The sequence below is a fragment of the Vigna angularis genome, chromosome 10 (assembly GCF_016808095.1).
Source record: "Vigna angularis cultivar LongXiaoDou No.4 chromosome 10, ASM1680809v1, whole genome shotgun sequence".
In the NCBI taxonomy this organism is placed as follows: domain Eukaryota; kingdom Viridiplantae; phylum Streptophyta; class Magnoliopsida; order Fabales; family Fabaceae; genus Vigna; species Vigna angularis.
Window position 1 is genome coordinate 7,101,748 of NC_068979.1, and position 72,089 is coordinate 7,173,836.

Consider the following 72,089-nt stretch of genomic DNA (forward strand, 5'->3'; position numbering starts at 1 on the left):
TAAAATGAAAAAGTATAAAAAATAATGTCTAAAACTATAAGTCGTATTAAATTAAAAACTAAAGACATGTTTTAATTTTCAAAATTTTGAAACTTTAAATAACTAAAAACTACCCAAGACATGCAGAAAATATAAGGAAATTGCATGGAACCTTATACGTTCAATGAAAAAAAGTTGTTTTTAATTATAAAAATATCACAATATATTTTTCTCTATGAGATATTTTATGGTCAGACACTAAATCACTATAACGTAAATTACTTTTTTTTCACAAGTGATATTATCTTTTGTTTCCTAATTTCAAAGAGTGTTTTTGTCCAATTGCTTCCTACCTTAATAATTCAACTCAATTTTCTATTCTAACTCTCAATCTCAATTATCATAATCTCTATCACCAAATAGTGCTGTCAAACTATTTTTATCACTCATTATTGATAACGTCAAAAGAGGAAGAATAATATATTATTTAAAGTTGTGTAAATACTATGATATAGCATAAACATATTATTCTTTGATCTTGATATATATAAGATAAACATTTTGTTTTGAAATCATTCTTTCCTCTCATATCTTAAGTCTATTTAAATTGTTTTTATCTTTATCATTTCGATTGTTGGTTTCGCCTAATTATTTTTCATCATAATTAAAAAAATTGGTGTTCTTTTCTTTAATATCAGTTTACTTATGTTGTTCAGTTTTGGATATATATTTTTGGTAAATAATTACTCATTGACTTAAAATAATTATGAGTATAACATTTTTGTTAATCATAATTAATAGTGATAGTATAGATGAGAAAAAAAAAATAGTTCCAGTCAGAAAGTGTCATTGATGATACTTTGTGTCTTATGAAAAACATTATGTAAATATTTATAATTTGATGATAATTTTCTTCTTGTAATTCAAATTTATTTTATTTATTGTAAAAGTTAGCATGAACTTATTTTATATAACTTTTTTTTGTTTAGTTTAATTAAATACGATCTATTTTATTTCTAACACGTCATTAAATTTTTTTAATCAAATCATGTGATTAAGTTATGATTTTATGAAGGTATTATTCTTCAATGATTTGGGAATTGATGTGATGGTTTACACAACCTTAACCGATCAAATAAAAACAAAAGTATTCGGGGACAACTAGAGGAAAACACGAAAAATGATTGTGAAAGTGTGAAACACAAAATGATGAATAAACTTAAATAAAACCCCAAGTTGTACTATGGTGACTGTGATGCACTTTTAAAAAACTAAAAACGAAGAACAACACATGGTCCACAGAAACAACAGATATGAATCTTCAACCTCAAACAAACTTAGTTTTTTTTATGCCATTTTCAAGTGAGGAGAGAGAGAGAGAGAGAACGTCATTGTATTACGTCAAAACCTTGGATTCTGCATGGTCATCGCGACCATATTATAAACGCGTCTTTGATGTGAACACAAATTTTGTTGATCTTCATACAAAATTAAGCAACGCCATTATAGTCATGATAGTGAATTTCGGACTCTAGATTGCAAGTCGGTGGGATACGATCCCAAAAAGAGGTTCAAGCATTAGTATACGACGTAAATTATGCATTTATATTTACTTTTAAGAAAAAAGTATTTAAACACAAATGTTTTTATAACATTATGACGAAGTATATTAGTTATTTTTTTACTGATCCATTATGTATTTGTTGTTATATTGACGTATTCTAAATTTAATAAAAGAATATACATATAATATATTAACATATTATAAACAAATTTGTATTAATATATTACTCTTATTTTCGTGGTAATGGATCCATTATCTATAGATATAAACAATTCTTTAGTTTTTTATTCGATTAGTTCAATAAGAAGAACTATAAGAAGAGAAAAAGATAATTCTTTTTTAAAGAATATAAAGAAAAAAGAGAATTAGAATGACAAAACCACAAACAATATTAAATAAGTGTTTTGGTCAATAAATCTACTTTCTTATTAGCTAGAATAATTTTCATCAATTAACTTCAAATAATTTAGATTATTGTAAAAGTCTCAGTGACTTTATACTCAAAGATTATATGGAGTTGGAAGTAGTCATAACTTTCTCAATTCTGTAATAAGATCTATTGTTTTTAAAGTTTTTTATAAAATAAAATTAAGGATCAATATCATTAATAAAATTCACTTCTTTTACTTTGTGACAGGTAAAAGAATAAATTTGAATAGTTTTATGTAAAAATTAAACGTTAAGATTTTATTTAATTTTCCTAGTATCATTATATTATTTACTCGTATTAATGTGGCAAATAAATTTATATATCAAACAAATAGGATTTTCTACTTCTTTAATGATTCAATTATTTTTGAAATTATTGTTACTCTAAAATTATTATAAAGAACGGTGCATCATATTGTCTACCAACTAATAACTCCTAAGCCCAAAAAAAAAAAGTTTTTTCTTGTTTGGTTTAGCTGTTCAATTGAGAAAACTCCCTAAAAACCAATAAGCGTGACTAAAACTAACACTAAAAATGTACTTACTATTACTAATACGCATTATTAAGTTTTATAAATATCAACATATACAGAAACATAAATTCACTCACTATTCAAACTGTTAACTACAATGACTCGCTAGTCTTACGAATCATAAGGAGGGAGGGAAGTAAGTAGTTACGAAAATAAAATCAGTAAATAATAAAACATTTATATTTTAGTTCCCACATGCATCTACTTTTATAATTCCCGTCTATCCAATTATTAATTTGTAAAATTTTCCCTATTTTTAAGTTAAATAAATCATTGATTTGAGTTCTGCCTTTTTCCCCCCACATTCAATTAATTAATTGGAATCAAGTTGATGATCGTGTTTTATTTTCTTTTATACAGCGTAACGATAATGGTAATCAGACCTGTTGTCATGCATTTATATTAATACCCTCACAATTACATTGACCATAGTATATTATCAAGTTATGACGGTCTCTATTTAATTTAATTTATTTTATTATCAGATCTTTCATATTCACAAGTTATTTGTTTTTTTTACTTCAAGCGGATTATTAATTATTATCGATGGTTTAGAATCTGCCAATAAATTTGATTGTCTGACGAAATTATTTATGAATTACACTGATTCGTTTATTTATCGATATATTCATAAGTAATGTAACGATGATATAATTTATCGACAGATATATATTACCACATCATATAATTTATGAATTTTTTTTTATGTATATTAAATATTGATCTACCTTTTTTTTTTTAATTTGCATATGTTATCGTTCAATATTAAATTCACTCGCTGAGCTGACCCATGCCGAGAGCAATATTATATATTTTTTCAGAAATGAAATTAACTTACAAATACCCGTGTTTCAGAAAAAATCAACTACCTCAGAAGAGGAGTGAAAGGGAGAAAGGAGAAAGGAGAATGGAAGTAACACAAGTACTGCACATGAATGGAGGCACCGGAGAAACAAGTTACGCAAGCAACTCCTTGGTTCAGGTATAAACTTATAATAGCAAGTAAAATAATCTCTCTCTTTTTTTTTCTCCATGCATTGGTGATTGTATTTCACATATACCAAGACAACTTAGCAAAGATCAGAAATTCTTACATGATCTGAATGAATTCATAACGAGTGCAGCAGAAGGCAATTTGTTTGACAAGAGTTATGAGAGAGGAAGCGATGAGCAGGCTCTACCGCAGCATGCGGCCGAAACGCTTAGCAATTGCGGACTTGGGTTGTTCTTCTGGACCGAACACTTTGCTTGTGATGTCTGAAGCCATAAAAGTGGTGGAGAAGCTTTGTAGAGAACTGAAGCATGAGTCTCCTGAATACCAGATCTACCTGAACGATCTCCCTGGGAACGATTTCAACAACATTTTCAAGTCCCTTGAGAGCTTCAAAGAGAGATTGAGGAATGAAATAGAAGATGAGCATGGGATGGGTTCATGCTTTTTCAATGGGGTTCCCGGCTCTTTTTACGGCAGAATCTTTCCCAACAAAACTCTCCATTTTGTCCATTCCTCCTACAGCCTTATGTGGCTATCCAAGGTATTTCAATAATAAAATTATATCAGCTTTCAAAATCGATTTATAATAAAGAAAATATATTTAAGAAGTTAAAAAAAATAGAAAAATAATTCTTTCATACCTAATACACCCATTTAACAATACTTTTAATAGTATAATAATATATTTTTTAAGATATAAAATAAAATAAATATAATTAAAATATTATTATTTTGAGTTGTTGAATAATTTTTTTTATTTCATACATGTCAAATTATAAACATTAAAAAATATTATTTAGATAAATACTATAAATAATATAATAATATGCCATGTGAAAAACTGATTGGAAACCTAAAATAAATTCCTTAAAATATATATATATATATATATATATATATATATATATATATATATATATATATATATATATATATATATATATATATATATATATATATATATATATATATATATATAAAAGAAGTAATCTCCGAAGTTCTTTTTTTTTCTTTTTTTGAAGACTTGATGAGTCAATATTTATATTTTCATATAGCCATATTTGGTGTCAGACTATTTCTTAAATAAAATTATAATATCTTTTAAAAGAAGGAGTGAAAATAAAAAAAACTTTAAAAAAATCACGAGTCACATAAACTCAATAATAAAATTAATTAAATAGTTTAATGAATCAGTTTATCATCTTGCAAAAAGAGTAGTGTTAAACTTAATCTGATCTCGTCAGAAGTATAAGAATAGATTGCATTGTTCAATAATCTCAATAACTATGTTTTTGTGAAGTCGACACAGAAAAGTGTATTGCAAAAACCAAATTTTCTTATATTTTTTTTAATAGTATCACTTAAACACAAACTTTTACATTATAAATACTGAAATATATTTTCCATTATTGATAAATATATCTTAACATTCTTTTTGTAATTTTTTCTTTAATATTTATCTAAATTCTCCATTTCACTATTTAAAACGTTATTTGAAGTTCTTTCAAGATAATTTTTTTTTCTTTTTATTAGGAACACAAAAATAAAAAATTTTGGGACAACCATAATTCAAATTTAATTTGATTTAATAATAACTAGTCTAACTTTTTTGGTTGACAATTTCAACACTATGTTTATCTTTAATTGTATATTTAATTTTTTATCGGTTATCTGTTTCAATATTTTTTACAAGAATGTATTACTATTTAAAAAAATTATATCACAGTTCAAATTAATCATAGAAAATGTCAAAATATAATCTATTATTTTAAATATTTATTTGGTAAAAAAAGTAAAATTAAATTAAATATATCAAAATATTTATTTATTATGAATGCTATTTATACAAAAATAAATATTTATCTAGTGCGTTACAAAATCTAAAATATACTGTACTATAGAAATTTATGAACATATTTTCAACAAAATTATACACATATATTTAATATAAAAAAACACTATATTTCATCGATAATTTTTTTGTTTAATAATTTAAATTACACATAATATACACATATTTTTCAGCAAATAATATCTTTCACCATTACATGTTGTTTTGATAATTTAAGTTACAAAAAATTACGTAAAAATAAATTAAAATCTATTCGAAACCTTAAATGATTGGGGTTTAGGCCACACGTAGCCTTAAAATGTCTTAATTAAACTACATCACCAGTCGTAAACATTATAAATTTTTATCTTTTTTTTCTTGGGTTGTAGTACTATATTTAGTTGTTGGAAGATTAAATTTAATAATATTCATTAACACCCCATCTTGTGAGAGAATGATTAGAAATTGAAGATGAGAATAAATGATTGTTTAATATTGATGATGATTAATTAATTAGGTTCCTGAAGGTGTAGAGAACAATAAGGGCAACATTTATATGTCGAGCACCAGTCCCTCAAACGTCCTTAAGGCTTATTACGAACAGTATCAGAAGGATCTGTGGTTGTTTCTCAAATGTCGTGGGGAAGAAATGGTGGAAGGGGGTCGTATGGTTCTCACAATTTTGGGAAGAAGAAGCCATGACCCTTCTAGCAAAGAGTGTTGCTATATATGGGAGCTTTTGGCTAGGGCTCTTAATCACATGGTCTCCAAGGTACATATAAAATAATGCTTTTTTTTTCTTAAATATTCATTAATAATCATCTTAGTTTAATTTTTACAATCTATCTCAATCTACAGGGAATCATAAAAGAGGAGCAAATGGAGGGTTTCAACATCCCTCAATACACACCTTCTCCAACTGAAGTAGAACTTGAGGTTGAAAAGGAAGGTTCATTCAGCATTACTGCTATGGAAGTATCTGTAGTACCTTGGAATGCCTACGATGATTCCGAATATGGTAATTTGTCTGAATCACTCAGAAATGGAGGATACAACGTCGCAAAGTGCATGAGGGCCGTCGCAGAGCCTTTGCTCGTAAGTCACTTTGGAGAAGCTATAGTCGAAGAGGTTTTTTACCGCTATCAACAAATCTTAACTGAAACAATGTCTGAGGAGAAAAATCATTTTGTTAATGTCACCATATCTTTGATCAGAAAAGCAAGATCAGCATGATGCTGTTTGTATATTTGTATAGTTTCTTATTAAAACCAACCCCAAAAAACTTGCTCCATCGTGGTCGCCGTGTGTCTAATTTCACTAGTAATATTTATTGTGTTGTGCCACTGGTTTCTCATACAACTAGGAAGAGTATTCTGTACTATAAACTAGTATTTATTTTGCTATACTGTTGGCTTGTGATTAAGTTCTGATTTATGCATATAAGTAGTTCTCTTTACATGAAAATGAATGGATTTGTGCAAAATCAACTTTTCATCATGTTAATTTTATACTAAATTCTAAACTGTCCAGCTTTTGTAAAAGAAATTATACGAGATTATTTTTGTAGTTATTGTTTTAGAAAAATTGTATGATAATATTTACAATTTTTGTTAAAAAAGTTTATGAAAGTTTGCAGTTTTTATTAAAAAAATTTATGTGGAATAAGTATTCGTATATATAAACAGGCGTCGAAACATTAAATTTGTGTACTTTTATTTAATTTTATTTTTTTTCTATTGTGATTTCATTTAGGAGGAAGTAGGATAGTTTGTGAAGCTGACCAAAATCAACTTTGTGTGTTACATTTTTGAAGAGAGATTAGTCTTCATGATTCCTTTTATAATAACTTCGTTGATACATGTGTGATTGAGTAACTTGATCGTTAGTGATGAATTCTATCTTGAGTATGAGTGAGTTAATAGTGTAAAAATTATCGACAACATGTCTGATGTGCAGGACAATGAGAACAGATGACAAAAAAAGATTGTTGTCATCAATAAGTTTGTTCATATAGACAAGAGTGATTTGAACATATATTTATAAGATTTTAAATGTTCATTCTAAAGTATGTGAGATGGAAGTATATTAGTCTTTTAGTGAGTGTTCACCAAAATCCACATCAAATAATACAATTAAGAGATTAGAAAAAAGTTAGTACAAAAATGAATACCTGATTTGAGAAAAATTATCACAACTTAAAAAGTCTCTTAGGTTTATGTAGTTGTGTCAAAGAGTCTGCAATTTTTTTCATTGTTTTGCACAAGATGGTTTGTAATTTTTGCTAGAAAAAGTTGCATCTCCAGTTTTCGATAAAAAAAATTGTATAAGATGATTTTTAATTTTTGTTATAAAAAATTATATGAAAGTTTGTAATTTTTACTAGAAAAATTGCATGTGAAGTAATAATACTTGTACTGTGTTATTATTTGTGAGTGTGCTTCCTCTAGAAAGATTATTTTATGATTTCGAATGCAATTAAATTACAAGTTCCATAATTTACCTTCATTAATTTTTTTTTGAGTAATGATTCATAAAAATGTGATTAGCATATACATCCTTATTATTAGTGAATAACAGTTTTAACTGATACATAATTTTTAAACTGGTAGCAATCATTATTCATTGAGCTTGTTGGTCAAATAAATAGAACCTTCAAACTATTTTTGGGCCAATAATGTGCGCTTAAGAGTGAGTAGAAAGAAGGCTATTTCTTACTGTACCCCATCAAATTTTTCAGCACTATATTATTCTGGATTTTATTTTCCGAAACATTCTAAATCAATTCTGAAAGTATTTTTTTTGGAACATACTCACCTACTTATCTAGAAAAAAACCCACCCACTCTTATTTCGAAAATAAATAAATTCGAAAACTATAATGAAATGAAAAAAGAAAATTGATAAGGTGCGGGAAACAACAGTCTGGAAAGAAACTAACTACAAATAGACCGCAACCCATAGAAAAAATTAGAAAGAAACTAATTACAAAAAGACCGCAGCCCATAGAAAAAAATATCTCTTATACTTAAGAGAGATGTCTTAATTATCTGTGACTTAAAAACGTATTTATCTTTTGTGATTTTAAGAATAGTGTTTTCTTTTACTCCTATTTGTAATCTCAATTTATTTTATTATTTAGTTAATCTCTTTTAAATTATTAAGAATTTTAGAGATATGATCTTTTGATTTGAACGAATATAAAATAACTTTTATAATATTTTCTTTTATTATTTTCTTTATTTATATCATGATATTATAAAAGAAATGATTTTTACTATAACTCTAATATTAAAAAAAGAAAAAAAATTAAAAACATAAACTTTTATTAAGAAATCAATTCGTCCATCCTTTTAATTTTTGTTGAACGTAAATATTTCGCTTTGCAACTATCCTAACACCATACGTTAAGAAAAACAAATCAAGTCGCTAATTTATTAACTAATTACGGTCAATAATTAGGTATCCATTTTACAGAAATGAAGGGATGTGTATAATGAGTACACTGTGAACAAAAAGAGGACTTTGGTTCAACCGTTCATTGGCATTGGCCAAGTTGACAGTGTCAAATAAGTATTATAGTTCACCAAATATCAAAATAAAACCAAATAATAAGCTCAGTTATCCAATCAGTTGTGAGAACTTCATCAAATTAAGTTGAAAAAAAAAGGGTAGCATATTAAAAGTAGAATTCCAATTAATCATGTGAGAATTGGCGTTTTCTCTATTTGACTACTCCTATTATATCTATGCACAATTCCAACCCTTTCGCTTTCAAACAATGTCACTTCACAAGGACAATGCAAGTTGTAACAAATCACAGACGGCAAAATCAACATAAAGAAAGAAACCTCAGGTAGAATTACACACACGCCAACAGAAAAAAAGACAATGTTCTTCAAGTTTAGCCAAGGACGGTAAACAACCATACAAGAAAAAGCTGTTAGTTTCATCATTCTTTTGTTTGGTTCACCTGAAATAATATATCTCTCAATATTCCAACACCAGCATTGTTGTTAAGTTGGCAAAGCCGGTAGCATTATTTACAAGCGCGATCAAAAGAAGCAGGTGAGTGATTATTTCTCCATGGTTAAGAAGACGGTCTTGAAGGTTGATATCACTTGTGCCAAATGCAAAAGGAAACTCCTCAGGACTGTGTCTTCACTTCAAGGTAACCAACCCCAACACTACTCCTTAATCTTTGTTTCATAGCTTCGATAAAATAAAATTCATGCGCTGTTTTAATAAAATTATTATCTTTTGGAATTTTAATTTTTGATTCAATTTTAGGGGTGGATAAAATTGAAGCTGATGAAGGGAAGGGTACGTTGACCGTGACAGGGGATGCAGACCCATACGACATAATAGTTCGCATTAGGAAAGCTGGGAAGCATGCCGAAGTTGTGAGTGTTGGGCCTCCTCCGGCCCCTCCAAAACAAGACCAGAAAAAGCCTGAAGAGAAAAAGCCCGAAGAAAAGAAGAAGCCCGACCCAGGTAAACAAGAACAAAAACCGAATGAGCCCTACACGCAGATGCCGTATTACTACCCACCACACCAACCGGTGGTGGTGTACATGAACAGATACGAGGAGCCCAATCCATATTGCATTATATTGTAACCACGAACACAAGTGCAGAATGCTCAGTTTTCAGCAAAACTCAGACCAAAGGAGAGAGAAATATGAAGGGCACAACCAGTGGGAAAAAAAATGGAGAATTTGTTTGGTCTGAAGAAGTTATTATTGTTTTCAGGTTGACGAGAGATTGGAAATAATATCTGTTAGTGGTTAAGAAAGTACTTTTGCATCCTAAATTTCTAAAGTCATTTCTTTCGTATCAATTAAAAAGTAACTGTGTACTTTCAACAAAAAAGAATGATGAATCATCTCCAAGAGTCATGAACACAGTTTTAAGTTTGATTCTTATTTTTCATTTTTAGAACATGGCAAAATTGATTAAGTCAATTCGATTATTTTCCTGCATTTAATACATCTAATACACCTAATGAATGTGAGAATAAAATCATCTATTTCGTGTTTAGCTTGTTTTTGTCAAATGAAACATACAAAACAAAATAATTTGTCTAAGACGAATGAACCGTAACAGTGGTTTTTACTTTCTACAATAACATTTAATTTAAGAGTGATTTAGTTTAATACTTTTTGCAACATTTTATATTATTGGTTTATTATGGGTTGAATTAAAAATGAATCAGTTTAATTTTTATAAATTTTGTAATATGTAGTATACTATATTTATGTCGAAACTTTTCTTTCTATAGAATTTTCTTCCACGTAAGTCAAAATTGTACACGTATTAACGTTGATGTTCAAGTTGAATGGCTTAAAATGATACTAAGTCTAAATATAGAAATTTAGACGAAGAATCTAAATACCATGAAAAAGTAGAGTCAAATATGGAAGCTCAAATAGAGGCAAAAAAATTTTGTTTCTACATTTCAAAATTTCTTTTTTTGCTATCAAAAAAGAAAAAAAAAAGTACAAAATCTCCTAGTTCTTTTTGAATCCGAATCCTTGAATAAGAAACAATTAAATAACCAACTTTCTTTTCTTTAATCTATTTTAAAACAAAAACAAAAAAGTATGCACACTAAAATGAAATAGATTCTTTATAAATCAGATAAAATTGGAAATATCCTATTTTTCATACAACTCTTTTTATATATAATTAAATGATTAAAAAATTGCATATCAATCTAGAGAAAGTTTCCGTGGTTATGAGAGCATGATTTGTTATAGACTTAAATGTATAGACGGGTTGTTTTTATGTGTTCGGTTTTTTTATGGTGGAGACGAGTTGTTTGTATGTGTGTTCAGTTTTTTTCTGGTGGAGACGGGTTTTTATGATGTCATTCCAATTTATGATTTGGTTGCAATTTACATCATAACTATATTAGATGCAATGTAGATAAGAGAGAACAATAAAAGTCTTACGCTGCTTCTTTTTTCATCACAAGCAATTTTCTGGCACGGGTGCTATAGCGGTTTCACTTGGAAATTTTGAGACTACCTTTAACCTTGTGTGTCATGATAATTCTCTCTTCAAGAAATCACTCAATTTAATCACTCTAATCTTTACCTACCAATAACTCACATGTTCATGATCTTTACATTGGATGGAGAATTTTTAGAAGATAATTATTTTTATAAAGAAAACTTTGGTTTATGATAATTGTGTTGTTTGAGTAAAACGTTTTTAAAAAAACCATGAAAACAATTAAAATATTTAAAATTAGATAATTTGAAACTTCACATAAAAAGAAATTTTTGAAATTCTTATGTAATTTACTCTTCTTTTTTTCAATTTTGGTTTGAATATTATTATTGAGACCACTATATTTTGGTTAAGTTTAACTTTTTTTTTCTTAATGTTTATAAATATTATTTTATTCGATTTAACTTATTAAGCTTATAAGTGTAGTGTCTGTTACAAATATTATTACTTATTAAAATTTTGTTAATATTTTATTTTCTAATATTAACTAAAAGAAATCAACTAACATATTATTTAATCTAGACTTCACTTTTTGAGCTAGCATTTAATCTGGAAGTAAAGAAAGTCAACAATATGATAAAAATAACTTAAATAATTATAGTTGATTTTAATTAATTTCAATCAACATCAATTAAATTGTCTATTTGACAAAATATAACATTAACCAATAAAAAATTGATATTAATATTTTTAAATTATTAAATAGTTATTTTCCTTGAATATTTTTTTAGCTTGAATAATAATTAAAATACTTTATCTAAATAAATAAAATAAAATTTAATAAATTTAAATCTTTTTATTCAAATGAAATAATTTAAAATTTAATCAATTGAATACATTTGAATGTTTTCCGGACATTCTTACTCAAAGTTACTCTGTTTTTTTTTATTCATTAAGGACCGATTGACTATTTGATTTTTTATTTATTTTTTCTTTTATAATTCAAGAATAACTAGTTCACGATCAAGCTCCCGAGTTTAGTAACAAATTTGAGAGAGATTCATCTATAATCATTTTGACTACAGTTTTTTAATTGTTATTTAATAATTTAAATATAATAAAGAGTTAAATCTATTTGACAAAGATTAATCCACACAAATGAAGGATTTTTTTTTCAATGATTTTATAGAGTTGCATGATGATGTTCTAAATCTGTATACGAAATTGTTGAAGAATAATTCTTCTTATTTAAAGTGATTATTATTCATTTAAAGTGATCCAATAATATACTAAAGATCATGTTGGAAATTCAAGTTTAAGTTTAAATCTTATTATATTGGTAGATATGAGAAAGTAGAACACCCTATAAGGTTGAAAATTCATTAACCCATTTTCTTAAGATTTTGGATAAAAAGTGATGTCAATATCTTATGTGGTTAGGCTCAGATCTCATTGGTGTTTGTATCTCTCCAGTAAACCTCCTCCTTAATAGAGCCAACAAGTGGTATCAGAGTCAGGTTAAGCTTAGATACCAATGTGAAAGGGACTCATCCTTTAGAAAAAGATTGTTTGGAATCTAAGTGAGTCTAAGTTTCATATTAGGTAAAAATGAAAAAGTAAAATACCATAAAAGATTGAAGATTCATTAACTCATTGCCTTAAAATTTTTAATAAAAAATGATGTCAATCTCATATATTATAAATAGTTCAAAATACATATACTAAAAAAATATTCACGTATTAACAACAATCATAACTAATATCATTAATCCTATACATACTCTTTAGGGAATACTAACTAGTTATTAATTTATTCTTTTTTAAAATTTTCTTACTTGAAGGTGTTTTACAGGTGAAGTCACTTTGATAACATGCATCTGTCCACATGATTAGGACAAAAATTAAAATATTAACTTATTCTACTAAACATTATTATACTATAAAGATAATTTAAATCAAAGTAACCTATGTGACTTAAAAAAAATTAAACTTCTAAACTTTTAAAAAATTTATTCAACAATATTATAGTATTTAAATATAAAAATATCCATTTATATAATTAAAAATAATAACTAATTATAATAAAAAACTTGTAAAAAAATAATAAAAAATAAAAAATAATTATTATTGGTCTCGAGTCAATTCACATTCAATCTGATTTGAATTTTGTTAACCCACAAATTAAGTGGATTGAATTTTGTTAACCCACAAATTAAGTGGATTGAATTTTGTTTAACTCTATTTTGCAAAACTTTTTTTTTTAATTTAATCCAACCGCTCATTTTGACGTAAGTAGCTTTTTTATAGTAATCTACGTATGTCTGCATTGTACATACTTTAAATTGACCGCTTTTTACTTCAATTTATGGTTAACATTTTTGTATGAATCTTATAAAAAGGACAAAGTGCGAATATAGTTCCTCCCGAAATCTTTTCCACCTCATTTAGATTTCTTTTCTTCCATTGGGTCTGTCTTTCGTTTTACATAAACATTGTTCTAATGAATAAAATCATCACTATTCATATCACACATACAACTACTTATTTAATTATTTATAAAAATATCATTTGTTAATTCAAATGTTATCATTGTTATATTATTATAAATAGTTGTCAATTGGTTACATTAAATAATTGTCAAATCATAATTTTCCAAAAGAAGATATTTTGATATTGCCGAATAACTTAATCTTCAACCCATTTCCAATCTCACCGAATAAAGGAGAAGTTATGCAAAACTATTTCTATAAATATGAGAAATAAAAAAGGTAATTCTTCTAATTTTGATTACGCAACATTTCCATCTATTTTTAACGTCCAAAAAAATATAGCAACGAATTATATAGAAGAGGAGTTATCACATATCTAATATGATACAACAGTTAGAGATTTTAACAGTTAGAGATTTTAATATAAGTGTAAACTTTCCAGTTATCCATAATAATCATAGAATTTATACTTTATATACTACACATATAGTACAAAACTATATACATTACGGATCTAACTAATCTATAAAGTCGCATCGCCTCTATCCAACGTTTGCTCATCTCCCTCTCTTCACACCCACAGGATGATCATTGCAAAAGAAAGAATACATCACATACAAAACACAAGCGCAAACAAGGTAAGCTAGTTTAAATAAAATAATAATCATTATATTCATCAATTACATATCATACAATCATACATGGTCATTCCCATGACAAAACACTTTATGCATGACACTATACTGACTTTGACCGTCCAGACTTAGGATGATTGCCGAGCTATGGCGGATTGTGCACTTGTGGTGGCTTTTACTGCTTTGCAAAGCCATTTCTAATGGGTTTCACCCTACCACACTCACAAGGTTAGTTTGTTTCGAGCCTTGGAGCATACTAGAAGCCTCCAAGAGTAAAACCTCCTGATACTCCTCACGACATGGATCAATCCTCTCTACATGAGAATGAAAGACCATTGGAGTTTCAGGATAACTCCCAAGACCGAGCTCCTGTATTCATTCTAAACATACTTGAATCTCACCAAGAGATTTCACAATGATACATACTTTCACCACTTTGAAACCATACTTTGGAACCACTAATCTTTCACTTTGAATTTCAACACTTGACTTTGATACATAGATAAACTCATACATAATCATACATCATCCCCAAATAAATCCAAAATATCACACACATCCATCAAGAACAAAGAAGAAAAGAGTAGCCAAAAACTTGAACCAGTCGCTCAACGAACCCTCTCGCTGATCGAATAAACTCATAGTAATACCAAACCCTAACCTCTCGCTCAGTGACACAACTCGCTAGGCGAGTCCTCCAGACAGTGGTCCAGACCCTCCAAGAACTCGCTCAACGACCCTGCTCATTGCGCGAATCCTACAGACAATGGTCTAGACTCTCCAAGCACTCGCTCAACGACCCAACTCGCCAAGCGAATAAAACTCACAATGCTCCCAGACCTTAACCTCTCGCTCAACGACCCTGCTCGTTGTACGAATGTTCAGACAGTGTGCCACACCTCTCAACCACTCGCTGAGCGACTCCACTCGCTCAACGAGTCTGCATAACTCTACAACACTAAAATGACCAATTGTAAATATTTTTCCTAACTTCTAACCCTCCTAGATTGTGTTATACAACTAATTATACTCAACCAAGAGTGTCTAACTCATTCTAAACTCATTATAAACAAGTCATCACAAAATCTCAACCAAAAACTTACAAAAACTCAACTTAGAGACCCAAATTGAATTCTACCATTTGTGGTACAATTTCAAGCAATTTAGGAACTCTAACAAGTCCCAACTGACTTACCAACACTCTTCAAACTGACCATTTGCACACAGAACCCCAAACTCAAGTTTCACTAGGTCACTTCCTCAAAGTTGAGTTCTAAACCAAGTAGAACTCTATCTCATTACCACCACACCCTTCTAACTCAATTTTCTAACATTTCCAAATGTTAAACTTGACTCAAACTAGTTCATAACCAATTCCAGATTCACCAAAACAGTTCATCAACCATTTCTAACCATTTCACTACCTTAAACCTCAATTTTTTACCAAATAATCAATAACTAAGATTACTTTCTCCTTTAACAGTCCAATTTGTACAATTCAATTCATCAACATCAAATCCAAAATCACAAACATACATACAACAAATTCCACATATTTACAACATCTATCAACATACAAAACACGAATTCACCCAATTACTCCAATTATTATGAACACAAAACCACATTTTCCAACTAAACAATTAAATCATCATAAATCATAAACTCACGCCACATACTTCGATTAGAAGAAATTATCTAGCTTCCCTTACCTCTATTAAACTTGCACAGCTCAAGAAAATACCCCAACTGTGACTTGTACCGCAAGGAAAACCTAGAAAACATTCAAATCACCGATTGATGAGCAAAAACCAACCTTAGAACCTAAATTGAGAATTAAGAAAGAAGGACTCATATCACATGCAAGGATAAATTCTTTGCATGATCACCGATTTAGGAAAAAAGAACTAAGAAAAAGGGAACGAAACTTATTTGCTCTAATTGAAAATCTGATCGGACAAATAAGTAGTCTTCGACTCAAGGATCGCCTAGGCAATTCCTGATCGTTGAACAAATTATCCAAACGTAAGAAAAGTTAGAGAGATGTGAGAGAAAGAGAAGATAATAATTTTTTAGAGAGATAAAAGTATTTTAAATAATGAACAGAACTTTAAAAAATTATATTTATATTATAAGATTATTTTATAATAAAATACTCGGTCTCATTATTTTAATACATTTATCTACTCTAATATTCTATTTTCTAGGTTCTTACACCTATATTCAGCTGACATAATTTTTAAAATAAAAATATAAAAAATATTGTGTTAAATGAATGTAAAGGTAGGTCAAAATATATTTTCTTTTATTAAAATAAAGTTTTAAGTAAAATATTTGTCATCCCTTTTGTAATATTAATTCTATGCTAATAAATGGTTGATGTTGTTGATTCTATTAGGCTTAAATGCTTACTTCGTCCTCATGTTAAGAAGTGGATTTCTGTTTAGTACCCGATTTTAAAAATGAAGATATTGGGTCCCTATGTTATGAAAAGTGTATAAATAAGGTCTTGTCCGTTAAGTTGACATCAACGACATTAAGTCCATGCTGATGTGGTCGTACTGTTTCTCTTCTCTCTTCTTATTCATATATTTTTTATAACATAAAGACTTAATGTCTTCATTTTTAAAACCAGATACTAAACAGAAATTCAACTCTTAATATGGGGACGAAGCAAACATTTAAGCCATTTTATTACCATTGAAGAACTCTCCCTTATTCCACGAAGAGTGATCTTAAGAAAGAATTTATAAATCCACAACTTACAATATACCATATCATAATATTAAGATTTATGTCTTATTAGACTCCCATTATAATATGTCGATATGATATAAAAAATTAGATTTACGATGTTAAATAAAATCTTGTGTTATAATAATAAAAAAGCAACTTTCTATTTTAGAAAACAATTAAATAAAATATTAATATTGTTATGTGTGGACTAAGCTACATGTCAAGGAAGAGACAACCTTCTTTATGGTACTCAGATTAATATTTGTTGTCGCTAATTACTTTTTAGAAGAAGAATTTAGTATGATGGATCAAATTAAAGACTATATATTTTTTTTCTCTTAAAAATTCTGGAATGACATGGATTAAGTCAAGAACAAAATATTTTTGCAGAATAAAAAAAGTAATTTTTTTTTTCTAAAACACTACCATTTCTCTCTCAAATTAAGGTACGAAAACTGGTGTGTCTTTATCGGTGCTAACATTTCAACTTTAAAGTTTGCATTTCTTGAAGTGTAACTACCTTGATTAATAGTTGAAAAAATCATTTGCACTTTGGTAAGAAAATTGAATAAGACTTTACATTTTTCTAAACATAATATATATTATTCCATACTTTTGGCAGCGAAAGAAAAAAGAAAACTACGTGACATTTTGTTTTATTCCAATTTTGAGATGAAGATTCCTATCTTTATTTTGCATGGTTTAATTTTAAGAAATAAATTTCCCCCTATTCAGTAGGATCTTATTACACATAGGAAAACTCGTGATTACAGCTGTATTTCCAATATTATTGTAGTGTTAGAATTCAAGTTCGATCCTAACACTTAATTGCTTTCCATCCAATCAGATACTATTCATGTGATACTAATATATTTTTAATCAACAAATATTACATTTAAATTATTTTTAATAAGATATTAAAAAAGTATTTTATTAATAAATATAATGAATTTAAAAAATATATTCATATAAAAATAATCCTTTAAATAAGGATGAAAATGAAAAAAAAACACTGAATGTTCTGTTTGAGAGACTGCCATATTTTTTTTTTATTAAAACTCTTGAAAATTTTAAAATTGATTTAAAAAGTTTAAAAGAAAAAATAAGAGAAATTATAGATTTATATTTTCACTATCATGATTACTAGCATTTATTTATAAAAGAAAGTACGTCAATATTAAATGTTAAAAAGTAACACAATACATATATGCTTAATACTATTAAACCCATATTTTTGTCAACAAGAAATGGATTAATACCAATAACTTTTATTCCGAACAGTATATTAATGAAAAACAAAATTATTAATATCTTATACTAACATCATGTGTTATACAAAGATACAGTTAAAAGCATAATTAAAATATCCTTTATATAATTGGAATAATCTTCATGCGACTGATTTTTAAATTTGGTTTTAATTGTTAAGTTGATGTTTATGTTATAAACTGTTTAAGAAGCTGCAAATTTTTATTTCTCACTTTTAGACAGAGACCATCATTCAAAAATCCTTGACAAAATTAGTTTTCTTAATTATTTATTTATGCAGTATCTTGTTTCACAACTTTTTATTTTGCATTTAATGCAATAAGTTATCACATTAAATTGTTATTGAAATAAAATGTATTTTCGTTTTTAAAAATGGAAAACATGTTGACTAAAGTGAAGTGCGTGCGAAAGTAGTGTTGTTTGGTGGTGACATCGGACGAAACTGAAAGACATAGTAGTCGGCGAGTTCTTGGGATTACGAGTGGTTAGGAAAAATGCATAAATTATATATTTTAATAAATTTTTTTATCGATCTTTTAGAATATGTGTCATTGTTTTATTGATCTACATGTTTAAACGGATCAATCACAAAATACTGTATTGTTGTTAAAAAGTTGTTAAAAGAAATATTGAAGAATTTTTCATAAATTATACTGATTTTACTTCCTCGTTATCCGTCACAACCTTTGTCTTTACGTAGATCATTTGGATAAGCTTTTCTTATAAGAAAAAATCTTTGTGACTCACATTTTTTTCATATTTATAAAAGGAAAATGTTTGTTCGACAACGCCATTTTGACAATAATTTGACAACGACACATGTCGTTCTGTCATTTGTTGTTTTAAATGAATTTTTTAAAAAGTTGATATTTGTTTTTGAGGGCACTTTTGGAAGAAGAAGATTGCTGAAACCTGTTCGTGCTTTCATCTCTTACGAAAGTCTCTGTCTCTCTCAATCTCTTACGAAACTCTCTCTCTCTCTCTCAAGGATATCCATTCGAAACTCTGGCGCCACTGAAGTCCCCTTTCTTCGCCGTTGTTCGTTGGTGCTTGGATTCTCCATTCGAAAGTCACAGTCCACCATTCGAAACTCTCGCTCCGCCACCGAAGTCATCTTTGTTCACTGTTGTTCGTTGGTGCTTGGGTCCACCTATTCTTTGCAGGAAGTCCTTTGTCTCTGTGCGTCATTGAAGTCGTTGGAGGAAGTCTCGCTTGGAGCCACCGTTGGCATCTTTTCTCGAAAGGAGAGGTTTTTTCGTTGTCGCCGTTGTGCTTTTGGGTGTTGGGTGCGCTGATGACTTTCTCTGCTGCGTGTTTTTCTTTTTTAATACAAAGGTGTTTTGTATTCACACACTTTGTATTCGCACACTTTCATATAAGCTAGATGAGATCCATCACATTTTTGCCATATATTCAATGACCTAATGTATTCATTGGTGTAGGGAACACATCCATTCACATGGAACTCAGTCACTCATTCACAAGAAAGCAAAAAGTCAAAAACATTTTGCAATAACCACTATGGGAAGTAGTGTTTATCTAACCGGGGAGTACAGTTGAAATTTCTGTACAAATGAACCTTTTTCCTCTGGTAATCAATTACAAGACCTCTGTAATCGATTACCAGAGGAAAAATGGTCATTTGTACAAACACTTCAACTGTACTCCTCAACTAGATGAACACTACTCCCTAGGGTTATTTTTATGTCCTTGTGGGTGATTTCTTCCAGTTTTTGCATGGATGTCTCATGTTGCTAATCATTGATGGGAAGCTTAGAAAAACGTTGTTTTTGGGAAATTAACTACATCTACTAAAGTGGTCTAAAAATTATGAGTTAGTAATCATTTGAAAGATCTTTGAGTCTACATTCCAACAAAACAAGAATCAACTCATTTGGAGTTCGGTGGAGAAAGTTATAAGCAAAACAACCAGCAAAGATCAGAGGTGGTAGAAATATATAAAACGTTAACTTTAAAGAATTAACTGCACCTACTCAGGTGTCCAAAAATTATAAATTAGTAGTCATTGGAAAGATGTTTGAGTCTAATTTCTAATAAAAAAAGAATAACATCATTTGGAGGTCTGTGGAAAAAGTTATGATTAAAATAGTCAGTAAAGGTCAAAGTTGACAGCATGGGTTATGCACCTCACCTCAATTGGAGAAAACCACCTAAATGGACATTTTTATTTTGAAGAAATCAATTACCTAACCTCATTATTGGTGCATGGAGCTCACCGAATAACATTGAACTCACTCACCCATCTCAAAAAAGGAAAAATTCAACAAAAATAGAGAATGGGGAGCAATATTCATCTAGCTGGGTAGTACAGTTGAAGTTTCTGTACAAATTACCCTTTTTCCTCTGTAATCGATTACAGGGGTCTTGTAATCGATTACCAGAGGAAAAAGGGTAATTTGTACAAAAACTGCAACTGTACTCCCCATCTAGATGAACACTACTCCCCAACTCTGTTTTTCTGAACTTTGCTACTTGTTTTGTTCTTAACTTTCTCCACCGAACTCCAAATGACTTGATTCTTGTTTTGTTGGAATTTAGACTCAAAGAGCTTTCCAACAAAACAAGAATCAACGCATTTGGAGTTCGGTGGAGAAAGTTATGAGCAAAACAACCAACAAAGGTTAGAGGTGGTAGAAATATATAAGACGTTAACTTTAAGGAATTAACTGCACCTACTCAGGTGTCCAAAAATTATAAATTAGTAGTCATTGGAAAGATATTTGAGTCTACTTTCTAATAAAAAAAGAATCACATCATTTGGAGGTCTGTGGAAAAAATTATGATTAAAATAGTCAGCAAAGGTCAAAGTTGACAGCATGGGTTATGCACCTCACCTCAGTTGGAGAAAACCACCTAAATGAACATTTTTATTTTGAAGAAATCAATGACCTAACCTCATTATTGGTGTAGGGAGCTCACCGAATAACATTAAACTCACTCACCCATCTCAAAAAAGGAAAAATTCAACAAAAATAGAGAATGGGGAGCAGTGTTCATCTAGCTGGGGAGTACGGTTGAAATTTTTGTACAAATTACCCTTTTTCCTCTGGTAATCAATTACAAGGGTCTTGTAATCGATTACCAGAGGAAAAAGGGTAATTTGTACACAAACTTTAACTGTACTCCCCAGCTAGATGAACACTGCTCCCCAACTCTGTTTTTCTGAACTTTGCTACTTGTTTTGTTCTTAACTTTCTCCACCGAACTCCAAATGACTTGATTCTTGTTTTGTTGGAATCTAGACTCAAAGACAAAGGTCAAAGTTGACAGCATGGGTTATGCACATCACCTCAATTGGAGAAAACCACCTAAATGGACATTTTTATTTTGAAGAAATCAATGACCTAACCTCATTATTGGTGCAGAGAGCTCACCGAATAACATTGAACTCACTCACCCATCTCAAAAAAAGAAAAATTCAACAAAAATAGAGAATGGGGAGCAGTGTTCATCTAGTTGGGGAGTACAGTTGAAGTTTCTGTACAAAATACCCTTTTTCCTCGAGTAATCGATTACAGGGGTCTTGTAATCGATTACCAGAGGAAAAAGGGTAATTTGTACAAAAACTTCAATTGTACTCCCCATCTAGATGAACACTACTCCCCAACTCTGTTTTTCTGAACTTTGCTACTTGTTTTGTTCTTAACTTTCTCCACCGAACTCCAAATGATTTGATTCTTGTTTTGTTGGAATCTAGACTCAAAGAGCTTTCCAACAAAACAAGAATCAACGCATTTGGAGTTCGGTGGAGAAAGTTATGAGTAAAACAACCAACAAAGGTTAGAGGTGGTAGAAATATATAAGACGTTAACTTTAAGGAATTAACTGCACCTACTCAGGTGTCCAAAAATTATAAATTAGTAGTCATTGGAAAGATATTTGAGTCTACTTTCTAATAAAAAAAGAATCACATCATTTGGAGGTCTGTGGAAAAAGTTATGATTAAAATAGTCAACAAAGGTCAAAGTTGACAGCATGGGTTATGCACCTCACCTCAATTGGAGAAAACCACCTATAGGTGTTTGAACCAAGGTAGTTCAAGTTCATGACAATTTTTGCACAACTCGTAGAGGAAGAAGTTATTAACTTCTGCAATCAATTTGATCGACAACCATCTTCTTAGATTACATTTCATTGTATACTGTTGTGTATCTTTTCATTTCAAAACTTGTTGTTTCGTGAAATGTCATTACGTTTTTTTATTAATGTATGTGCTTTTTAATATTGTTATAATTTTTCATTACTCAATACCCTTCATTATTTCGTTTATATTTGTTTAATATTGAAGTATTCCAACTTGAAGTGTTCCATTAATGATCCATCCATAAAACCTTCAAAAGACAGTCATAACGAATCCAAAATATTCCTGGGGAGTGATTAAGCCACGTCTGGGTAGCACTCTTCAACTTTCGGTACAAAAGAAGATTTTTCTACTGGTAAGCGATTACCAGCTCCCTGTAATCGATTACAACAACATCAGTTCTTTGTCAATGGTGTAGGAACTCACCTCTCAACCCAGAAACACCTTAACTTGGTCTTTCAATGATGACGAACAAACAACTGCAAAAATGGAGGAGGGAGAACACTGCTATGAAGAGAGAAGTTGAAATGAAATTCAAATCCCTAAAATGGAGAGAGAAGACAGTGATAAGGAGAGAAGATAGAGTTCGAAAACGAAGAGGGCAGTTTCGGAATCCAAACTTCAACCCATTCCAAATCAGATTTTAAATTAAAAAAAACATTCAAATTTGACCAATTAAAACTTGACACGTGGCGTTGTCAAATCTTTGTCAAATTCGCGTTGTTGGAATATCGCGATCCTTTATAAAAATACTGATTCATGGCATAGAAACAGAGAGGATCACAATGACAACGAGTTGCAAAGCTAAATCTGCTTTTGATTCAACTTTTAGTGGTTTCTTTTCCATGAGATTTACTTGATCTTAGCCAAAAGGCAGAGAAAGCTGTTTCTCTATGGCATTTACTGGTCCACTGTATTACCAATTTGCAGATTCCTTTCGGAACAAAATCACTCTCTCCATCTTTGATCTTTAATTATTCCATTCCTTAACCATATTTCATGTAGAAAAAGTGCCACTTTTTCCATTAATCCACTCGGAACCTACTTAGCTACTCTAACTTTCACATGTGTAGTCTTTATAAACAAATTTACAACTCCAAAGGGTCTTATAAATTAGTTTAGGTTTAGGAATCAAACTATATAATAACAGTAAATGTGTATATACGTGGCATGTACCAAGACACGTATAGCACGTAGATACATGATGATGAAACAACTTTTTCTTTCTCTATTCACCAAAATCGAGAGGAGGGAATGCCGACTATGGTATAATAGAAGTGGGCTTGCTCCTGGTCATGCATGTTGTTTATTTAAGGCGAGTCATTACATAAAGCATCTCGTACATAAGCAAGCACCATAGCTTTTCGTAGGAACAAGACAAAGGATGTCCATTAAGAAATCTGGGAGCCCATTCGCTGTCACTTTCGTGAGGCATTTGTGTGTTGAGTACTCGACACGTCGTGGAATTATTTCTTGAAAATGGAAGCTAACCAATCGAGAATTGGACAATACACAGTAGTCAGTCGCAGTTTACAAGGACAGGGACCCATGCTTCTCCTCCCTTTCCCCATTCACTTTGTTTTAATTCATCATTTTATCATTTAACAACTTAATGCAGACAAATCACGGATAAAGAAAAAACAGTCAGGTTTGGTCATGCATGTTTCAGTATTATAAAAATCAGAGCGAGCTAATTTTCAATTCAACACGCCGACATTAGTTCATATGCGAGCAACCAAAAAAGTAAATTATATATATATATATATACAAGGTAACACCAGTGATGCCTCTCATGAGTGCAAATAAAGTTAACGGAATAAAATAAGCAATAATATTAAATTTTGAATTATCAACGTGTCACACACAAGATTCCTTGTAAACAAGCCATAAAATTTGCTGAAATTTCATTGGGTACGTGACATGATTATTAGGTTTGAAATTGGAATTCGTTTGATGTGTTCACGAGGCCTAGTTCGTTACAGGATACAAAGTTTTAGGACGTGTATGTTTCATTCTTCATGGGATTGAAATGCATGGCGAATTGTGGACATGCACATGTTGTCTGGTGTGAATTAATCATCAAAAAGTTTGGAGGTATGGAAATGCTTCGTAGAAAAAATCTGCATGGAATCACAGAAGAGAATCATAGTTGGGAGTAAGTGTGCTGCACGCAACAACTAAAATCCAAAGTAGCCTGACACTAACTCTTCATGAGACAGGGCGTGATGGTGGAGAAAGGGGAGTGTCGTTCGCACATTGGTTGAGATTGCTGAGAAAATCTGTTACTGATTTTGGTGACTGTTCCCTGATCACCATACGTGTACAACCTTATTCTTCATCTTCTTGATTTTATTCTTTCAATCAAGCACAGTTAGCAATCAAATATTATACCAGTAAAACAATTTAATATTGTGATTCTCAGTTTTAATTCTGTATTTTAAGAAATATTTCCATTACAACTGTAGAACCAGAAGAAAATATGAACTGGAAGATAGCTAGACAAAATCAATGACGAGCTAGTGTTTATGACTGGTTAAGGTTGATTGTGAAATCAGATAGATTTACTTAGTATATTCTCAGGTTGGGTTTGCTGTCAAAAAAATATCGATTAAATCATTTTCAAGGCTTTTAAAATTAGTTTGATCGTTAGAAACTTCAAGAGTGTCGCGTTACGAAGATAGTGTTTGAGAAAGATTCATTCTATTCTAAATAATAAAATAAGGAAAGATAAAGTTCCAACATGCTTTTGATTATTTTATTTATAACTTTTTTATTTTAAAATGAAGATATTTAGTTATTTAAAGTTCTGAAATTTTAGTCAAATCATTCAAACTAAAACGTTGATTATGAAAGTAGTAATATTGACTTATACATGACCTACTTTCTTGACAATTTTATTTCATCGTTAAAACACACTCAAATTATAAAAAATATACAATTTATTACATATAATATACAAAATATTATTTCAACAATCACTTTAAAAATCATAAAATTACTATTGATAACACACATTTGATGATAAATCACTTGGATCAACAAACATAAATTTATCGGTCAATTAAATTTATCAATCAACTTGATCAATGCAAACATTTACTTATAAGTATTGACCATAAAAAATTCGTTAATAAATGTACTTAAGTAAATATTTATAGATAACATCAAACAATAAAATAAATTATTTCGTCTCTTTCTTCCTCTTTTCTATTATTTTTTTCATTTTTCTTGCTAATTGATTGTTAAGCTACCATCATTATTTTAGGTCATTTTCATCTTTTTTTATATTTTATTTTTCTCTCGTTCGTTTTTCTCTTCTTTCACTTTCTCCTTCATTCACCTCCTCAATGTTACTATTTTCATGCACGTGTTACTAACGATTATTGGTGTGATTGACACTATTACTTTTACAGCTCACAATTTTCTTTAAGGACACAAGATCAGAATTGTAGTTGGCTGATGTTCTCACCAAAGGAGTGTGAAGAAGCTTGTTTAATGAGTCTATATTCAAGTTGGGAATGTGTGATATCTATGCACCAACTTGGGTGAGGATGTTAAAATATATCAAATATTCTATTAGTAAATATTAGGTAATCCAATATTGTATTGACTATAATTTAGACATTATTATATTTTGTGAAGATTTATGCAATTGTCATTCCTTTAATAAATAGAGAATTATAGGATATATATATATATATATATATATATATATATATATATATATATATATATTATTCTATTATTTAAAATAATACATCATAATTATTCTTTAAACAATATGATATTAGAATCAAATTAGAGTATATCATCCTTTAAACGATATCATATTAGAGTCATATTAGAGTAGATCCTAACAAGATTTGTCTTAGAATTTTATTCAATTTTTTCTTAATGAAAAGTGTCAGACGTCGAAAATACGCACCCAAATCCTTCCTGTCAGAGTCTTTAAAACGCACCCAAAACCCTCTGCGCGGACGCCAGGTATCAAGAAACGAGGATCCGAAAATCAGATAGTGGAATGCAGGTGTCAGCAGGAGAGCGGACGTTCGTTTTTAAACAAAACTGATTTTCTGAAATCCACGTCACTCACTGCATGCACTCTTCTTCTCCAAAAATCTGATCTTTCATTTCTCCTTCTTCTCTCTAGAACTTGTCCCTTCTCTCTACCAAAACTCACCTTTTCTCCTTTCCGATCACCGTTCAGGCACCGTAGGAGCACTCCTGGCGTCCCAAGCTTCAATTTGAACCGAACAGCTTCGAGTTCTAAAACTGGTAAGTTCCTTCCCCTTAGCCGTTCGTTCTTTTGTTACATGCAAACCAAGTTCTGGTTGCATTCAGGGGTGTAGTCTAAGTTATTTTTGATTTTGATGTTGTTCGGTTTAGTTGGAAGAGTTAAGTGATCGTTGAGGGTAGATTGTAGTCGGACGAACCAAAAACCTACTCTTAGGACGTTCAATCACGTATCCAGGTAAGGGAAGCTTATTTAATTTAATTGTATGATTATTTGTACGTTCGTTGATAATGAATGCATGTGCTGAGTGGTTGAATGTATATAAAGTATGAATATGATTATTTACTAAGTTATGGATTGTATGAAGTATGCAACTTGATTTTATATGAAAGTATAAAGTTACGAAATTATGTGTTAAGAAATATGTTGGAATATAAATGATCCTGATATGAATTTCCCTAAGAAAGTGTACGTTCGTTACTGAACGGTCCTTGATCGTTCGGTTTTCTAGTTAATTTGGAATTGTAGTGGATTCTTTCATTTGGGAAGAATCCTAGTTGAGGACGAGCGTCTTCACTTCGGAATATTGTGCATGAGCGTTCGACCAAGCATAGTTGAGTATTAACGTTCGGTTATAAATCTAAGTATATATGTAATTGTATATTTTATTGTTCGTCAACACTACTTCAATATTATCGTACTATGTTTATCAAGTCTTTTATGTTAAGTTTACTTGTGCTCGGTCTTACACCAGACACTTGTTCCATCTCCTTAAGTTAATTTTAATACGAGCGTTAGTTTAAGCCTCCTAGCGGTTCGCTCTCTATAGTATTCAGTCTTTGACTGACATTTTGATTTTCTTGATACTAAATTATGTCAAACACAAGTGTTCGGTTTTCTCTATGTGAATCACTCTAAGTACCGGTCCTTGGATGCCTTGAAATATTCTTATTCATTGGTTTCACCCTAGAGTCCACGTTTTTGGTTAGTCTTTTAATGTTCTGAGTGAGTTCTTAAGAGTCAGTTCATCTAATTGACTAAATGTCGAAATTGACGTTCGTCCCATTTGTCCTTGGAATATATTATTGTGCTCGCTATCTTTCTTAAAATCCGATGTCCACCCTTGGTCTTAATCTATTCTCAAATTTGAAGATCTCCCGGTTTCGCTCTATGTGTTCGGCCCAGCTTGTAAGTTCGGGTTTAACGTTCGTCATTTTAAAATTTTTGGAATCTTTGTACGAGATAGTCCACCGAGATATTTATTAATGAAAGATGAAGAAAATGTGATTGGGAAATGTTGTGAATTATGGACGAGTGTTCCGGGGAGGAACGACTCATGTATGAATATTGGATTTTGGTAAAGTATGACTGTGGGCATGTTAAGCTGGTCGTTCATCCTGATGTTCCGCGAGTACTCGTCTTCACGTAGAGGAGGGTAGGTCATGTGTGGGAACGGCAGGAGGTCCTAGTCCTTAGGGGTACTTTGGACAGATAGGGCTAACCTCGGGTGGCAACTGTTGAGTGTATCCCAATTATTACATCACCCTGGTGCACGAACGCCTGTAGCTACACAGATTTCATACAGTCCGGACGGTCGGTCTAGTGATAGGCGTTGTAATAATACTTATGTTGAAATGTTCTTGTGTTGGATTGTTTAATTTATATGTTGAAGCATGAATTAAATTACATAAGCTTACCCTTCCTTTTCTGTCGTGTCTTGTTTTGTACGTCCGTATTGTCGTTGCAATGATCATCCGTGTGGATGTGAGCAGACGCGGACACGCTGTTGGAGGATGTGCTGGAAGAAGAAAATTTGGAAGATGCAAACCTCGTAAAAGTTGAAGTGAAGGCCGAACAGTAGGACGTTCGGTTAGTAGTTAGTAGTTTAGCGTGAGGTGACCGTTCGGTCACTTCCTTTCCTTTCGTGTTATCTGACCGATCGATACTTTGACTTTTGTAAGCCGTTCGGTCATGTTTCCCTTAATCTTGTACTGTTTACTTTTGGAACTCCATGTAAGACCGTTCGGCCAAAATCGTACGCTTGTTTATTATAAGACTGAACTAATTTATTATTAAATGTAATTAATTTTATTATATGGTTTATTACTGTATTTTTGAATGTTAAAAAAGAGATAAGTGTAGGCGGGGTGAGTCACATACATACATCTGTAAGAGTTACGAGAGAAAAAAAAACACAGCACACATATATTTATTGAAATGAAAAAAAAAAAGGAAAAAGGAAAGGAAAAGACATGCACAGTAGGATTTCCACACATACATGCACCTTCTGTTTCCCAATCAAAACCCATAGCTGTGATCACCAAACACATAACATTTCTAAGCCGAACATACTCTATATATGTCCCTCTTCTCTCTCTGCTCTACCAACTCTGTGTAGTGTGTGATTAGTTTCTGTATAGCATTAGCCATAGCCACCGCATACCACCATGTTTTCCCCAAGAGACATGCCTTCTCCCTCCTCAATCTTCTCAGCCTACGCCTCCATGACAGCCTCTATCATGCTGCTGCGTTCCATGGCCAACGAGCTCATTCCCCACCCAATCCGCGGCTACCTTTTCAACACCTTCCGCTACCTCATCAGGCCTCGCTCCCCTACCCTCACCCTCATCATCGAAGAGTCCACCGGCATAGCCCGTAACCAAGTCTACGACGCCGCGGAGGCTTACCTCTCCACCCGCGTCAGCCCCGAAAACGAGAGGCTCAAGATCAGCAAGAGCCCCAAGGAGAAGAAACTAACCATTCGCTTAGAAAAGGGTGAGAAGGTGGTGGACTGCTTCAACGGCGCCTTCTTCAAGTGGAGATTCATCTGTGCCGAGTCCGAGAAGAACAACCCCAACGACCAGACCAACAGCAACATCTCCGTAAGATCCGAAAAGCGGTCGTTCGAGCTCAGCTTCCCGAAGAAGCACAAGGAAATGGTGCTGGACTGCTACCTGCCCTTCATCCTGGAGAAGGCGAAGGAGATGAAAGACGAGGAACGCGTGCTGAAGATGCACACGCTCAACACTTCCTACTGTTTCAGCGGGGTCAAATGGGACTCCATAAACCTGGAGCATCCTTCCACGTTTGAGACGCTGGCGATGGAGCCGGACCTGAAGAATGCGGTGATAGAGGACTTGGACAGGTTCGTCAAAAGGAGGGAGTTTTACAAGAGAGTAGGGAGGGCATGGAAACGTGGCTACTTGCTCTATGGCCCTCCTGGGACTGGCAAATCCAGCTTGATCGCTGCCATGGCCAATTACTTGAAATTTGACATCTTTGACCTCCAACTCGGGAACATTGTAAGGGATTCCGACCTCAGAAAGCTTCTTCTCGCCACCGCTAACAGGTCCATCTTGGTCATTGAAGACATTGATTGCAGTGTGGATCTCCCAGAGCGCCGCCATGGAGATGGACGTAAACAAACTGACGTACAGGTTAGTATTTCTTTCTTACTTTTCTACTCTCTGTTATCATATCCTCCCTTCATTCATTCTACTTTCACCTCTCTCTTATCCCTGCAATTAATACATTTGGATTTTCTCATCATTGTATTCAATGAATTAAAACAGATTAATTTAGGCACTTATCTAAAAATGCCATCCACCGGTTGATTTCTATAATTAATGTCTTGAAAATTATGCTGCTAATTGTGATTTTTAACGGAATAAAAAGTTATGATGTTTGTAGTCAGAAAAAGTATGGATTTCTTGAACCAGTATTCATGTCACAGTGGCTAATACTTATCATATCATATTAGTTGTTGTTTTTTACTTTTTTTTAGTAAGGCTTTGTTCAGGGAGGCTTTGTTCACATATTCGAGGGAATGATTGATTGATTGGATTTAAGAGAATTTAAAAATAATTTTTTTTATTTGAGTAAATTTGAAATGAATTATACTGAATTTAGAAATAAATTATTTTAATTTGTCAAATTAATCAAATTCTATTTAATTCTTACAAAAGTTTTAAATTCACTTTCACTTAATGCCAGATTCATTTTAATAAATAACAAAAAAATCTCTCTCCCTGAATAGATTCAAGTAAACAAAGATAAATAAAAAGGTGAAATTTTTAGTTAAAAAGAATAAAGAGAGAAGTAGTCTGGTCGACCTCGTAAGAAAATGCGAATCGTTGGGTGTTCCTTTTGCTACATTTACCAAAAGCACCAAAGGGGAATTCTTGGCCAAAAATGGTTGTTTTCCTAAAGGCAAGCCGACCACGTGGGTTCTGATCTAAGTGTGTAGAATGCAACAATAGATAGAGTTATAGAATTTGACAGGACAGGTTCACTGCTTTACCATGTGTTATTAGACTCATTTTCTCATTGGTGTGGAAACCTTTTTCTATCATTTCTCTTGCTAGTGGAAACATGCCGTTTATAAAAGCACGCCCTGAATTGGTTAGTGGGGACTACCGTGCAGTTTAGTAATTGGGTGTTGATGGTAATTTAAAGACTATCAGTGAATGAAGAAGTTAAATTAAAACCATCCAAAGCATTTGCCACATCGTCCAAATGCCACTTTCAATTCCAAAGGATCAAAAATGGGCATTTCACTGTCAATCCACGCAATTCGTTCGGCCATTTCATTTTTCTTTTCCTCTTTTTTGTTGTTTTGTGTTTGACAATTAGCGAGAGAAAGAGTACAAGTACCTGTGGTTCGAATGTCGTTGTTAAATGTCATTGGATGGTGGATGCCACACAAGACGATCTTCCGTGTAAAGCTTCTATTATGGACTCATGTTGCTGTCATATTTTATTCTCTGTTAATTTGGTAGGACATGTTACGGAATATTTTACATTGCTTATTTTCATCACAATTAAAACCATCCATGTATAAAAAGCAACACCCTGTTACTGTCGCCTTCAATTTTCTTTAACCCGCCGCGTGCGCTACTTTTTTATCCTACAACATGTTATCCAATTTTTAAGTAAATTTAGCATCTTTCCACCTATGAAAGCAAGATTATGTTACTCACATCTACTTTTCAAACTCCTCTTTTACATTCTAATTTTTCCACATATGTCCTATTTTATTATTATATCACTGCTTGCTTGCTATATATGCTAATTTTTGTCGTCACCTTTCACTCCACACACAGGGTGAAAAATTCTCTGTTCTATTTAGCATGTATATGAGTTCACAGGCTACTGCATCCCTATTTACGGATACTTTCCCGGATACATCCCCTAACTGAAACATGTGTACATAACTAACTCACAATGAACATAACTGAAATAACTTCTATGATCTAACATCATATGTATTTTATGTGACAATAATAACATTTTCCATTTTCTTTGACTCTCCCACTATTGAGACAGCTTTGTTTTCATGGATTTGACAGTCAACATATCTGAACTTATAATTTTTTTTACTCTCATCTGAATGAGTTGGTCAACTGAAATAAAATAGAATTTTGCGTTTAGATTACTAGTTCAAATTGTTATGCACTTAACCTGATAATTTCTGACAGTAAAAAAAGAACGTGCACGTACACTATCGTTTATGAAGTTCAATGTTGTTGTTGTGATTGTTAAAGTTTGTAAAGTCAAATTGATGATAGGCTGACAGAGAATCTGATGGATGGATGCAGTTGACTTTGTCGGGGTTACTAAACTTCATTGATGGGCTATGGTCCAGTTGTGGAGACGAGAGAATAATCATATTCACCACCAACCACAAAGAGAGACTAGACCCAGCACTGTTGCGGCCCGGAAGAATGGACATGCACATTCACATGTCCTATTGCTCCTACCAAGGCTTCAAGCTTTTGGCCTCAAACTACTTGGAAACTCCCTCTGAACATCCCCTCTTTGGAGAGATAGAGGGGCTGATAGAGGACATACAGATAACCCCAGCGCAAGTGGCAGAGGAATTGATGAAGAACGAGGACGCGGAGGCCACACTTGAAGCATTCGTGAAGCTACTGAAGAGAAAGAAGATGGAGGGTGATGTTTGCGAGAACTATGGTCCTGAGAAACCACAACCTTCCAAAAGGCGCAAGGTTGGTTGCAAGCAAAAACCAGGTGTCGGCATTAGCAAGAGCAACATTGGTGTGACTCAAAGAAGGACAAGGAGAATGAGAAGAGAGCGTAGTTTTTAGTCTCCTGGTCCAAGATATATGGTCGAATAAGGTTGTTGCAGCTACTACTACTTGTCTCCGCAAACTAAAATCGCTGATGTAGGCTTCGGGCTTTTCTTACTTTTAATCAGTTGCTAAGAGGCTAGCTAGCTACATTTTCTATCCAAAACTTCAGACTCTCGTTGAAATGAAAGGGTAGCACTGTGTGATTGCTGGTATCAGTAAATGAACAATATATGTACGTACATGTAATTGTGTATAGTTGTCCAAACAACGGACACTGCCCACTGTATTCAAGCAACATAGGTTCTTGAGAGTAATATCTTGTTAATTCATCCTACGAAGTATTTATTACATAAATATATAAAATAAAAGTTATAAAAATGAAGTCGGTAATATACTTGTTCTTTTGTTTTTCTGTCCATGTAATGTGTATCCATCATTAATTGATGAAATGAATTAAAGATGAGCACGGTGTTTTGTAGATTTCACATTAACAAATAAATATGTATGCTTATTTCTTACGCACCATAACACAAAAAATAAGCATATGTGTGTTTTACAGATTTCACCACAAGACCTCTTTATATCCCAAGACACACATATTCTCCATCTCACGAAAATGGAGGTCGACAACAGGCTTGAAGACGAAACACCTGTTGACACGTGATGATGACACACTCCTCCAGCTACAGATTTTCCCTTGTCATGGATCTTTCAGAAAGACAGGTTATGCGAAACGAGAGAATTTGAAAAGGTTTAAGACTGATACATTAAAAAGAAAAAACAGGGTTTTGATATAGCGTCGGAACATACTTTAAAAGCAGTAGTCACGATATACAAACAAACGAAAGGAGACAAAATGATAACAAGAAACTTTGCCTTTTGTAATACCTAAATAAACATCATGATCTGTAAGAGTCAGTTACTCGGTATCACCTCCAAATAAGAAAAAATTAGGGACAACTATTATTGGATCTTTCTTCAACCAGTAACATGGTACCAAAACAGCAATTCAAAATATCATAGTGCTAAACACGTCTTCAAATAACAATATTTTACATCTCATATTCCCCATTAACATATTAAATATCAGTCTAAACATGGCTCATAAGAACCACAATGTAACGAAACATCTTACTTTAAAGGAAGTTGTAAAGCAAATTAGAAGTAGTAAAAGCGCGATTGTACAGTATGAGTAACCCCAGCGTGTGAGAATAATCATAATTCCCTATTTTTAATTAGTCTTGTTGGCTTATAATTTTGTTTTGAACCTACCAAACCAAGATTCTACGGCATGTTCTCTTAACTCTTTGTAAAATATAAACTTCCCAGCAAAACTAGTGTCGTACTTTATGCATAAGTCTAAAAGTTATCATAGATTTAGAATCTCGAAATCGTTTTCGGCATTGAATTTTACCACTGTTCTAGACACACAATTACCCATCTAAAACACTACAGAACAAAAAGATACTGGTTTTTGTTCTGCATCTTATCCGAGTGATGATACAGTTGAGAAGACTCTAAAACATGACTAGTCTAAAATTAGGTTTCCTTGGCCTTTTGTTTGAGAAATTGAACAAGTGCTTCCAAACAAACGTCAGGATCCTCGTGTCTCATTAGTTGCTCCGCTACCACTGCAGGGGTGACATCTATTTTCTCCAACAGATCATCAATTTGTTCAAAAAGTGGATGATCTCCTTCAACGCCTAAGTAATTGGAAGCTAGAATTCGAAATGCCTTGCTTCTGAGGAAGGACAAGTGAATGTGCATGTCCATACGACCAGGGCGTAGCAACGCAGGGTCGATTCTTTCTCTGTGGTTGGTGGTAAAGATCAAAATCCGCTCCTCTCCTCCACTCGACCATAACCCATCCATGTAGTTAAGCAGACCCGACAGAGTAAACCTGCTTGTCTTAATCTACGCAATGATAGTTAGTCAGTTATTTTCTGAACAAAAAAAAGAGCTTGGAGAAACTTTTAAATTTTGTAGAAAATAAAAAGGGAAAGGTGCTGATTTAGAAAACGAACATTGACATGCTTGTGGTCATCGTCTGAATCGGAATCTGAAAAGGCTTTTGGTGTTGATCGAACATGCACCTCTCTGTTGCAGTCAATGTCTTCGATGACGATGATGGAGCGGTTAGCTGTCTCCTTCAGGGTTCGCATGAGGTCTGAGTTAGAAAACACAGAGGTTAGTTCCAGATCATACACATCAAACTTCAAGTGGTCGGCCATGGCAGCAATAAGGCTAGATTTTCCTGTTCCTGGGGGACCATACAAGAGGTAGCCACGTTTCCAAGGCTTCCCCACCTTCTTGTACAGTTCCTTCCTCCGCAAAAACCGGTCCAAATCATCAATGATTCCCTGTTTTTGCTCTGGATCCAATGCAAGCGACTGGAACGACGCCGGATGAGTCAAGTCGCTTTTCTGCCAACATCTTCCACCACCAATGGAATGGATCTTGATGGTTCTCTGCTTTGCTTGCATCTCCTGGTATTCGTTCAGAACGTGCTCGAGATACTTGTTCATGACCACATCTCTATGCTTCTCATCGAAGGTTAGAGTAAAGGACTCCCTCTGGAAACTAGGTAACTTGCGAGGACGAAGAGGATCGCGATTATCAGATTCTTTTTGGGAGTTTTGTTCAACCAGCTTCCATTTGAGCTTGATGCCTTCAAATACATCCACCACGTCCTGATTTCCATCCACTGCCATTACTATGTTCTTGTGCTTTGAAATTTTCCCAACCTTGAGGGATTTGTAAGAGTGGGTGATCCTAGCCGGGAGATACTCTTGGACGGCTTGGAAGAGTTGGTTGGTGTGGCCATCCCAAAGTTCAGTAACCTGAAGTGAGACAACGTTGCTTTTTTGACGGGTTGAGAAGAAAGCTTTCAGTTTGGAGTGTACGAAAGAGCGAACTTGTTGGGGTATGAGATCGTTGATTGCGCTTCTTAGAAGCATGATGAATGTGGAGAAAGCTGCATACAACTCGAACCATGAGGAGGCAGAACGAACATTTGTGAAGGAGGAAGAGAAACTCCCCACAGACGGTCTCATGGTGAAATGAATGGGTTGTGGTTTATGCTACAATTTCAAAGCTAGACAGAGTCACCAAGAGTGCCACAACCAGGTATAAATAATAAAGGGTGAGACTGAGACCCTTTTCTTTCTCATCAAGACATCCACCTAAGTCTAAATCAATGAATCACTAGGAATATTAAATTACATCATTATAGTATTAATCAAATAATAAGATATAATTTAAGAATCTTTGGGACTATACAGTGATACTTTTTGGTTTTCTCAAAACGTAAAAGGATGCTTCCATACAGAAATAACTTCGGATGCATATTATAATCAATTAAGGTGTAAAAAGTCTTGCAGAATTGGGAGTTTAGGAGTGATTTTCATCATGCAAATTCTTAGAAATTTACATTAGAAACTTCTAGGTTAAGTAATGATTCAGCTCTAGGAAGATATGTGGCAAAGGAACAACTTAAAAGATCAAAACTTTAATTCTTAGCCGTCGCTGTGGACTACTAATGTGGCATTATTGTTCGGTATAAGCATTTTTTTCCATCCTGTTTGAACGTTGTCCCAGAGGCAAAGTAGACTTTCCCTTCCAAACCAATCATAAAAATGAATCTGAACCACTTTTAAAGAGTATACCTATTTCATTTTATAAGAATAGTTTGTAAAGTGCAGATTCATGTTATTTATATAGTGTTAATTCGTCTTATTTATTAATGTGAATCAAAATACATTTTCTTAAACATATACTACCAATTAAATATTACTGATGGTTTCATAAGATCTCACAATGGATATTAATATAATATATTTTAACAAATAATAAATTTTAAATAATTATGATAAGATTATAAGATAAGATTTCTACTATCTAAATCATATCAATTTATTTAATATAAAATTTCAACAAACACATTTAAAATCCCTTTCAAAAATGCTAAAAAAATTTAAATATAAAAATTGTTGAGAATAATTTAAGTGTAAATCTAAATCTTAGATTAGATTAAAAGTAACAAAATTATATATCATATAAAAAAAATCATTAATTTATCATCTTAATTTTGATTAATTTGAAAATAATTTCAAATTCCTTATGTAAAGTAAACCTCAATGTCACATTTATAGATAACTTTCTTGACTAAAAATAAAATCCATAAAAATCAAAAGCACATTGAAAACAATTGCAATGAGATGTGGAAAAAAGAGAGTACACATAGCTCAAAAGAGGGATCGATGAAAATGAACAAAAGAGAAGAAAAAAATATGAAATAAGTTAAAAATATATATGACTATAGTAATATCTCATGTTTTCTTTTAGAAGTTTGAATGTACATAAAATAATAATAATAATAGTAATAATATTATTATTGTTATTATTATTATTATTATGTAAATAAACTAATAAATTTTTTGGTGAATAAAATATATAAGGATATGTATTTGTTAGGTAACAAAGAGTCAATTCATCGACATATATGTGTTAATTCCAATGAAAATCATTTCTATTTGTGATAGTTCCTTTCTACTGTGTACGAAAGTAAATTTTGTCCAGTGGCTATCTAATGTGATACTGTTCATTGATTTAGAGTATATACTATATGATGTCAATAGCTACCAAAAGTATATTTGTCTTTTTTAATTTTAAGAGAAGAAATAGATGTTTGAAAATATTATATTCTTAGTTGTTAGGTCGAAATCATAATAATAATAATAATAACGACGTATAGAAGTATTGATACTTTTTTCTATTATGTTATTTAAATGAATTAATAAAAAGTAGTTGGTTCTCTCATGCATATTTAGCGTTGCACTTAAATTTAAATAATAGATTAGTACAATAAAAGTTATTTTCCTTTTAAGGTATTAATGCAAAGAAATTTCAATTAATTATATAAAACATATTATATCAACTTGACTCATGGCTCATGATTCATGGATAACCTTTAACCCATTCTTGAAAAAACATAGACCCATTAATTTGGTCTTCTAACATGATTTGGTCCTAATCCACATGGGTTGAGGTCGGAAAAATTTACAAAATCAAAATGTCTCATATAAAAAATTTACACCGATAAAATATCTACAAAAGTTTTGTAGGCTAAGATTAACTCATGAACCTTTTAAAAAAAATGTTCATTTTAAATAAAAAAAGTGTAATTAATCATAATTTGTTGCAAATCTAAGTGTTATAAATTTTTTAAATGATCAAATTACATTTGATAAACCAAAATTATTATCAAAAACATCTATACAAATTTTCTAAAAATAAAAAAAATGACCAAAGAATTCTTAATTAAATTGACAGATCAAATTGATCAATTCTTAATATTGTAATTAATTTCTTTAACTATACTTTTCATATGTGAAAAAATAAATAAAATATTGCAACTTGAATCTTATTGAACTAACTTATAAAATTAAAAAAAAATTAAGAAAGATAATTTAATTTGTATATACCAATAAATAATAAGATGATGCAATAAAATAATTACTTCTTTAGACGTCTTCTCATACAGTACAAATATTTTTGTATTGAAATCATATTTAAAGATTAAATGTAATTTTTTTAATTAAACTTTTGGTTTCTTGGTAGTAGGTGGTTAATTTTTTCATATAATTATAATTATTCTATGCGTCTAAAAAATAATTTCAGCCTTCATTCTTTTAATTATTTGACTTAGTCTACATATATTAAAAAATTGTTAAGCTAAGATAATGATGCGAAAACAATATAAATATCTACGTGACATTAGTTTTTTTGTTTATTAAATGTAAATGAATTATTAGTACTTTAAAAGTAAAATTATGAAGAAAAAAAACATTATCTAACCTGAAGCAATAAGCAAATTAAATTGACGCATAATTCAAATCTTCACAACTTCGTGATAGGTTAATAGTAAAATTAAAATTGTTCATATGAAATTTACATGATTTCAATACAAAAAATATTTGTATTATATGAGAAGACGTCTAAAGAAGTAAGTATTTTATTACATCATATTATTATTTATTGGTATATATAAATTAAATTATCTTTCTTAATTTTTTGTAATTTTATAAGCTAGTTCATTAAGATTCAAGTTGCAGTATTTTATTTATTTTTTCACATATGAAAAGTGTAGTTAAAGAAATTAATTACAATATTAAGAATTTATCAATTTGATCTGTCAATTTAATTAAGAATTCTTTGATCATTTTTTTTTTATTTTTAGAAAACTTGTATAGATATTTTTGACAATAATTTTGGTCTATCTAATTTGATCATTTTAAAAAATTATAACACTTAGATTTGCAATAAATTATGATTAATTACATTTTTTTTTGTATTTAAAATGAACATTTTTTTTTAAAAAAAGCCTCTTGGGTTGACCCTAGCCCACAGGACCTTGGTAGATATTTTGGTCCTGTGAGCTTTTTTTAATGAGAGATTTTTCGATCCTATGATTTTTTTGGCTTCAACGCATGTGACCAAATCATGTTAGGGAGCCAAATTGATGGATCTCATCTAATATATATTTCTATATATAGTAAAACATGTTTCACTCTCATGTATTTTTTTTCAACTCTCTCTTCTACTTTTTTTGTATTTTGTTATTTTCATACAAGTTGAGATCAAGACGTTGAATCTAATGTTTTAAATTAAAATAAATATAAAATCTATTTAAGACCTCTCTAAGTTTATGTGCATTCACTTGAGAGAGAAAACAAATAGTGAAAGTATCTTAGCTTATTTGTTTAATTTACCATTAAACATATTTATACTTATATAAAGAATTATTGTTGTATTGTATGACTCTCTCTTCAATTCAAGATTGGACGATCTTATCAATCAGGAGCACCTAACGAACCGGTTGATTGAGTAATATGAACTGAGCTATAAATCTTAAACAAGAATTAAGGTTGAAGATAATTAACTTAAGTTAAAGCACGGATATTAAGAGGACATTAATATGAAGTTCATGATAAAATCTATAAATACAAATTTGACGGTATGTTAGTTATATTTAATATACATTTATTGCTTGACTGTCACATCTTGACTGACTTTGGCATCTAAACGGAGTTAAAGACATTGGTGCCCTATGTAAGGAGTTAGATGAACAAAGTTTGGAAGATTCCACAAACTGAAACAATTGTTAAACTTTAAATTTTGCTAATTTAATAATCTAAATTTTAAAATTATACTGTATGTACTGACTAATTGTTTGAGACCAACTGCAATAGTGCAACCGACAGTTCAGACATAGAAAAAAAATCAATCAATCACAATTAAAATAAGCTAAACATATATTTTGCATAAACAAATTAATAATCAAATTTAAAAAAAATTTAATCGTAATTAGACTGATCTTAATTAAAAGTTCACAAACAAAATTATAAAAATGCTAAAAGGTATGATTGTTAACAATTTTTAATTGTACTTTTATTATAACATTAACTACTTTAATAGTTGAACTTGAATTGTTTTAACATCAAGGTATGTATTTTGATTGAATTGGTAAATATATTACCTTAACACGGAAAAGATAGTATTGAAATATAAAGACCAAAAAATTATTTTAAGTAGAAATTCAACCTTATACCCAAAATAAAAATTACACATTTAATTTTCAATTATATATAAAAATTATTAATTATCACATTTACTTTTCAATTATATAGGGAATTACTAATATAACGTAATAAATATACATGGTTTATAATTTAGATTAATAGGTATATTATATTAATAATTTTTTTTTCAAATTTTAATATTGGATTTTTAATGAGTTTTATTGATGAACTTTAATTTTTTTCGAATTTACTACTAAACTTTTAATTTTTTTTTTGTAACGTATAAATTTTAAAATTATACACATTTAACCTTTTTTTTACAATTAGATATAAGTTTATTTATTAATAATATAATGACATAACTATTAAATAAAGCGAAAGTGTGATATTCCACTCTTAAATATTAAATTATTTATTTAATTTGTCTTTACAAAGATTAGATTAGAATCATAACATCTGGACTTTTCTAATTACATTCATGTTTAAAATTCTATTTATCTTATATTTTCATTAATTTATCCGGATTAAAATAACTAACACATCTACAAAAGTAATATAGCATGGTAAAATGGAAAAAATATACAGAGATATTTTAAATTCTTTTAATAACAAAATATATGTAATTTTTAATAATATAATTTTGTTTTAAAAATATTCAAAATATTTAATCTAATTTTATTTTCGTTAATTAGGTGGAGTATACAATATTAAAATAAATATTTTTTTGGTGGTTAGATAATACGAAAATGATTACATAAAGTAATGCAAAAAGTTCACAAAAATATTACTTTAGTGAATTTCATACACAATTTATATTTATATCTATTCACTTCTCTTAATTCCATAAAGAAATAATATTTACCTTAAATCCGCACAACACAAAACAATATTATGGTTGGTCGAGGTTGACCTTGATTTTCAACTAATGTAATAATATTCATCTAAACCCACACTACATAAAACAATATATATGGTTGGTCACGTGATTACAGCATGTTAGATAGGTATGGTAGTGTTTATCTATTGTTTGCCTCGTTAAGAAGAATTTTGATTACTAATTTTATTATCTATCTTACATGTAAAGAAAAAATATTTGTGGTTTTTTTTTAAATACCATTACATGAAATTGTTAAATTATAGAAAAAAAAACAAATTGTTAGTAAAATAAAATTTATTGGTGAATTTTAATTACAAAATGAAAATATTATTTAGTAATAAATCTGTTAATAAATTTGAATTTTTATTATTGATAAAATATTTATTGGTAGTGGTAAATTTTCAACAAATATTTTGGGATGTTAAATTTTTTATATAAATGTATACATTTTTTTGTATACAAAATATATTTAAATTAAAAGAATATTTAAAACATATACCAATTTATACGTATATATATTTTATGGGATCAACAATTTTGAATTTAAGTGGTGTGATTAAGTGAAACATACAGCTAGCTAAGGAAAGTGTAAGATTAATGGTAACAAGAACTCCAATAATTTTCCTTTTTTATTATTTATTTTTTATAAAATTTTATGAACACGAAATGCCATTCTTATCTTTTTAATATCCGGAAATATCGCAAACATCACGATCTATTACATAAAAGGGGAGAAGAAAAAATACTTAACGAAAGAAGCACTGAAGTCACGGAACACATTAATATAATATAATATAAAGAAATATTAAAGTTGGCCCTGCACTATGCAATTAATTGTGCGACCCAGCCATTTGGAATTGCATCCGGGTAGGCTTAAGGCAGAAAAGAAAAGCCACGCAAGCAGAGTTGCGTGATATGAGCACAAGAAGAGAGAGAACGGAGCGTTCTGGAAGCTCCTTCAACCTAGGGCGTCGTCCGTTCAAGCTGGTGGTTCTGGAGGCAGCGGTTAGCGACGGTGAAGAAAGCAAAGATGGAGAGCGCGTCAAAAGAGGTAAGAAAAACCTAACCTTTTCTCATTATGTGAATTTCTGGAAAAATATTCTGATACAGACTGAATGTAATGTTATGCTTCTTAGTATTAACAGAGGAAAAAGGGGAGAGCTTTATTTATAGAGCTCTTGTTAAATCATTTAAAGCATAAAGAAACAGTAAAACCTAACAAACATTAAAGCTAACTAACTGAAACAGAAAGGGATTACTGTCTTTATCACAGTAACCAATTTCATTCCCAATAAGAAAATTGGTATGACATACTTTTACTAATAAAAAGGTTATAAAAGAATAAACTTTTGTATTTTTTTTAGAAAAGAAAAGAATAAAAAATAAAAAAATGTAATGTAAAATGAATGTAAAAAAAAACGTGTGTTAAAAAAAACATTTTTCTAGTATAAGAAAGCAAATAAGCATTTGTAGTATAAATTATAATTGATAATTCATACATAATTTTCTAGTATTTTCTTGCCTCTCTTTTAAGTTGAACAGAGTTAAAAAGAAAAACACAGATAGAAAATAGTTTTCTTTAGCACAGAGTTCATTGAGTCTCCTTCATCTGTTGTTTGAGAAATTCAACAAGTGCTTCCAAAGCAAGGTCAGGGTCCTCATTTCTGATGAGATGCTCTCCTACAACTGCAGGGGTGACTTGTGTTTTCTCCAACATTCCTTTGATCTCTTCAACCAGAGGATGATGTCCTTCAATACCCAAATAATTAGAAGCCATAATCGGAAACGCCCTACCTCTGAGAAAGGACAAGTGAATGTGCATGTCCATGCGACCAGGGCGCAGCAACGCCGGGTCTATTTTCTCTTTGTGGTTAGTAGTGAATATTATAACCCACCCCTCTCCACCGCCTGACCTTAAACCATCGATGAAATTCAGCAAATTCGACAGACTAAACTTCCCACTACCCTCACCCCGCTCCTTCTCAATATCTGAATCTTGTTTTGGTTTTGATCGATCATGCACCTCTTTGTTGCAATCTATGTCTTCAAACACCAAGATGGAACTGCCAGATATATCCCTCATGGCTTCCATCAGGTCTGAATCAGAATTAATACAAGATAAATCCAAATCATACACGTCGAATTTCAAGTGATTGGCAATGGCTGCAATGAGGCTAGATTTTCCTGTTCCCGGAGGTCCATACAGCAAGTACCCACGTTTCCAAGGCTTTCCCACCTTCTTGTAGAATTCCTTCCTCTTCAGGAACCGATCTAAATCATCAACTACAGCTTGCTTCAACTCGGGATCCAAGGCCAGCGTGTCGAATGTGGCAGGATGAGATAACTCCCAGTAGGTCCATGCGTAACTCCTCCTGGAATGGATTTCCAGAATCCTCTTCTCACTTTTCATGGCCTCGTATGTTTTAAGGACGTGTGGGATATACCGATCCAACACTCTCTCTCTGTTCCTCTCGTCGAAGGTCAGTACAAAGGCTTGCTTCCAGGAATCGCGCGAGTTTTCGTCTGAATTCTCATCCAACTTCCAAGTGAACTTGGTGCCTTCAAACTCGTCCACCACCTCTTGGCTTGGATCCACTGCGAGATTCAGGTGCTTTTCGTTTTCTCGTTTACCAACTTTGAGTGATTTGTAGGTGCTGGTAATCCTGGTGGGGAGATACTCCTGCGCTGCAAGGAAAACTTCATTTCCATTATACCGATCGTGCCAGAATTCGTTGATTCGGAGAGATATTTGATTATTTGGTTGGCTATGGAAAAAGGCTTCTAGCTTTGAGACAAGAAAGGATCGAATTTGGTGGGGTATGAGATCATTGAATGCAGTTCTGAGGAGCATGGTGAATGTGGAGAACGTAGCGTACACCTCGAACCACGACGAAGCTGATGCAAACGAAGGAAGAAGTTTGCGCATGTTGGATACCATGGTTTGGTAAACTTTAGGGAATACAAGAAAGAGAGGAACCAAGGATTGATGAAATTTGTGTAAAACTCAGTAGGTATTCATACTAATTTCAATTCTTGCACCTCAAGTTTTGATTTTGTCTTTTACTACATTATTACTCTCCGTAGCCGTTTCTCTTAATTTTCTTTGTAATTAATGTTTTGGTATTATTAATATTATTTTTAGAAATATGCTCTTTCTTTGTATTTAAAGTATATATATATCGTCAAGGTTTCATTGCTCCATTAATATTTTTCTCTTTTCTTATAGTTATTTTTTCAATTTTTGTAACCTAATTCTTTGAATGAAGCGTCTCGTTTAAAATAAATTATGAGAATATAAAGTAAGTTTACAAACTTATTTTACAAATAAGTTCCATCTCGAGTTTTCTTATATGGAGATTAATTATCAAGTCCGTTGGTACTTCACGTTACTAACATGATTAAAAAATTAATTTTTGTTATTTATTTATGCATATAATAAAAACATTGTTTTTACTTATGTTTTAATTTTGAAAAACATATATCATTTTAAAGCTAAAACGAGTGATATTAATTAGGTTTCTTTATTTTAGAAAATGAAATGGAGATGATCTTTTCATGCTAAATTGCATTTACTGTTATTTTCATTACTAAATTAGAATAAAGTTAATTGTTTATGATCAATTATAATAATGTCATGAGCTATCAAAATGGGTCACAATCCACTGGCCAACATGGCCCACCACGGATTCAAGCCGGGTTGGGTTTGAAAAAATTATATCTTTTTTATGCGGGTCAGATTTCAACCCGACTCATTTAAACCCGGTTCATGCGGGTTGAATCCGTGGTGGACCGGATTGGTCCATCAATCCACCTACCTAATTTTATTTTATTAAAATTTAATTATAATATTATAAAAAAATATTTATTATTTTTTTGCTTGAAAAATTTATTTAAATTCCTTATTTTCAAAATTAATTTTGGGAGTGAAATTTGTTTAAATTTGAATTATAGAAAGTTTGTAATTTTTTTAATTTAAAAAAAAATGTAATTAAGTTAGTTAGTGAGCCAACCCGTTTACCCACCAACCCGTGGTGGGTCGGACTGAGTTTGAATTTTTCTGACTCGCTAATAAATGAGGCAGGTTGGATTGACTCATTAAGTGACCAACCCATGGTGGACTGGGCCGGGTCGGGTGACCCGTTTTGACAGCTCTATACTCTATTCATAAAATTCCATTAATATTTCGAAAATAAAATTCAATTTGGATACCATTTAAATTTGATTTTGTCTATACTGATATATGTGAAACAAAATTAATTTATCTTGTTGATTTCAAAGTTTCTTAGCAATATATGAGATATAAGGTTTGTATACATAAAAAAAATCAATACGAGGTTGGTTTGGTTTGTATAAACATAATATTGATTATTAATAATAATAATTTAAATACCTATTTCAAGTTATAATAATTTAAATACCTATTTCAAAGTTATAATAATTAAGTTTGAAATTTGTAATGAAAATATTTTAATTTACAATGGGATTATATAAATCTATATTTTTTTTTCTTTTGTTTTAAGTACAATTACAAAATAAGTCTTTGACGTGTTGTATTGTGTTTAATACGAAAAAATTAATGTAAAAAATATCGATAGTACTTTTGTAAATAAATGTTAATTTCAAAGTCATAATTTATACTTTTTTGATGTTTTATGCTCAATAAAGATTGAAACTCTCCATTTTCGATGTCATATTGGATAAATTTCATGAAAAAAATGTTCGGCGCGAAAGTAAAGATGTTACGTTGAATGCTCTAGTTTCAAACGTTAGAAAGGTATAAGATGTCAGAGTTTGAAGTTTTTTAACATCATATACATTGTAATTATTTTCTAAAAGCAGCGCCACTACATTATTTATTTGCGCTTTCTTTTCTGCTTGAACCAAGAACTTCTTTCACGAGTGCAAGGGAGAACAAATGTAAGTTTTGTGTAATTTCCCTTAACAAAAGTGTTTTCGTTGCCTTTGTTTGGACATTTTTTTAGTTTTTATCAATTGGTATAGCTTTTTAGTTTAGCATTAACGTCCTGAACGCGATTTCAAACTCCACCACTTTCAGGGAAACAAACTACTTCGTTCATGAGTGCAAGGAAGAACAAATGTCAGTCATGTGTCATTTACCTTAAATATATGTGTTTCCTCTTGATTGTCATTTTGTTTTGAGGGATTTATTTAGTTTTTTCGTGCTCCGTTGAAGTTCTACCATAACAACCACCATAGGCATGTGCTCCTTTCTCCTAGCGCTAGGGCTTTATTTCGACAACGAACCCACCTGCAAGGTTAGTTTTGGATTTTGGATTTTTGATGAACTTTCGTTTTTTGATATTAGTATTGTTGAATTTATTTGTTGTATATGTGATTGGTTATATTTTGTTTAGTTCTCCTAGTCATATACCATATACATCCAAACATAGGATAAAACTGAGAGTATATTAAAAAGAACTCCAAACGACTACAAAATTTGGTCAAAGCACCAAAAAATCATGAAAAGTCCTCACAAAAATGTTTGGATCAAAATTTAAAGTCTAAGTATATGAAATATTTTTGCAAAATTTGAAAAAAAAAAAGAAAAAACACAAAATAAATTGACGAAAAATAGAAAACGACCTTTTAAAAAAAATCTAGAAGGAACAGTCAGCTATGCAGGCTGCCACAACCTTGAAAATTCTTTTCTATCCCAAATGAACATATAATAATGGTAAATTTGTTAACCAAAACAAAAGTTATGATCGTTTAAACATCTAACACAAGTGACTTTCCAAATAAACAAGATTGATCATAAATTTTTTTATTAGAAATTTAATTGAAAGTTTGTAAATTTATCGAGTTGGAACTTAATTAAAAAAATAATAATATATTTTAAAATATAACGCATCATTTTATGGGCAAAATGAAGAAACAACTCAAATTCAAATATTTGTATAGTACATAGATTTATTATTATACTACTTCAATTGTTACGTTTGTGTGGGAAGAAGTTAATACTAAGATTAGTTATATTAAAGTTTAAAGAGTAAACGCCAAAATATGAAAAAGTTGAGAGGCGAAAATACATTTTCCTTATTTATTAATTTATTGTGATTATTATTATAGTAATAAATAGAAAAAAATTTAAAAAAAAATACATCAATAATTAATTATGAATGTTGTTTAATTGATTATAATAATAAATATATTTTTATTTCTTTTAATTTAACAATATAAACGATTATATTACTTTAGATGTCTAATTTATAAATACTTTGACTTTTTTTTTAATCATTCATCATCGATTTAGCTCGAAAATTATTACCTACCTTAAACCATTTTTAATTTACTAAAATTAAAGTAAAAAAAACTAAAATTTAAAATAGTACAGTTTTATATTACATTTCTTTTAAAATATAAATATGTAATATTATTATAATTTAAATTATAAAAATTTATAAATTAAGTTTTAATGATTTATTATAATAGAATAATTTAATATTTAAAAAGAACAATTATTAATATATTTAAGTACGGTCTGAAATATATATTCAAAAATAGAAAAAAATGAAAAATGAGTTATCTCTTGCTATCTTGTCAGCTATACCAGAAAAAACTCTCGCTAAACATATGGGATCATGTTTTTTTTACTTGTTTAAGAAAAATATTCCTCATAAACTAACCAATGACATCAATGGATGGAATGCGTGTTTTCTAAGCTTACGCGTATGCTCACACTAAAACGTGGAGGCTGAAAATGTTGGAGATCGAGAGATTCCACAAACATAAATTAAATTCTAAATTTTAAGGAAAAATAATTACTTCTTACATCAAAAGAGAAGTGCATTAATTATAAACTTTTAAAACACAAATAAATAGTTATAATAATTAATTATAAACTTTTAAAACACAAATAAATATTAATAATAATTAATTATAAACTCTTAATTCTTATTCAAGTGTACAGTAAACCGTCTAATCATTCACGTATCCAAATATTTTGACGTACTATTTTTGTGACCTCTTGATGACCATGTGATCATAATCATTAGACTGTTTGGTTAATTTATAGGAAGATTAACTATAATACTAAATAATTCAAGATAACTTCTAATCAAAAGTCACTGAAAAATCTATAAATATAAATATAAATTTAAGATAAAAAAGCATATGATTACATTTAAAACATGTTTAATATCTAAACGGTCAAACTTAAACTAACTTTCACATTAGAACATCTTTTGCATGTGTCCTCCTAATAATATTGGACAAATGACTAAGATAGTTTAGAAGTGAAGGACGATGTTTTAACACTTTGAACGATTACATTACTCGTAAAAGTTGAGTTCGACCTTATTCCACAAAACAAAAAGTATTTTTAAATATTAAATAACTACTTTAATTACTTTATATATAGTTTTTAGTAGAAATCATATACATGTATTTATTTTTTCTATAATAATAAAGAATAATGAAATTATAAAATTAAATATAAATGCTTTTTTAATTTAACTGTAAATAATTTTTACTTATTTTATAAATAATTTTTATTTATTTAATTTAAAAAATAATTAAATTAAAAAATAGTTAAATAAGAAATTAGTATTATTGTAAATTTTTGTAATTATCGATAAATTTTTATTGATGAAAATAAATTTGTTGATAAATTTAATATATAGATAAATTTTGTTGATGAATTTTAGAATTTAAATTATTGTGAAATATTTTTATCAATAATTTGTTCATTGGTAAAATTTGTTGATAAATTAGAATTTGTATCATTAATAAATATTTTTATTGATAGTGTATACATAAGTCAATTTTGTCGATAAATTCAAGGGTTAAATATGCTTTTCGCCCCTTAAGTATCACACGATTTTTGGTTTAGTCCCTACTCGAAACTTTGATGGCTTTTAGTCCTTATAGTTTTGAAACTATTACTACTAATCCCTAAAATTGGATGGCGTTAAATTGTCTTTGACGTGGCAAACGGCAAACCTACGTTTCATGCCACCTCCCGTGCCACGTTTAGTGCTTCTTGAGGATTCAAGGCAAGCCCGAGCTTGAACAGAAGATTCAAAAAACTGAAGCACCAAGCACCCACCATGAATCTTCAACTGCAAAGCGAAATTGAAACAAACCCCAAAATTTCTCTCACCAGTCCACCCCTCAGGACGCATAAAGTTTGGTACTTTAAGCTATTTCCACCAGGCAAAAGAGAAAAGTTGCACAAAACCCGGTTGGTACTTTAAGTTATTTCCAACCAAAAAGTTTGTTTTTTTGTGGATATCCGTGAAGGTTGAAGTTGAAGAGATAACAATAAGAAGAGATAGAAGAGGAGCATGGGGTAATTATCATACCAAATCAAACCCACTGAGAGGAATTGTGAATGAAATGGGGGAGGTTTAACCAAAACGCTGAGAAATACCGTAGACACGTTGCTCGAAGTGGCTCCATCGAAACTTCATATGCATACATGCCCTTTGGGTGCTGGTGTAGACCCTTCTTTAGAAAACTGCCAAGGTGCCCATGGGAAAATTATGTGGGGTGCTCCAATGGCATCCTCATAGCTGAAGCTGAACCACTTTACATGTACAATCTATGGAATCCAACTCATAGAGAAACGTTTCGACTTTCTTTATGGGAAAGGTTTTGGAAATGGCGACGAAGAGGTTTTGTGTTTGAATGTCGTTGACTTTCTATGGTTTGAAGAGAAACTGGTCCATTGATGAAGACAGAAAGAAACACTAAACGTGGCATGGGAGGTGGCATGAAACGTGACTTTGCCGTTTGCCACGTGAAAGACAATTTAACGCCATCCAATCTTAAGGATTAGTAGTAATAGTTTCAAAACTATAAGGATTAAAAGCCATCAAAGTTTCGAGTAGGGACTAAATCCAAAATCGTGTGATACTTAAGGGACGAAAGACATATTTAACCCTAAATTCAATTGATAATTTATAATTTCTAGATAGAAAATTTCATTGGTAAAATGAACGACAAATTTTTTTGAACAAAACTAATGAATTGTTTTTTATATATTAAAGAGAGAGGAGCAAGAAGAAGAGAACAGAAGAAAATGAGAATGGAGAGAGGCAGTGCAATGGTGTTAATAGGGAGGAACAATAGTGGCATAGGATGACAATGGTGGAAGCAAAATAAAAAGAAAAAGACGAAAGAAAAAAGAAGATTGAAAAAATAAAGAAAAAAAAACTCAAACGTAACTTTTATTGACAAACTTAAATTTGTTAATAATTATTAGTTGATATTTATTGATATATTTGCAGTTACACATATTTTTCTTATTATCAATTAATAGTGTTTAGAAGTAATTATTAATTTTGTTATTGTGTATCTATCTTGTAAAGCTAGTCAATGGTGCACTGTAATTCCAAATAGTTTTTCTTTTCTTTTTTTCCTTTCTTTTAATTCACATATAAGGGACTGAAATCGTATTTCTAACATGATTTTTTTCAATATAATGCACTTGTCCAGTTATTTTTCAATCATAAGACAAGTATTTAATGATTTTTTTTTAAACTTTGCATTTATTAAGAATACAGTATCATGTCTTTGTTCAATTTCAAAAGTTCATTATTTGGATGCAAGAAACTTGAAAACACCGTGTTTGTTGATGATGGAAAAATGAAGCAAGCAACACCATTACTTTTTTTTCCTCATCATCCATCTTATAGTATGTTATGAATTTAGAAACATGAAGTGACTGATGGATGCGGAGAAGATCCCCATATACAAGATATTCAAATGAACTAGTAAATAGATTGTAAAAATTAATTAAATATTTAAGTAAAATCATTTATATATAATTTTTAAAAAAGTATTTTAAAAATTACAATATTTAATTGGACTTAATTATTAATTAATTTTATTTTGAAAAAAATAACATTGTTTTATTTTTAAAAAGAAATTAAAAACTTAATTAAATTAAAATCTTAAAAATAAGAACTGAATTAAATAAAAGATACTATAAGGAGTCTAATTTAAAACATTATCTAATAAAAAAGACTTAATTAAATTATTTTAACAAAAAATAAAATTTAATTGAAAAAATAAATAATTAAATAATTAAAACGACGACAAAATAAGGAGTCTAGTCATAATTTGATGGGAGTTGTCGGTAGTCAAAGAGTAAAAAATGTGGCGGTCAACTGTGTAATATAAGTCACACATGATTTATATAGAAACAAGAACATGGTATTTCAGCTGAACATATTCCTGAACCCCTGTTTTTGTCTCTTTATTATATGTGTCGCTTATTCTTGTATTTGCTAATTCTGAAAGAAAGATTGACGCTTTTACTCACACTTGGTCAGCATTGTCAATGGCGTCTCAATGTCTCTCATCCTTTTTTCCAAAACTAACTATTTTCAGCATTAGGGATTTAGATAACTCTCCTGTTCTCTGTAACCTATATTTCTTCATTTCGTTTTTCTTCGCTTCCAACAGGTAATTCCCTCTCATTCATCTCTCTTTTCTTCTTCTTCGTCTTCTTTTTTTAATTTCTTAATTTAATGGTGAATTAGTTAATAGCGAGTTTCAGAGAGATTGGTTTATTCACTCATCTTGGCCTTGTTTCTCCTATGATTTGAGTCCATATCAAGGCAAAACATTATGAGATTGTATTCCAAGAAGAGTCTTTCTTCTTTTAAATCAGCATCATCATGGTTCGAGATATATGCTGCCTTCTCCACACTCACGATTCTCCTCAGAACTGCAATCAATGATCTCATACCCCATCAGTTTCGATCCTACATCATCTTAAAGCTAGAGGGATTCTTCTGCAAATACCGATCAAATAACAAAGTCTCTATCAAAATTAACCAATTTTGGGATGAAATGTGTGGAGAGCGTAATGAACTTTTTGAAGCTGCCTTGACGTACCTCCCCACCAAGATTACTCACACCTACAAATCGCTCAAGGTTGGCAGACGACAAAACCATAAACACCTTGAGTTTGCAGTGGATGGAGGTGATGATGTGGTGGACAAATTTGAAGGCATGACGTTAACTTGGAAACTGAATGAGGGGTCCAAGGAGGATCCTAGGAACATGAAGAATAACTTTGTATTAACCTTCAATGAGAAACAGAGACAAATGGTACTGGATCGGTATATCCCACATATGGTTAAAACATATGAGGCCATGAAAAATGAGAGAAGGATTTTAAAATTGTATTCTTGGTTAAATGACTTTTGGAACGAAAGTGACTTATCACATCCCGCCACATTTGACTCACTAGCCTTGAGTCCTGAGTTGAAGAAAGATATAATTGATGATTTGGATCGGTTCTTGAGGAGGAAGGACCTTTACAAGAAAGTGGGGAAGGCTTGGAAGCGTGGCTACTTGTTGCATGGACCCCCCGGAACTGGAAAATCTAGCCTTATTGCAGCCATGGCAAACTATTTGAAATTCGATGTGTTTGATTTGGAGCTTTCTTCGATCTTCTCAAACTCAGACCTTATGAGATGCCTGAAGGAAGCATCTAACCGTTGCATAATTGTGATTGAAGACATAGATTGCAACAAGGAGGTGCATGCAAGATCAAATCCAAATGGTACTTCAGAGGATCAAGATTCAGAGTCTGACAGTGAGGGTGCAAAGGTTTGTTTTTGTGTTAATCATTCATTTATCTTTGTAAGCAACATATGAGTGTTTTTCTTAAAATTAATTAAGGCCTTGTTCTTTTAAGTGGATTTGAGGGAATGGATTTGAGGGAATTTGAGAGGATTTGAAGATAACTTTTTTGTCGTTTTTCTCAGCGAATTTGGAGGTAAATGAAAATGAATTTGAAAATAATTTTTTTAATTTGTCACGTCAATACAATTCTATATTAATTCTCACAAATTTTATTTTCAAATTCACTCTTATTTACCTCCAAATTCGCTCAAAAAAACGACAAAAAAAATTATCTTCAAATCCTCTCAAATCCCCTCAAATCCACTCCCTCAAATCCACTCAAAAGAACAGGTCCTAACAGATGAAGTCAAAGAGCTTTACTTTGTCTGGTTTACTTAACTACATGGACGGTTTGAGCTCAAGTGGTGGAGAGGAGCGGATTATAATATTCACTACTAACCACAAAGAGAAAATTGACCCAGCATTGTTGCGCCCTGGTCGAATGGACATGCATATTCACATGTCCTTCCTCAAAGGCAAGGCCTTTCGAATGTTGGCTTCCAATTATTTGGGCATTCAAGGACATCATCCACTCTTTCAACAAATTGACGATCTATTAGAGAAAGTAGAAATCACACCTGCAGTGGTAGGGGAGCAACTATTGAGATATGAGGATCCTCACCTTTGTTTGGAAGAACTTGTTCAATTTCTGACACTAAAGGTCAATGATAGTAATTGTGATTCAGTTGAGAGGGTTGTTTTCAGTAGGAGCATTGACACCAATACGCCTAATTGATACACTCAAATAAATTAATATTTTATTATAATATAATATTTTTTGGAAAAATAAATTTTAAATGGAAGTTATTTGTGAACAATGGTGTTACAATATAAAGGATAATGATACTTTGACAACATTTTTTTGACAACATTTTAACATCATCTAAGTGTTATTCTGTGATTGGTCCAAAATTACTCCACAATCAATAATAATAATAATCTTAAACATTAACATGGACCAATCACAGAATGACAAGTACATGATGTAAAATGTTATAAAAAAAATATTGTCAAAGTATCATTATCCTAATATAATATAGGCACAACTTTAATTGTAGCTGAAGTCGTTGAAGGTTTGCACGACTTCTGTATAATGTGGTATGTGTTGAAATTGTTGTAGGCTTGTACGACTTCTTTGTGAATACTTGCATAATAAATATATTTTTTATGTTAAAAACATTAAATAAAAGTCAAATAATTTTTGAATAAAAATTTATTAATAGATAAGAAAGTAAATAAAGGATATAAGGACAAAAAGTAGTTTTACCTAATAAGAAGTACATCTAATAACAATTTTGGTAAAGAGAAAATAACATATACTAAAACTAAAGTAAACAAAGTTGATGTTATAGAGTGATGACAACTAAACAAAATGAAATTTCAATCTCTATTTGGGGTGATTGTTTCTACTATGACATATACTTTGCAAAAAGAATATGTTTTTGGTTTGTTTAAATTGACTGGTCCATTTTATTCTAAATACAACTTGTAGTTGGCATTAGTACAAAAACAACGTATAACGTCACGCGTTTAACGTCGAACAACTAAATAGCCAACGTTAAAAATGACCCATGACATTTTTGTAAATAAATGCAATTAGTAAATGTCGTTTATAATTGTAATTCGACGTAAAATGACATAAAACGTCGAATGTCCTAACGTTAGACGTTAAAAGGTTAGTGAATTCAATCAGAATTTGAGCGAGAGATTTAAAATTCATTTACTTTATCTTAGCGCACCAAACCCTCTTCTCTTCTCAAACTTTTCTCGAACGAAATTTGACGACCATCACAGGTAATCTTTCTTTCATTTGATACAAATGCATGTTAATTAACTACTTTATGTATGATTTTCGTTTGTTTTAACCGATTATTTTCGTGTTCTTGTTCTTCATAGATGCATTATGCTTTCTCTCCCACTGGTGACGACACTTTATTCTGATGAACTCACCTTTTGATCGTTTTCGTTTTGAAGAACTTATTTCTTGAACTTGTTTGTTGTTTTTTTTTAAACTTGTTTATGGTTGTTGTTTGGTTGAACTTGTTTGTCGTTGTTGTTTGGTTGAACTTGTTTGTTTGAACTTGTTTGTTGTTGTTTGATTGAACTTGTTTGTTGTTGTTTGATTGAACTTGTTTGTTGTTGGTTATTGTTGTTTGTTGTTGATCAAAGTTCATGCTTTATATAATATCAAAAACTTAAAATTTGTTGTTTTTCTGCTTTTCAGATCTCGTAGAGTTGTTAAAAAGGATCACAATTAATTAAAAAATAAATAAAAAAATTAATTAACATCGAATATTGACAAAAATTGACGTTAAGTTAACGTCGTATATTGACAAAATTCGACGTTAATTTAACGTCGTATATTGAAAAAATTCGACGATAATTTAACGTCAAAATTTTTAAAATTCGACGTCAATTTAACATCTCCTGATATGACGTCGTTCACGAATTCGCCATTAAAAGCCCAAAATATTCGACGTTGTACGCGATTTTTGTACTAGTGTGGTCTTCTTGATTCTTTGTGTCGCATGCAGATGTCAGGAATTAAACTTAAAGCCATATAAATAGGTCAATAATCTTCATTTTGAATAGAATAAAATTACACCTTATAAGCCCTGAAAATATTTTGAAGGTTGTAGATAGGGTCTACAAATGTCGTTAGTTGTAAATTGAAGTAAGAGCAAACAACCATTACATGATGAAGGTGGGCCAAGAGTTTGAAACTTCCCAGAATCACACTACCAATCATTTAACTTAACAATAAATGAATTGAATAACGACATTCAAGTTGGGGAGTGAAAATCTCTTGAACATCAAACACAAAATTCTACCAATTATATCTCTGAACATGACACATGGCTAATCATTGTTTATTTTTTCTTAATAAACCATAAATATATTTCAGATATTTGTGGCTGGCTCGTAACATGGATCTATTCTTTGTCCATCGTTCCACAAACCATGTTTTGATTATTTTGAAAATTGTCTTAAGAAGAGAAAATCGACAATGATCTTGCTCCCTTCAAAATAAAGTTCATACATTTGACTAACTTTGTTGTCTTGTGCTATTACCTCTTGTCCCATCATAATTTCGAATCTACTTTTCCAACGATAGTTGGTCTATTCAAGAAGCTACTTGTAGAAATTCGGCTCTCATAGGAAATAACTTAGCTTGAAATGTGGGTTGTTTTATCTCATAACTTGTGAAAATATAATCATTAGAATCAGCTAAACATTTAATAATGTTTATAATATTTCCAAATTGAAAAATAATTAATATAGGTATACATTTTTATTAGTTGTCTCTTTAACTTTACATTTTTTAACATTTTGTTGAAATTAGATGCGACAAGACAAATGCAATACACAAATGTGAGACCATCTCCTTCCCAAACAACTTCTAGAGATTATAGTGCTAAGAGTACAACATTGCTTCTATTAATGATCAATCATACATTTGGTTGAGGTATCATATATTCTCGCAAAAAGAAGAGGATAAGGAGGTGGTGCGATGGTGGCTTGATGATGATGTGGTAGTGGCTCGGAGGTGTGCTAGTGGTTGGTGATGTTAGTGAAGAAGTAAAGGAGGAGGAGGTGGAGGAAAAGAAAGAGGAAAATGAAGAGAAATAAGAGGGTGAAAAGGAAGAAAAAGAGGGGGATGACATGGAGGTGGTGGTAACACCAACCCTGTAAGGAGGAGAGGAGAATAAGAAGAGGAAGAAGGTAAAGAAAGAAAAGAAAACGAAGAGAAAGATGAAGAGTAAGAAATGGACTCAATCGTGAATTTTACTTATAGATATTACTGAGAGTCAGAATCTATCAAGTAACAAATTTGTGTCGATTAATAAAGTTCACTAACAAAATTTTCAATTTATTGATAAAGTTTACCGGCAATCACTTTGCTGATAAAATTATAATTACAATATATTTTTGTTATTAATAATGGACTTTTCGTCATTTTATTGTAACGATTATTTAATTTTATTTTTTTCCTCAAATTTTATCTCATAATTTATCTTATAGCAAGTTATGAACTTGGAAGCGTGAAGTTACTCATGAATAAGAAGATAACCCATATATACAATATATTCAAGTGAAGGAGTACACATATTATAATCCACACCTTGTCACAATTTTTTTTTACTTTTCGTTTACTCTTATTTAAAGAAAGAGTACAAGAATACAAATTGGAACAATAAATTGACTGAAGAATAAAATAAAGCACAGTTTTTGTCACATAGCAATTTTCCAACTTATTAATTAGGAGGGTGAAGAGTTACAACTAAGATTGTTTCATAATGAAGAATTAGAATTTGGGATTATGATGAAAGAGGATCTTATTGAAGGGTTCTCAAGTGTTTTTCCTTTTGTAACATTTAATATGTTGTGTACTGATAGGTCCTCCCGGCATAAGACACGCCCGCCCAGTAATTCGGACGTCCGCCAAATAGTCTAGGACCGTCCGGACTTAGAAACCGGATGACCGCCTAAGGATATGACGTCCGCCCAAGAGCTGGACGTTCGCCCAGAAGTAGGACGTCTGCCCAAGAGCTGAACGTCCGCCCAAGGTTGGCATGTCCGCCCAATGTGGAACGTCCGCCCAAGAGCTGGACGTTCGCCCAAGAAGTAGGACGTCCGCCCAAGAGCTGAACGTCCGCCCAAGGTTGGCATGTCCGCCCAATGTGGAGCGTCCGCCCAGTGTGGAGCGTCCGCCCAATGTGGAACGTCCGCCCAAGAGCTGGACGTTCGCCCAAGAAGTAGGACGTCCGCCCAAGAGCTGAACGTCCGCCCAAGGTTGGCATGTCCGCCCAATGTGGCGCGTCCGCCCAGTGTGGAGCGTCCGCCCAATGTGGAACGTCCGCCCAAGAGCTGGACGTTCGCCCAAGAAGTAGGACGTCCGCCCAAGAGCTGAACGTCCGCCCAAGGTTGGCATGTCCGCCCAATGTGGAACGTTCGCCCAAGAGATGGACGTCCGCCCAAGAGCTGGACGCCCACCTAGGGTAACGTCCCTGACCGTCCATCATTCCCAACCGACGCACTTCGCTGATTACACGGTTAAACGCTAAATGACACATTAAGTCCTTAATGAAGATTAAGGTATTATTGGGCCGTTCCCAGGCCCCCAAAAGGTAAAAGCCCATTACAACTCACTATAAATAAAGGTCTCAGGTATGAACTCTGACCAACTTGAGAACGATGCATACACGCATCACAATCGCTCTGTCATATTACTGACTTGAGCGTCGGAGTGCCTTTAGCAGGTACCCGGCCCCTCCCCAACTGGGAGGGTAGAGCAGCGCCAAGGAGAGGGAGGACGCCCGCCCAGCTTGGAGCTGAAAGCAAAGGATCATCCGCCAGGAGGGGAGGACGCCCGTCCAGCTTGGTGCAGAAAGCGAGCGTCCGGACTCGAGAACGTCCGTCCGGTTTAGAGCATGGAACAGCGATTGCCCATCTTCTCATCCGCCCGGAAGTGCAGCTTGCGTCGGTCCGTGCGTCTTCGTCGTTCGCCCGCCCGTCTTCGAGTGTCCGTTCGCCCGCCATCGCTCGTCCGCCCGTCTCCAGCATTCGTCATCCGCCCCGTCCGCCATCAACAGTAAGCTCGTGTGTTTTTACAGGGTCCGCCCGGACACCGTCGAAACATTTGGCGCCCACCGTGGGGTCGTGTAACTTCGGTTACCCAAAGGTGACCACAAGAAATGAGCACGGACAACCCCATCACCAGTACTTCATAGCCGCACGACATATGTCCTCGGCCGTTCGGCCTCCACATGATTAAGAACGTTCGGCCTCAGCATAGTCTCGGCCGTTCGGCCTTCTCATGTAAGGACGCTCGGTCTCAACCTTTTCTCGACCAATCAGCCCGAGCGCCATCTCGACCGTTCGGCCTCAACCTATGCTTGGCCGGTTGGACACATATTTTCGACCTTTCAAGGTACGAACACGCCCTTTAAGCTAGAAATACGATCATGTTTCCCTTGTACTGCAGGGGACCAACCAAGCCGGACTGAAGCGTTCGTCCAATCCGGACCTAAGCGCTCGTCCGCCCGGATTCAAAAAGCGCTCGTCCAAATCTGGACTCAAGCGCTCGTCCGTCCAGCTTCAAAGAGCGCCCGTCCACTTGGCTGTAGCCAGCGACCGGCCGAAAAGCTTATAGTAGCGCTCATCCATCACGCCTCATCAGGCGCTCGGCCATTGGGCCTCAACTCTCGGCCGTCCGGCCTCAACATATTATTGGCCGCTCGGCCTCAACATATTATCGGCCCGCTCGGCCTCAACATATTATCGGCCCGCTCGGCCTCAGTGTATTATCGACCGTCCGGCCTCCACATTTAAGAACGTTCGGCCTCAGCATAGTCTCGGCCGTTCGGCCTTCTCATGTAAGGACGCTCGATCTAAGAACTATTTCGGCCGTTCGGCCTCGTCATATTTTCGGCCTCAGCCTATTTCGCCATTCGGCCTCCACCTGATTAAGAGCGTTCGGCCTCAGTACAGTCTCGGCCATTCGGCCTCAACCTTTTCTCGGCCATTTGGCCATAGCATATTTTCGGCCTTACAAGGTACGGACACATCTTTCGTTAAACTTGAAATTCGCTATGTTCCCTTCATGGTGCAGGTAACCGGCAACGATGGCGACAAAGCGAAAGACCGTCCGCCTACCAAACTCCAAGCTGGTGAAAAAGAGTGTTCCAACGAGAACAACTCTCAGCTTGGTTGGGCGACGGAGCGAAAGACCGTCCGCCCTACTAAACTCCAAGCTGGTGAAAAAGAGTGTTCCAACGAGAACAACTCTCAGCTTGGTTGGACGACGGAGCGAAAGACCATCCGCCCTACTAAACTCCAAGCTGGTGAAAAAGAGTGTTCCAACGAGAACAACTCTCAGCTTGGTTGGACGACGGAGCGAAAGACTGTCCGCCCCATTAAGACCAAGCTGGTGAAAAAGAGCGTTCCAAAGAGAACGACTCTCAGCTTGGTTGGGCAAAAGGACCGCCCACCCCAGTAAGACCAAGCTGGTGAAAAAGAGTGTTCCAACGAGAAAAACTCTCAGCTTGGCCGGGCAAGAAAGCAAACAGCCGGCCATCCGTAACTTAGCCAAATCTGGCATTCAGGAATCTGGCATTCAGCGATCAGCCGGCCATCCGTAACTTAGCCAAATCTGGCATTCAGCGATCAGCCGGCCATCCGTAACTTAGCCAAATCTGGCATTCAGCGATCAGCCGGCCATCCGTAACTTAGCCAAATCTGGCATTCAGGAATCAGCCGGCCATCCGTAACTTAGCCAAATCTGGCATTCAGGAATCAGCCGGCCATCCGTAACTTAGCCAAATCTGGCATTCAGGAATCAGCCGGCCATCCGTAACTTAGCCAAATCTGGCATTCAGCGATCAGCCGGCCATCCGTAACTTAGCCAAATCTGGCATTCAGCGATCAGCCGGCCATCCGTAACTTAGCCAAATCTGGCATTCAGCGATCAGCCGGCCATCCGTAACTTAGCCAAATCTGGCATTCAGCGATCAGCCGGCCATCCGTAACTTAGCCAAATCTGGCATTCAGCGATCAGCCGGCCATCCGTAACTTAGCCAAATCTGGCATTCAGCGATCAGCCGGCCATCCGCAACAGCCGAATCTGGCATTTAACACTAATCTGGAGTAGGGGGACGTCAATCAACAATCCGTCCATTTGTCCTCCAAGGTACGCAAAGTCGACCACCACATGGACCCAACAATTCGGGGACCATCTAAAAAACCCTTCGCACAATCAAATTACGCTCGGGCTTGGGGGGGCTTATGTACTGATAAGTCCTCCCAGCATAGACCGAGCGAACAGTTAATAAGGCTGCCCCCCAAAGTGGCAAACAGGACCAAGGCCGCCCGAGCGCCACAAGGCCGAGTGTTCACCCCTGTTGAGTACCAAAGTCGAGCGCCCACCCTGGACGACTCGCATAAAGAACCGGACGTCTATCTAAAGTAGAACGTCCGCCCAAAGAGTGAACGAGCGTCCAATCACTCAAAAAGGGACGTCCAAGATGGAACGTCCGTCCAGAATGAAATGTCCGCCCAAAATGACGAGCGGCCACCCGTCTCAAGCAACAAAGACCGAACGTCCAAATAAACATTAGTCCGAGTTTGCATGGATCCAGCGGTTTTCCAAAATGACGCCCATCCAGGCACGGACAACCCCTTCGCACAATAAACTTATGCTCGGGCTTCGGGGGCTTATGTACTGATAGGTCCTCCCGGCATAAGACACGCCCGCCCAGTAATCCGGACGTCCGCCAAATAGTCTAGGACCGTCCGGACTTAGAAACCGGATGACCGCCCAAGGATATGACGTCCGCCCAAGAGCTGGACGTTCGCCCAGAAGTAGGACGTCCGCCCAAGAGCTGAACGTCCGCCCAAGGTTGGCATGTCCACCCAATGTGGAACGTCCGCCCAAGAGCTGGACTTTCGCCCAAGAAGTAGGACGTCCGCCCAAGAGCTGAATGTCCGCCCAAGGTTGGCATGTCCGCCCAATGTGGAGCGTCCGCCCAGTGTGGAGCGTCCGCCCAATGTGGAACGTCCGCCCAAGAGCTGGACGTTCGCCCAAGAAGTAGGACGTCCGCCCAAGAGCTGAACGTCCGCCCAAGGTTGGCATGTCCGCCCAATGTGGAACGTCCGCCCAAGAGATGGACGTCCGCCCAAGGATCGGACGTCCGCCCAAGAGCTGGACGCCCACCTAGGGTAACGTCCCTGACCGTCCATCATTCCCAACCGACGCACTTCGCTGATTACACGGTTAAACGCTAAATGACACATTAAGTCCTTAATGAAGATTAAGGTATTATTGGGCCGTTCCCAGGCCCCCAAAAGGTAAAAGCCCATTACAACTCACTATAAATAAAGGTCTCAGGTATGAACTCTGACCAACTTGAGAACGATGCATACACGCATCACAATCGCTCTGTCATATTACTGACTTGAGCGTCGGAGTGCCTTTAGCAGGTACCCGGCCCCTCCCCAACTGGGAGGGTGGAGCAGCGCCAAGGAGAGGGAGGACGCCCGCCCAGCTTGGAGCTGAAAGCAAAGGATCATCCGCCAGGAGGGGAGGACGCCCGTCCAGCTTGGTGCAGAAAGCGAGCGTCCGGACTCGAGAACGTCCGTCCGGTTTAGAGCATGGAACAGCGATTGCCCATCTTCTCATCCGCTCGGAAGTGCAGCTTGCGTCGGTCCGTGCGTCTTCGTCGTTCGCCCGCCCGTCTTCGAGTGTCCGTTCGCCCGCCATCGCTCGTCCGCCCGTCTCCAGCATTCGTCATCCGCCCCGTCCGCCATCAACAGTAAGCTCGTGTGTTTTTACAGGGTCCGCCCGGACACCGTCGAAACATGTTGCTATTTTATTTTTTAATCTTGTAACAATAATTTGGTTGAAATGACTTTTTTTTTTCTTTTATGGAGTTATCAAAACAAAGTGGTTCATTCATTTACACAATCATTTATGAATTTAAATGATTTTGGTCAAATTGGTTTTCAGTGTAATCCATCCAACTCCAATTTTTAGTTGTACTAATGTGGGTTAACAAGTTATGTTTAACATTCAACAGGAATAAAATTTATATTTTTTTACTTATGTTTTAATTGCTGCTAGTTAATTAAAATTAAATCTGTATCTTTATAATTTATTAAATAAGAATTTGTATTAACGTCAATACGCATCTTATGGAAGTAAAACTTTTTTTAATGAAAAATAATATCACAAGAATTTAAGCAATTGCATTTGAATTTTGTTTCTTAACTAAATGTTCTAAAACATTACTATTAAATATCTGTTTTCCCATATATAATTGAATAAACAACCTTACATAATAAAATAAAATAAGTTAATATAATAACAATATTCGAAGTATTAAAAGCATTTCACATTAACATAAATCAAGCTAATTGATAATTAATTGAATCGACTTTTAAAAAAACTGATACATGTGTTAAGTTATTACATTTGGTAGAGTATGATCATATAGTATGATAAAAATTTTAATACGTCGATGATTTTTTTTTATAAAATTTAAAGTATGGAATGATTTATTTTTAAGAATGAAGTCATGAGTTTTTTTTTTATAATAAATATGTTTTTTAATATATGTGTAATATAATTTTTTTATGGATTTTATATGCTTTTATATTTTTTTAATAAATTTTTTATATAATAGCAATGTTTAACAAAAACTTATTTTAAAAATATACAGTAAAACTGATTTAAAATTAAATATTTTTTATAATTTAAATATTTTGCGTATTATATAATCAATATATGGTAACTACTAAGCCACAAGTTTATTTGTTCAGTTGTAACTTATTTTACCTCAAAGCAATTTGTATTTGGTTCATTTAATTTGATAATCTACTCATATTAGTTAAAGTTCTTTCCAATAATGTGTAAGTAAAATAGTTATAAGAAATAGAAGAGTAAAATAAATTAAATTTCTTTCGATATCTTTAAGAAGTTTATGTATTGAATACTAATTATTAATAATATTTATTGTATATAATATAAGAATAATACTCGTTATTATATAAATATAAATATTTTTAATTTCCATATATTCATTTAATGAACATTTTTTTATCATAAACTTAATTATAAATATTTATACTATTATAGAATAAAGAATAATATAAAATTATAAATATTTTTACTTTTTTTAATGTGGAATCTTTAGAAAATTTGCGCTTCTACTTATTTTTCATTTGTAAAATTAAGAACAATATTAATTATTTTTTATCAATTATATATTCTTAAGAATTTTTAAATCTTTAAATAGTTTAAAGATATATTTATTATGTAAGTGGGGGTATAAAGCGATAAATTAGAAAATCATGTAATTATTTTATTATAGTGAATAAATTATTATATTTTTAAATGTTAATACAAATTTTTATTGGAGTTGTTTGTAGTAGAAAAGAAGAGGGAAACACGTGGCGGTCAATTATAGATTGTGTGATAAAAAGTGACACATGATTGAAACGAAACTGACGATGATGACATACATAGGACAAAATCCTAGTATTTCGCCTAAACATGTTCCCAAACCGATCTTTCTGTCTCTTTTTGTCATGTCTCATTTCTTCTTGTATTTTCTAATTCTGAAAGAGAGATTTACGCTCTTACTCACACTTGGTCAGCATTGTCAATGGCGCTTCACTGTCTTTCGCCCGTTTGTCCAAAACTAACTATTTTCAGCATGAGGGATTTAGATAACCCTCGTCTTCTCTATAACCCCTTTTTCTTCATCCTGCTTTCTTCTCTTCCAAGAAGAATTTCTTCCCATTCATCTCTTTCTTCTTTTTTCTTCCTCCCGCACTGTCTCGGCATCAATATTCCTTCTTGCTTTTCACAACTAGCGCGATTTCACCGGTACCGTCTCCAATCGTTTCATTTTTATTGTTTTTGGGTTATCCTTAAAAGGTAAATGAAAAGAAAAAGAAGATGCGGTGTGTGTATCTAATGAATTGTTGGTTGATGCGGTTGCAGGCAGGGCATTTGGGATTGTGTTTCTTTCCTTTAATGCCCTGAGTGATATGTACGCTTGAATCGACTTTCATTTCAACACCTGCAAGCCCAGAGAAGCTGTCAACTCAAACGACACCATGTCTGGTACTATGTCTTCCAAAACTGGTTAACTTATCATTATTATTATTATTGTTATTATCATGGATGCGGCTCTTGAATGCTGTAATGTCTGGCAGGTTCTTTCAAGCAGAAACTGAGGAATTCCTTGACGAAAAAGGGTAGGCGAAGCAGCAAGGTCATGTCCATTGAAATTGAGGATGTCCACGATGCTGAGGAGTTGAAAATAGTTGACGAGTTCCGTCAAGCTCTTATTTTGGACGAACTACTCCCTGCAAAACACGATGATTACCATATGATGCTTAGGTCTCTTTTCCTTTCCTATGCCTTTCCCTATATATGGATTCAGACTCTCTGCATTCGCATTTAAAGGCATTCTCATATCCCACGATGGACAAAGATCAGAAGACTCATTTTATCGTGGCCAATCAGCTTAAAACATATTCAAAGTCTCTGTTGTCTGATCTTCATCTAATGGTCATAACATGAGTGCAAACATGACCACACTGATTCCGTTTATCATATGGCTAGCATGCTGCATGATTATTTGTTCCTTGTCCTAGAATGAATGTGTACTTGCATATCATCTCATGTCATTGATTAAAATAAGAAGTTGAAATACACTTGTATTTTTGTTGAATAGATTCCTCAAGGCCAGAAAGTTTGATGTTGAGAAAACAAAGGAAATGTGGACTGAAATGCTCAAATGGAGGAAGGAGTTTGGTGCTGACACTATTCAGGAGGTACTTGAAATGACAATGTTTTTTGAGACTTGAGGGGATTTATTTATTTTATTTTTGAATGTTATTGCTTTCCACGTTGAGAGTTTTATTTAACCAGTTTCCTTCCTCTTATGTGCGTTTTTGTTTCCTTTATACCAGGACTTTGATTTCAAAGAAATTGATGAAGTTTTGCAATATTATCCCCAAGGACACCATGGAGTGGACAAAGAGGGAAGGCCTGTATATATCGAGAGACTAGGCCAAGTCGATGCCGGGAAAATGATGCAAGTCACAACCATGGATCGCTATATCAAATACCATGTAAAGGAGTTCGAGAGGACATTTGATGTGAAGTTTGCAGCTTGTTCGATTGCTGCAAAAAAGCACATCGATCAAAGTACAACTATCCTCGATGTGCAGGGAGTGGTAAGAGAAATAGTTAATCATATGCGCCAAGAATGAAGTCATAATTTATTAAAAAAAATTGGCATTTCAACATAGCGTAGCTTAAATGAGAAAATGTTAAAAGCCGAGAGATAGTATTTTATCGGATTGAAAATGAATCCTGACATGAATAGCAGAGAAAAAATTGGAAAATATGAGAAGTTGCTAAAACTGCAATATTGAATCAATGCCACAGGGGCTTAAAAGCTTCAACAAACATGCTAGGGAACTCGTTACTCGTCTTCAGAAGATTGACGGTGATAACTATCCTGAGGTATTTCTTAGTTTTTCTACTTTGGCTAAAATTTTATTGTGAATAAATATCATGGATTACTGAGTAATATTACGTACATGGTTTCTCCATTGCAGACCTTGAACCGCATGTTCATCATCAATGCAGGTTCTGGATTCAGAATACTGTGGAACACCGTAAAATCATTCCTTGATCCTAAGACCACAGCAAAAATCAATGTGAGCATATAAACAGTACCCTAAATCTGCTTGTTTGGTCAGAAAAATATAATAATGTCACTCAAACATAAATTTCCAGGTTCTTGGCAACAAGTTTGACACCAAATTGCTAGAAATAATTGATGCAAGGTGAGTCCATGAATAGGTGACAGCATTTGGTTTACCTTGTTTCACATATACTTTTTATCTCTTTGATTGATTCCTCTGCCTTCATTGTCCACCTTGAAGTCTTTCTATAGAACTGATGAAAGGTTATTGAAAAGCTTCTTGGTTTTGCTTTGGCAGTGAGTTGCCTGAATTTTTGGGAGGTACTTGTACTTGTGAAGGAGGCTGTATGCGCTCTGATAAGGGCCCATGGAAGGATCCAGAAATACTAAAGGTAAGCCTGTGCTCCATTTTATTTGACCTCTTTCTTTCCCTTCCTTCTCTACTTATAACCTCAGCTATAGTTTTGGTATGTATCATTCATAAACCTATTGTATTATGGAATTGCAGATGGTTCACAGCGGTGCTCACAAATGCTCAAGAAAGGGTGACTCACACGAGGAAGAGAAATCAATCGCTGAGGTCAGATAGCTCATTCTAATTAGCTCTTTGATTATCTTGTGATACATTTCGTTTTCATTTAGTTGAGCCTCTTCAAATGCTCCGCTTTCTTTCATTTATGAAATTTTGAACTAATAAGTGAGCATATACGCCCAGGAACCCGAGACTCCCAAGTTCGAGGCAGCCCCTCAGGTTGCTCCCGTTGCTGAAGTGGTATGTTAAATATGAATTCTTAATATAACAATAATACACTTGTTATAAGAGTTAAAATAGGAACATATTTTATGTTTACTAAATGGAAGAATATCTATTATATGTTTTTACAGATGACAAATTATGAAACCAGAAAACATACGAACTGAACATGCGTGTGCCTTTCCTTTTTTTCTAGTTTCAAGAACATTTCAAGAGTTCTATTTCATCTTACTGGCTTTTAGGAATGCTCTTTTTAGTTCTGAACGTTGAGTAATGTTTAAGGAATTAAAAATTAAATATTTTTATTAAAAGGTATAATTGTGACATTTTCACTTTCGAGCCTCTCAGGTCACTGCTACTATTGAAGCCCCCAAGCCTGTGGAGTTAGCCCCAGCGGCTGTCGAGAAACCTTGCCAACCTAATGACGCAGTTGATCCAACTGCGGCAGCAGCGGCTGCAGCGGCGGCGGCGGCGGCAGCGGCAGCATCAACAGGTACACGTTGAATACAATTTTATTTCTTCCATCATTCTATGCTAAATTTATTTCTTTAGAACCAAGCATATACTAAGTAGGAAATCACCACGTGGTGGATTCATTCGTTAATTAATTCAGCATCAGTTCTTTTGTTTATCTTGTTATTGAAAAATTCGTGATTCCTAAAACATCTAAAGTCCGTGGTGTCCAGTGTCTATCAAAGGCTCTTCTGCTCAATCGCTTTTGACCAATTTGCCTGCAACGTGCTTGTCTCCTGCAGAGTTTGCGACTGTGATGAAACGCATGGCTGAGTTGGAGGAAAAAATGGTGACCATGAATAAGCAGCCTGCAGCCATGCCACCCGAGAAGGAGAAAATGCTTAATGCAACTATGACTCGGGCCGATGACTTGGAGCAGCAACTTTTGGCCACCAAGAAGGTAAAACATTATTCATTACATGCCATTAAAGTATAACTTAAAAGCATAGCAGAGTGATTTAGTAGGCGCATTTGGGTAATCGTGTTAATGGTTCTGCATTGTCAGGCTCTGGAGGATTCACTTGTTAAGCAAGAAGAGCTTTCTGCTTACATTGAGAAAAAGAAGAAGAAGAAGAGATTCGTATGTGCCTCATCTTGTTAAGTTCTGGTACTTGCTGCAGAATTATTTGTTTACTGAAGGATTTTGGTTTTTTTGTTGCAGTACTTCTTTTAAATAAGCAAATGAAATCAGTGGATGGCCGAAGTGGAGGTCGAGAGATCAACGGGGAATTAAGTTTTAGTTTTGTGCCTTTCAGGAAGATTTTCCAAATGCCCTCTAACACAATGTTCCTACATGAGAACTAGTAAATTTTCTAAACGACAGAAGAAAAGCATATGCTGAATATATGAATTATGCTAATCAGATTTTGTCTCTATTAGGATAGGACTTACTCTCTATGTATAGTATTATAAGTATAATATAGGGCGGTTAAGGCAGCCCTATTATGTCCGTACAGAATGAATAATTGTCTGGTACAAAATTAGAGAGTATGTTTGACATATGGATTGAAAAACTAACTCACGAAAACAGCTCCCTTTTCCTGTCGCACTAACGAAGAGAACTAACAAAAGGGCATCATATGCTGGCCTGAACCGGACATCAAACCAAAACTTTCTACGACCCATCAAATTCTTTGCTTTGTCTTCAACTTTAAACTCAACCAGTTATGTTCACCAAAAATACCTCAATATGAATAATAAATAAAACTAAAACAAAAGAATGTTATTCTGCAACCTAGCCCCACCAATTACCTTATGTTCATCACCTTCGATGACATAACTACTTTTTCAATCTGCGAAAAATAATTCATAAAACTGGATGATTTATTGAATATAAAATGTAAAATGTTAGTTTGCCAACGCTGTAGCTTTATTTTAATTCACACACACATTTTCTACATTTATTTGATACTAATTTAAATATAAAAAATTACTTTTTTATAATTATTTTAATCTTATAATATATCTCAAATAAATATAAATATATATCATTTTATCATTATTATTTTTGTAGTTCATATTTATATCTTCACTTCTATTTCAATTTATTTTTTTCAAGACCAATTACATGTTTTTGGAAAAATTCCATCATAATACACTTTTGTTTTTATCGTGAAATGAAAGACATTAAAACATAATTAATTAGAATAACCATTCTATCAAATCTAAGATATGCAATTCACTCGCATGTAATGTTATATTATATTTAAAGTGAATTTTTATTTATAAAAGATAAAGAACTTGTTTATAAGAAATTATATATATATATATATATATATATATATGGGGTTTGCTAACGCGCGTACGCCTGTTTTTTAGTTGGTACATTTTAGCAAGTACCGAGTTTTAGTAGACAAAAATACCCTTATATAGTTTTAAGGTTAAGGGTATTTTAATAATTTTCATTCTCAAAACTAAAAAAAAAAATAAAGAAATCCCCAAACCCTTACTCACCTCTCTCGTTCCTCTCAACCTTTTTTTCTTTCATCTCTCTCATTCCAACATTTTCTGTGTCGTAGTCCCAACTGCAAAAAATTAGAAACACTCATTGTTAAATAATTTCTTACAAAAAAATAATTTTATAATGAATTTTCATTTTATAATTTTTGTCTTATCTAATTTTATCTAATTTTTACAAACACAATGACATATGAAAGAATTGATAATTGGTCTGGAAAAAATAAAAAACACTTGATGTTAAACAATTTCTTAAAAAAGTTGATTTTATAATGAGTTTTCATCTTATAATTTTTGTCTTATCTAATTTTATCTAATTTTCAGAAGCATAATGACATCCAATCCAAAGAAATTAGTAATTGGCCTGGAAAAAATGAGAAACACTCGCGATTAAACAATTTCTTAAATAAATGATTTTATAATGAGTTTTCATTTTAAAATTTTTGTTTTATCTAATTTTCACAAGCATAATGACATATGAAAGAATTGGTAATTGGCCTAGAGGTTTTTTTTAGAGATGATAGATTCAACATCTGTAGATGATGAAATTAGAGAGGTTAGTGAAGATGATGAAATTGAAGAGATCTTGAATTAACATTTCCTAAAGGCGAATATGTCCATGACTCAACTCTTTACAAATGCAAATTGTTTAATGACGAATGTTTATGATTTTTTCACTTGGGACTACAAGGGTGACAGAGAAAATGTTAGAGTGAGAAAGATGAAAGAGAAAGGATTGAAAACAATGAGGAAGATTTAGTTTTAAGAATGAAATTATTAAAATACCCTTAACCTTAAAACTTAGAATTAATGATATATAAGGGTATTTTTGACTACTAAAACCCGGTACACGTTGCTAACATGTACCAACTGAAAAACAGCAACTCATATATATATATATATATATATATATATATATATATATATATATATATATATATATATATATATATATATATATATAAAGACCTGCAATTTGTTTTAAACTTCAAATTTTATTAATTAAAATTTATTAAAATATTGTAAAGTACTATTTTTTTAACATTTGAATTGATTTTCCATTAAAAATTTAATGTGTATTTTAATTAATAAATTATTATTAAAATCACTTTTAGATATTATATTGATATAATTGAAGAAAAACTAAGAATTTTTTTATAAAACAAAATTAATTAATTTGTAAATTAGATAAACAAGTCAAGATCAAGTTTAATCATGTTTTAATAAATCAAACTCAAAATTTTAAATAAATTTTTTAAAATAAATGAATCAAATTTATTGATAATTTGTTAAAGAGCTGAATCTTATATTCAAAACTAGATCGTTGTAGTTACTTTTGTTTTGTTTACTGAAATTGTTGTATCACTTTACTGTCAAAATTTCATTTGGATCAACTGATATAAATTATGGGTATTATGTTTTGTCTGTAAACAAAAATCACAGCAAGAAGTTTGGAACAAAAAAATAGGTTACAGCAAGAATCTAGCACCTGATTTTTCTTAGTTGTTAGCATATCATATTTTTCTCTATCTATCTTTTCGTACCTTTCGTTAATTGTTTTCACACTAAGACTTTGATATTTATAATAATTATCATCTGGAATTTGTCTATAATATGTGATAAGAATTAATGCGTTAAGATAATTAAATTACTTTTAGTTTACGAAAAAAAATAGTTCAGTTAAAAAAATGTATAATATAGTTAACTATACTAAAAAATAGTTCAGGTACAACTAAACTTGGTCAAACAATTATTTTTAGTCTAATTTAGTTGGGATAAAGTATTTTTTTAGTTTAGTTAAGTTGTAATACGACATTAAAGCAAACTAATCCAATTCAACGCAATTCTCGAGTTTCTAGAGCCATTAATGAAAATATTCATTTCAACATCTATTTTTTATTTTTATTACAAAATATATTTTTGTTAATAAAAGATATATAACATTGAACTATTAATTTCATATTTAGGACAATATAATAATTTTTTTAGTAAAGATTACATATTTATTGAAGTATTAACTTCTAGTTTAGTTTTAATTCAAAAAATATAGTTTAGTAATTATAGTATTCAATCACTATAATAGTTCAATTTAGTTTTTTAATATAGAAATTAACAAAAAATTTAAATAGTTTATTAAAACTTTTTTTTTAATAGTTTGACACCACTCTTTTACCCAAAACCTTAAGGCAATGAGTTAATGGGTCTTCCCACTTATAAACCACTCTACATTCTCATTTCTCTCCAATGTGGGACTTAGACTCACACTTGGATTCCCAACAAATAAGAATAATTTTAAGCGTAGTCCCATGTAGTGAGAGATTAACATTAATACATAAAGACCTAAAGAAAAAAAAAATACTTTCTGTTTTTTATTCGAAACTTTTACATCAATTAATTCAAGTTTTATTTCTTCTTCTTCTTTATCTGAACTCACAAGCTCTAATAATTCCCCGATAACCAAGTTATAAGAAGAAAATGGGTATTTAAGTGGAATAATTTTTTAATAGCACAATTAGGGTATGATAAGTATGAACATTTAAAATTTAATAATGATAAAAAAGCACTTCACGTTAAGTTTTATTTAATGTTATTTTAATTTTGTATACTCATCGTGCGAAAATTACTTTTGTGTTTGATAAAGTAATGTGCATTGGAGGACTTAAAAGTTAAGCAAGTACACCATGCAA

At 32.5% G+C, this 72,089-nt stretch overlaps 7 protein-coding genes across 8 annotated transcripts; 5 read left to right on the plus strand and 2 right to left on the minus strand.

The window, feature by feature from the left end:
* Nucleotides 1–3,400: 3,400 nt before the first annotated feature.
* LOC108334806 (S-adenosyl-L-methionine:benzoic acid/salicylic acid carboxyl methyltransferase 3) lies at nt 3,401–6,563 on the plus strand. The gene is made up of 4 exons (XM_017570741.1): nt 3,401–3,487; nt 3,630–4,040; nt 5,848–6,102; nt 6,189–6,563. Exons 1-4 carry the CDS (start codon nt 3,413–3,415, stop codon nt 6,561–6,563), a joined length of 1,116 nt encoding a protein of 371 aa, XP_017426230.1. The 5' UTR covers nt 3,401–3,412.
* A 2,667-nt stretch (nt 6,564–9,230) lies between these two features.
* Nucleotides 9,231–10,237, plus strand: LOC108335604 (heavy metal-associated isoprenylated plant protein 43-like). The gene is made up of 2 exons (XM_017571632.2): nt 9,231–9,497; nt 9,617–10,237. Exons 1-2 carry the CDS (start codon nt 9,413–9,415, stop codon nt 9,943–9,945), a joined length of 414 nt encoding a protein of 137 aa, XP_017427121.1. The 5' UTR covers nt 9,231–9,412; the 3' UTR covers nt 9,946–10,237.
* Nucleotides 10,238–29,044: 18,807 nt separating this feature from the next.
* LOC108335738 (AAA-ATPase At5g17760) lies at nt 29,045–33,220 on the plus strand. 2 transcript variants are annotated; one of them, XM_017571863.2, is made up of 2 exons: nt 29,045–30,183; nt 32,314–33,220. In XM_017571863.2, exons 1-2 carry the CDS (start codon nt 29,194–29,196, stop codon nt 32,851–32,853), a joined length of 1,530 nt encoding a protein of 509 aa, XP_017427352.1. In that variant the 5' UTR covers nt 29,045–29,193; the 3' UTR covers nt 32,854–33,220. The 2 variants fall into 2 exon arrangements, with proteins under 2 accessions (XP_017427352.1, XP_017427353.1); XM_017571864.2 differs by having other exon boundaries at nt 29,048–30,183; nt 32,344–33,220.
* Nucleotides 33,221–34,214: 994 nt separating this feature from the next.
* LOC108335739 (AAA-ATPase At3g50940) lies at nt 34,215–35,991 on the minus strand. Its single transcript, XM_017571866.2, has 2 exons — nt 34,863–35,991; nt 34,215–34,752 (listed from the first exon to the last, which is right to left on the minus strand). The coding sequence occupies exons 1-2, from the start codon at nt 35,889–35,891 to the stop codon at nt 34,378–34,380; spliced, it is 1,404 nt and encodes a 467-aa protein (XP_017427355.1). The 5' UTR covers nt 35,892–35,991; the 3' UTR covers nt 34,215–34,377.
* Nucleotides 35,992–42,745: 6,754 nt separating this feature from the next.
* On the minus strand, nt 42,746–44,254 carry LOC108334621 (AAA-ATPase At2g18193). The gene has a single exon (XM_017570506.2). The coding sequence runs from the start codon at nt 44,231–44,233 to the stop codon at nt 42,887–42,889; it is 1,347 nt and encodes a 448-aa protein (XP_017425995.1). The 5' UTR covers nt 44,234–44,254; the 3' UTR covers nt 42,746–42,886.
* A 7,368-nt stretch (nt 44,255–51,622) lies between these two features.
* Nucleotides 51,623–53,692, plus strand: LOC108334807 (AAA-ATPase At2g18193). Its single transcript, XM_017570742.2, has 2 exons — nt 51,623–52,881; nt 53,258–53,692. Exons 1-2 carry the CDS (start codon nt 51,892–51,894, stop codon nt 53,690–53,692), a joined length of 1,425 nt encoding a protein of 474 aa, XP_017426231.1. The 5' UTR covers nt 51,623–51,891.
* Nucleotides 53,693–64,123: 10,431 nt separating this feature from the next.
* Nucleotides 64,124–68,600, plus strand: LOC108335440 (phosphatidylinositol/phosphatidylcholine transfer protein SFH3). Its single transcript, XM_017571460.2, has 15 exons — nt 64,124–64,342; nt 64,460–64,582; nt 64,675–64,861; nt 65,199–65,298; nt 65,437–65,703; nt 65,918–65,995; nt 66,091–66,192; nt 66,272–66,321; nt 66,478–66,571; nt 66,688–66,759; nt 66,895–66,951; nt 67,282–67,426; nt 67,689–67,846; nt 67,952–68,026; nt 68,108–68,600. Exons 2-15 carry the CDS (start codon nt 64,576–64,578, stop codon nt 68,117–68,119), a joined length of 1,404 nt encoding a protein of 467 aa, XP_017426949.1. The 5' UTR covers nt 64,124–64,342; nt 64,460–64,575; the 3' UTR covers nt 68,120–68,600.
* The last annotated feature ends 3,489 nt before the right edge of the window (nt 68,601–72,089 follow it).

What these genes read in the sequence shown, in the direction of transcription:
- LOC108334807 (XM_017570742.2), top strand. Translation starts at nt 51,892, where the DNA reads ATGAGATTGTATTCCAAGAAGAGTCTTTCTTCTTTTAAATCAGCATCA. An exon ending in CTGACAGTGAGGGTGCAAAG is followed by an intron (nt 52,882 to 53,257) that starts GTTTGTTTTTGT and finishes AGGTCCTAACAG; the next exon opens with ATGAAGTCAAAGAGCTTTAC.
- LOC108335739 (XM_017571866.2), bottom strand. Translation starts at nt 35,891, where the DNA reads ATGAGACCGTCTGTGGGGAGTTTCTCTTCCTCCTTCACAAATGTTCGT. An exon ending in ATGACCACAAGCATGTCAAT is followed by an intron (nt 34,753 to 34,862) that starts GTTCGTTTTCTA and finishes ATCATTGCGTAG; the next exon opens with ATTAAGACAAGCAGGTTTAC.
- LOC108335440 (XM_017571460.2), top strand. An exon ending in GTGCTGACACTATTCAGGAG is followed by an intron (nt 65,299 to 65,436) that starts GTACTTGAAATG and finishes CCTTTATACCAG; the next exon opens with GACTTTGATTTCAAAGAAAT. An exon ending in GGCAGCGGCAGCATCAACAG is followed by an intron (nt 67,427 to 67,688) that starts GTACACGTTGAA and finishes TGTCTCCTGCAG; the next exon opens with AGTTTGCGACTGTGATGAAA.
- LOC108335738 (XM_017571863.2), top strand. Translation starts at nt 29,194, where the DNA reads ATGTTTTCCCCAAGAGACATGCCTTCTCCCTCCTCAATCTTCTCAGCC. An exon ending in GTAAACAAACTGACGTACAG is followed by an intron (nt 30,184 to 32,313) that starts GTTAGTATTTCT and finishes AATTGATGATAG; the next exon opens with GCTGACAGAGAATCTGATGG.
- LOC108334806 (XM_017570741.1), top strand. Translation starts at nt 3,413, where the DNA reads ATGGAAGTAACACAAGTACTGCACATGAATGGAGGCACCGGAGAAACA. An exon ending in CAAGCAACTCCTTGGTTCAG is followed by an intron (nt 3,488 to 3,629) that starts GTATAAACTTAT and finishes TAACGAGTGCAG; the next exon opens with CAGAAGGCAATTTGTTTGAC. An exon ending in GCCTTATGTGGCTATCCAAG is followed by an intron (nt 4,041 to 5,847) that starts GTATTTCAATAA and finishes TTAATTAATTAG; the next exon opens with GTTCCTGAAGGTGTAGAGAA.
- LOC108335604 (XM_017571632.2), top strand. Translation starts at nt 9,413, where the DNA reads ATGGTTAAGAAGACGGTCTTGAAGGTTGATATCACTTGTGCCAAATGC. An exon ending in GACTGTGTCTTCACTTCAAG is followed by an intron (nt 9,498 to 9,616) that starts GTAACCAACCCC and finishes ATTCAATTTTAG; the next exon opens with GGGTGGATAAAATTGAAGCT.
- LOC108334621 (XM_017570506.2), bottom strand. Translation starts at nt 44,233, where the DNA reads ATGGTATCCAACATGCGCAAACTTCTTCCTTCGTTTGCATCAGCTTCG.